We start from the raw sequence: 72,089 nt of genomic DNA on the forward strand, positions 1-72,089 counted from the left end.
TTTGTTTCCTGCTAACCCCTTCTGCTATGCTGAGTTCCATGGTTGCCATTTCCCTGGTAAGATTTGCTTGGTGGTTTCAGCAGTTCTCTCAAGTTATGGCACTTTATGATGACAGAAGAATGCTCTGCTTTTCCAAACTGCATTTAATCAAAACACAGCCTGCCAGTGCAGAGTTATTTCCTTCCTCACCCCTAGACATACCCTATCAAGATGAGTGTGTTGGGCCAGCTTTAGATTGCTGTGCAAATATCAAATACTTACTCTTATATGGTCTTGAATCAGCAAATTATGTGTTGAGTGTTCTGTAATACCACTTCAATCTGATCCATTTTCCACTTCTTTTTGTGTGTGTACAAGGGTGTGTTGCTGCATATGTTTGTGTGTGTGTCCATATGGAAGTTAGAGGACAATGTTGGAGATTATTCTTCAGATGTTGGCTGTCTTCTCTCCCTCCCTCCCTCTCTCCCTCCCTCCTTCTTTCTTTTGTTGAGGCAGGTCTCTCACTGGCTAGCCATGTAGGCTAGGCTGGTAGGCTAGCTGGCATTGAGCCCCAAGGACCCATTTGACTCCATTTTCCCATTGCTGGGATTATGAGCACAGACCATTGTGCTCAAGTTTTTAATGTAGGTTCTGGGGTATTACTGTCAGGCCCTCATGCTTTCCTTATAGGACTAAGCCAACTCCCTAAGCATACCCCCAACTTCTTTTTACCAACAGCCACCAATCTGTGTATATGACCTTTGAACCCCAAGGATATATAGGTTTGGGAGTATAGGATTATACTTTTATCAGCTTGACACAAACTTAGACTTATCTTGGAAGAGAGAATCTTAAATGACAAAATTCCTTTATCAGGTTGCCAATAGGCAAATCTGTGGGGCATTTTATTGATTAATTATTGCTATTGGAAGGCACAGCACACTGTGGGCTATGCCATTCCTAAAAATATGATCCTTAGTTATATAACAAAGCAGACTGAGTAAGCCATGAGGAGCAAGCGACTAAACAGTGTTCCTCCAAAGACTGTGCTTCAGTTTCCACTCGTAGGTATCTATACTGATTTCTCTTATGATGGACTATAGGCTGTAAACTGGAAAAAAAACTCTTCCTTCATGAATTTGTTTCTGGTCATAGTGTTTGTCACACTAGTAGAAAGCAAACTAAGGCACCACTGTCCAAAAATCTCCCTGTCAAAAATCAGATTTATTAATCTCTACATGCTGGAGAGCAGAGTTTATTCCTATTGGTGGAAGCTCATTTAACACACTGTAGAAGGTTGCACAATTTCTTTCCACTTCCACAGAACAAAGAAGAGGCTGCTCCAGTCTCAACTTGTCAGGAAACAATTTTTAAAAGTAATTCTGTTTCCAATTATTAACATCACAGACTTGTCACCTACACATGCCAACATTTGTCTAACAGTTTATTGTTTACAAGAAACAGAATCATTCCTTTCTGAAAACATATTTTAAAACATCTCCAAATTTTAATATTGCCCTTTCTGTTACTTTTTAAATTTCTCAATGGACTATCTTTTGATTTTCACAGTAGTGAGGATTGAGTGCTAGGCCACATGCATGCTTGGTTAGCTTCAGCTGTCAATGTAACACTATTCAAAGTTATCTGAAGTAGTCCTGAATCGGGAATTGCCTCCATCAGATGGCCCTGTGGGCATGTTCGTGGGGGCATTTCTTGATTATTAATTGATGTAGGAGGGTACTGCCCACTGTAAACTGTGCTATCCCTGGGCCCGTGTGTATGTGTTGGGCTGTATAAGATAGCTAAGAACAAAAGCATGAGAACTTGCCAGGAAGCAAGCAATATCCCCCCAGGGTTTCTGCTTCAGGTTTTTACTTGAGTTCTTGCCTTGGCTCTCCCTGGAGGATAGACTATGTAACCTGTAAGCTTACATAAACCCTTTCCTCTCCAAATTGTGTGTAGTCATATTTTTATCCCACTAAAAGAATAGAAAACAGCCGGGCGGTGGTGGCGCACGCCTTTAATCCCAGCACTCGGGAGGCAGAGCCAGGTGGATCTCTGTGAGTTCGAGGCCAGCCTGGTCTCCAAAGCGAGTTCCAGGAAAGGCGCAAAGCTACACAGAGAAACCCTGTCTCGAAAAACCAAAAAAAAAAAAAAAAAAAAAAAAAAAAAAAAAAAAGAATAGAAAACTAGGATATTAGGTAAGCTCTCTACCACTGAGTTACAACCCCGCCTCATTTTTACTTTGTAGTTGAGTGTCTCACTACATTGCTCAAACGGATGTTAAACTCATGTTGTAGCCGGACAGGACTTCAGCTAGCCATCTTCCTGCCTCATTTTCCTGGGTAAATCTGATGATAGACCTTTGCCACCAGGCCCGGATATGAATACCATGTTATTCGGAGATTATCATTGTGTTAAATCCAGAGTTGGCACCCTCTGGTTAAACCTGTGATGAGTAATAATTGAGTTGTTCATTCTTTTCACACGCAGGAGCCATCTCCCAGCACTATTGCTATGTATAGGAGAATGAGGCAGGGGTAGTGGATGGTTGAGGCATTCTTTAACTAGCTTTCCTAGATATAATGAAATGGATTCATGAGTTATCTCTGTGAATAAAAGTGATTTTCTCTGCTTAAACCTCTGTTCTATGATTTAAAAATATTCTCAAAGAAATATATTATATAAATACATGAAGTTCATGTGGCACCTCATGCTACTGTCAGTTAAACAACCATGACTGTGGTATAATCTAAGTTTCTTTTAATGTTGAAATAGTTCTTTATTTTTTCCAAATATTTAAGTAATGGAATAAAAATTTTTAGGAATATATTTTGAACAGTTACATGCATAATCTTGCTAGATTTTTGTTCTATTTTAATCCTACAAACTAATATTATTATAATTAAAACTCATAATATTCTTTTCACGTTTCATAGTTTTTAAGACAAGTTTTTCTCCTTTATATAGATAGTATAATTTTAGTATTCTGAATGTTCATTTTATTGAATCCAGATTAACCATCTTAAAGCAACATTTTATATTCAGTATATTTTTAAACTCAAAATAATATCTATTAATCCTAAGAGCTTTAGAAACAATTCTTTTCTTTTCAATATTTAAGAATAAAGACAGACAAACGGACGTGAACACAAGATAGATTTGCGGGGAGGAGGGTGGACAGTGGTAGAATGGAACTCGATGTGAGAAAAGACAGTATATGAGGCATACATCAGGCAAAAAACTAAAAAGAGAAAATTTGAAATCTGTGTTCAGTTCTTTTCATAAAAACCTAAGCTTTTTTTCCTGGTTGTAAAATTGTAAGGGTGTGTGTGTGTGTGTGTGTGTGTGTGTGTGTGTGTGTGTGTTGTGTGTTCCCAAAGAATCAGAGTGAATGGAAAAGCTAACTCATAGCTTCTGTTTTCTTCCCCTTTCCATGTAGAATGTTTATGTAGAGTTACTGGATCTTGATGATGGACCTTTCCATGTAAATGCATATGTAAGAAACATAATGAAACATAATTTCTTGCTTTGCATGTGAACTTTCCCAGCATCTGAGGGTAGCATTTACGGAGGAGGTTAATGTAAGAAATAGTGTACATATAGTTAATACTTGTAAGATACAGTCTCTGGCTTGTGTTATGGAATCTAAATATATTTCAACCTTACTGCCTGCCTCCTGACTAAAGAATGAAGAAAGTGAAAGTTGTGTCTTTGGGAATTTAAGAGCATGCTGTTTGTCATTGTGAAGTGGTGATATAAGTCTTTTTTGGGATATTTAAGGAAATTGTGTTGAGTCTGATCCTGGGGACTTGGGTAACAGCTGCAGGAACATGACATATAGTTTAGTAAATGGCCAGTTCTTCAGTTCTCAGCACTCAGTGGCCCCTAAAGAATGTGATAAGGCAAAGTGAACCCTATGGCACTGCCCAGCTTCTCACTAGGACTCTGGAGAACTGTTCAAGATGGCAGGGGAAGCAAGAATGACCAATAGCCCAGTTCTTCTGTTTGTCTTCCTGCCCTCCCCGCTCTTTCTCTCTCTCTTGCTTTGTATCCATGTGTGTATAGGTATGTGCACAGATGTGTATATGGAGGCCCAAAGACAACTCAAGGCATCGTTCCTCAGGCACTATCTGTATTTTTGTTTGAGACAGGATCTCTCCCTGGCCTGGGACTTGTCAAGTAAGCCTTGCCAGCCCGATGAGCCACGGGTGTCTCTTTCTGCATTCCCAGTGTTGAGATGACAAGCAAACACCACCAAACCTGGATATTATTTCTACATGGGTTCTGGGGGTCAGACTCAAGTCCCCAGACTTACAAGACAAGCGTTGTATTGACTGAGCTCTCTTCACAGTTCTGAGTGACTCCATAATCTGCTTTTTTAACTACCTTGAAGTCAGTTTTAATAACCACAGTTTGGAATATTGATTGTACACAGGAGTTTTAAACTTCCTCTTGTCCCACCGAGATTTTCATCATTTCAGTCTGTCAGATGAGCCGATGATAGACAGATGTCAAGAAAAACCACACACTTGATTGCCCATATGGGGGTGGAAGGCACATACACGTCAATATGAGACTAAGGAGGAACAAGATGCTTAAGCCTTATATAAAGCTTTACATGAGCTGAGGAGCGGCCATATGGGAGAAGGAGGCAGTGGCCAGTGGAAGGCTGAACAAGGTTTATGTCCAGCAAATTTGTCTTGCTATATGAATGAAGCCTCACAGGTCACCCTGACAATCTCTACACATAATATATCAGATCTCAGTACCTCCCATGGGGTGAACTTTCCTCTTCAGGTCTCAGCCCGCTGCTGGGTTGGCTCTGACTGCTAGCCTTGGCAGTCACATGTCCAAACTATTTTTATAAAATGTGCCTTCTTTGTAAATTTGTAGGAGATGGGCATTAGGTAGCAAAGCCTTCTGTGCCCTCTGGTCCTTTATTAATATGGACAGCAGCCAACTGCTCTGTACGAAGGGTTAGTTTTATAGACGCATGCCTGTGTTTACAGAATTTTCACTTTTTAAGATAGTCAACAGGAAACACATTTTAGGTGTGTATTTTACTCTCCCATATCTGAAACTGAATTGGATGTACAGAGAAATGTGACTATTCCCAATGAAGAATACAATATAATTATATTTACGTAAGCATTACTTGATATTTTACAATGGAGAGCTATAATTTTCTTTGTAGGCTTATACATTTTATCATTTCTAAATATTTCACAATTTTGGAACCATTAAAACATCTTGTATGAGAAATATGGCTTATGCACAAAAGGTTTGTGAGTTAGGTGTGCAAAGCTGGAAGACTTTTGTCACGTGGCCATGCCATAGAGTCACCTCTGGGATTCAGTGTCCTCCTTACTCTGTCCCCTCTCTCAGCAACCCCTGTACCCTGTTCATTGTGTTTTCTGAATTGTTAGTGTCTTTCCAAGAGTCCCCTAGCCTACATAGATATGGTGTGATTTATTGGCCAGATCAAACTGCAACACTAGACGTGCACTTTTTCCTAAAAAACAAATTTACAAAGAAGGCACATTTTATAAAAAATAGTTTGGACATGTGACTGCCAAGGCTAGCAGTCAGAGCCAACCCAGCAGCGGGCTGAGACCTGAAGAGGAATGAGTACCCGTGCAGGAAGGCTTCCCACTCAGCCAACTCCATAGTCTCAGGCTGCTGCCAGGAGCAAGCTGAGAGACCTGAAGGCTTTGAAAGTAGTGCCATAGGAGGTGGATGCAGACAGCCAAGCCCAGGAGTGGAGTTGGCCCACATTACCCCTGCCCCCAACCGCTGCATCATGCCAATTACAGCCAGTGCGCCTTCTTCCCTCTATCATGGAAAAAGACAAATTCTCAACTGGTGTCTTCCAACATCTTCTTTTGAAAATGTATCCCTCCCCCATTTCCAATCTAGCTTTTCTTCATCTCAGTTGAAAAAAGAGGCATTGATGATTTAAGCACAGAGAATAATCCTCTGGATAGGTTGGAAGGGTTAGCTTTTCACCAGTCTGAATGATCTGATTTAGTAGTCTGTGAAAGGATGGGTTTCTGTTATTTTGAAATGTATTTCTTCTTTGTTGGCTTCTATTCAACATTCTTGTCTGAACTAAAGCAATGTAGCATTGACTTGGAGGGGAAAATTGAATTGTAGTTTTCTGTCTAATATTGTACAGTCTTGCAACCATCGGTCTACAAAAAGTTGAAGCACTACCATGTAGTCAGGTTTACTCTTCCTAGTATTTTGAGACTGATTTATTAAGCAAGATGGTGTAAACTATGCTGAGCACTGTATACTTTCCTTCGTGTGACTAAACACTTTGCAGAGACAACTTCAGAAAAGAAAGATTCCTCTTGGTTCACTGCTGCAGAGGGACTGCAGTGTAGTGCAGGGAGGGAGGTAGAGGAAGAAGGGCCTCCGTCTCCAGTGTTGGGAGCACAACCTGTGTCCTGGTTAGATTTCGTTGTGAACTTGGCACAACCAAGAGTCACCTGGGAAGCACTGCAACAGAGGGATTGCCCAGATCAGATAGGCCTGCTGTGCCCTCGGTAAACGGTCTTGATTGTGACGGTTGTGGGAGGGTCTTGGCTACTTTGGACAGTGCCACTCTTGGGTAGGTGGTTCTGAGTTGTATAAGATTGTTTTTTTTTTTTTACATTTTTAATTGAAGTTTAATTATACCATTTCTCTCCTCTTTCCTCCCTCCATATCTTCCCATGAACCTTCCCTTCAGCCTTTCCCAGTCCATCCTCCCAACTCTGATAGATATATATGGACCTAGGGAAGCCTTGTGGATAAAAGTAAGAATATTCTTATATTAAAATTTTGAATCATGGAAAAGAGGAAAGGAAAGGAAGCTGGCTGAGCCATGGAGAGAGATCCAGTAAGCAATGTTCTCTGTGGTTTCTGCTCCAGTTTCTTGCCTTGACGTCTCTCAGTGATGGATTGTAATCTAGATGTGTAAGATGGAATAAATCTTTTTTTTCCTCCCTAAGTTGCTTTTGGACATGGTGTTTACTCACAGTGACAGAAAACCAACTAGAACATGTGGCAGCAGGCCAGACCATAGGTCACTTATAGGTCTATTCCCAGTGACCTTGGACCACTCAAGTTTCACCTCCTAAGGGATCCACCGTCTTCAAACAGCACTGAAACCTGGGGTCTGAGCACTCAGAGCATAAACCTATGGGGGACATTTCAGTTCCAAATGATAAAGGTAATATAAACAAGAAATTTAGCCAGTCTACCCACTTCCAGTCAATATTGTAACGTATTTCCCTTTATAGTTAGGGAAAATGAGTTCCTTAATCATTTCCTGTGACTGCACCCCAAATATGCCATATCCCTCTCAAGGTTATTGTATCTCCCAAGACCGCAAGGCTGAGGTCTGGGATGCTGATACATTCTTCTGAATATTCTTGGGTACAGCAAACCTTCCTTATCAGGGAATGAATCTGAGGTCTGCGAATATTTGAGGCTGACTGTGCTGAATAATGACAGCAACCAGTGCGACAGAGTTGCTTGGGATGGGTAAAACTGTACAAATAAAAGTAATGAAGTCCACTAATCCACTGTTTTTTTATCATGTGTGCAGTTTTGTGTACAGTTCCAGAAAGACATTCTCCTAACTCTTTTTTTTTTCTTTTTCTTTTTCTTTTTTCTTTTTTTGGTTTTTCAAGACAGGGTTTCTCTGTGTAGCTTTGTGCCTTTCCTGGAACTTGCTTTGGAGACCAGGATGGTCTCGAACTCACAGAGATCCGCCTGGCTCTGCCTCCCGAGTGCTGGGATTAAAGGCGTGCGCCACCACCGCCCGGCTCTCCTAACTCTTAAACATGTTTAGAACAATAGTTCCCACACTGGAATAACTATAGTTTCTGGGACAAGTATTCTCTCTCGTTTTTTTTTTTTTGTTTTGTTTTGTTTTTTGTTTTTTTTTTTTGAGACAAGGTTTCTTTGTGCATACTTGGCTGTCCTGGCAGTTACTCTGTAGACCAGGCTGGCCTTGAACTCACAGAGATCTACCTGGCTCTGCCTCCCAAGTGCTAGGATAAAAGGTGTACACCACCACACCCAGCTCTGGGAAAGGTATTCTAAAGTTAACTATTCCAGTAGCAATTCACCAAGGAAAGAGTGATTTGCCCTTGTGGATGAGGACTTGAGCAGGTGTGCAGCTTTGAGAAGGGCTGCACTGAGCAGGTGCAGCACAGTTTTACAGGTATTTTCTTTTCTGCTTTAGTTTATACTCAACTTTTAATATAACTCTATAAGTACCTTGACCAGCAATGTTAGTTTAATACTCTGGTAGGAGCTTCCTTCTTGGCTACAAAGTAAATGTGAGACCAGCCTGGGACAGATGAGACCTGGACTCAAAAAGCTAAAACAAAACAAAACACCACTTCTCAAAGCCCTTCAAACCTGACATTACCTTCAATACAATCAAGAGATGCACTAAGGCCCAACTCACACAGTTCACAGTAAAGGTGGATCATCCATCACGTGAACTCTGACCTAGAGGGCAGTGCAGCTGATTAAGAAAAGCATTCCATTTTCTGTGTCATAGAGTGGGATGTTAGGACGATGGGATTTCCAGTACTCCTGAGTTACGAATCTCAGCAAGTAAATCTGGATCTGATTGACTTGTGCTCAATCCCTGCAACCTGCAAGATTTTAAAAGACTAAACATAAATTTATGGATAAAGTTTGCTCAGTGGATACTCTTTCTAGATTAAAATTGTGCACTTTCAGGATAACTGAAAAGTTTATATTGTGTCATGATTAAATGCAGATGAAGCAATTCATTTTCCCTTTATTCTTTAGAATACAATTTGTTGTAAAAGATAATCTTACAATTTATAATCTGTATATTTTATTAAGTATTAGAATTTACTAGGCTTTTATAAAATGAATTGGATATTTGGTAGTTATCTTTTTCTCCCTTTAAGCTTCTTAATGCTTCATAATCCCTGTTCCAGAGTGACCTTTGCCAGAAAGTTGGCTGGCTGCCAAGGAAGGACATTAGAGTCAGAATATATGTATCCTGAAGGCTCCCACAGATGGAATCTCTTAAAAGTGTATTTCCCAGTTGACTTTGGGGTTCCAATAAAAAATGAATACTCTATGCTTTGAGCAGATGGACTGACAATGGGCAGAGCAATTCTGAGTCCTCTTTTTAAACATTTATTTATTGAGGGTGGATGTGTGTGTGTCAGTACATACACACGTGTGCTAATGCATGCAACAGCACATCCCCCAGATCTACACCCCCCCCCATTTCCTCTTCAGAAAAGAGCAGGCCTCCAAGAGACAACAGTCAAACAGGACAAAATAAGACACAATTAGACAAGGCAAAAACCTTCATATGGAGTTTGGAAAAGGCACCCCAGTAGGAGGAAAAGAATCCCAAGAGCAAGTGAAAGAGTCATAGATAAACCTGCTCCCACTGTTAGAAGTCTCACAAAACGCCAAGCTTGCAGCCATAACACACACAGAAGATCTGGTGCAGACCCATGCAGGCTCCATGCTTGCTGTTCCAGCCTTTGTGAGCCCATGTGAGCCCTGCTTAGTTGATTCGGTGAGCCATGTTCTCCTCCATGCCCTCTGACTCCTACAGTCTTTCCTTCTGTCTTCTGTGGGGTTCCCTGAACTGTAGGGTTTTTGACTGATGTTGAGATAAATAGAATACACACATTATAGACACAGATATCTTCCTAAGTCACATTCAAAGTACATCCTCATGTGTCTCAATTCAGAAACATTTGAGAAGTATGAACTGTAAATAAAATGCATTCCTGCTAATGTGTTAATACAGATTAGTTAATGTATAAACTATTAATTCAAGTTAATAGCTTCATTTGAATTTTTCAAAGGATGAAAATAGAAGTTTGGAATGAAACAGTCTCAGACCTACATACTTAATTAGTATCCTTTGTTAGCTCACAGTGTTTTTTTTAACAAAGTGCACTCTATATTTTTGAAGAAATTACTAGAAATTAAAAATAACACTCCTTTATTTTTGTCATATTAAATATAATGTATTTTAAATGGCGAATTAATCCATTTAGATTTCAACACCTAGAGAGACATTTAAATTCAGGATATGAGGTACCAGTCACACAGACAGAACATTTATTTCTTAGAGGAATAAAAAGGAAAATTCTTCCACTAAATCATAAATTACTGAAGACCAGGAAGTGACAGGGAAGTGGAATCCTGCCTAGAGCTGGAGTGGGAGCCACACTCATGCTCATCTTTTTAGTGCTGAGCCCCAAAGGTCAGCAGGGGCACAGCTTCCTTCCCAGGAGGGAGACAGAGGAAGTGCTGGGGCATAGTACCTCCTCCCAGGAGGGAGACAGAGGAAGTTCTGGGGCACAGTACCTCCTCCCAGGAGGGAAACAGAGGAAGTGCTGGGGCACAGTACCCCCTCCCAGGAGGGAAACAGAGGAAGTGCTGGGGCACAGTACCCCCTCCCAGGAGGGAAACAGAGGAAGTGCTGGGGCACAGTACCCCTTCCCAGGAGAGAAACAGAGGAAGTGCTGGGGCATAGTACCCCTCCCCAGGAGGGAGACAGAGGAAGTGCTGGGGCACAGTACCCCTCCCCAGGAGGGAGACAGAGGAAGTGCTGGCACACAGAGGCACACTCCCAGGAAGGACACAAGACCTGCTTCCTGAGCTCAGCAACTTCCTCTTTCTTAAAACTTTATAATATTGGTCTTATATCTGTTTTCTCATATAAAATGAAATAATCATTTAATCCACTCACCACACCAGATAGTGGGGGACAGAATATGTGTTCCTGGAGCTTGTGGCCTAGTGTGTTGGATTCCAAGCAGTTGGAATGAGTGTGACATATCTCCTCTGGGGAAAAGCACTGTGATCTAAACTAGTCCCAGCTTTATGAAGAAAGACATGGGCACCAAATTGATCTCTGACAGGAAGTTAACATGTTGGGACCCGAAGCTCAACACAGAATGTGAGTAAAAGATTCCCAAGAAATGGTAAAAAGCAAACCCAGCCTAAAGTCAAGACCAAATAGGACTTTAATTTAGGAGGAGGTGTGTGTGTGTGTGTGTGTGTGTGTGTGTGTGTGTGTGTGTGTTTGTGTATGCATGACACATGCATGCAAGTGTCCACAGAGACCAGTAGAGGGCGCAGGATCCTCTGGAGCTGGAGTTACTGGTGATTCTGAGCTCTGGAAGAGATCAGATGTGCAGAGCCATCTCTTTAGCTCCCAGAATTGGGTTTTAAGGAAATTGGTGAAATCTCACTATGGCTAGAGCTGAAGATATCTTAGGGCAGTGGTAGAAGAGTTTTGAAATACTGACTGTACAATGAGAACAGTGGTGAGAAAATAGGCTGTAGAGCTGGAGGGCTACGCCAGCAGGGCTTCTCCTGGACAAAAGGAAGTGTAACATTAAGAATGGAGGGTAACCTCTGAGGGATTACAAGACAGAGTAACAAAATTTTATTCATAAAGCCTTTACTTCTGTTCTCCATATGCAACCCTCCTAATGTTTGAAAGATAACCATCAACACATTCACTTATTCTCATCCTTTAAGTGGAAGTATTTTTAGAACTTTCATCAATATAATCACCTTTTCCTGGAAAAATCATACTTGCAAATTGTTGCAGTTTGATCTGTGTTGCTGTGGTAAAACACACTGATCAAAATCACCTTAGGGCAGGAAAGGGTTTATTTGTCTTATACTACCAGGTAGCAGTCCATCTTTAAGGGGTGCCAGGGCAGGAAGTTAAGCAGGACCTTAACCATGGGAGAACATGGAACAGAAACCACAGAGGATCATCATTGGCTGGTTGGCTCTCTGGCTCATTTGCCCACTTATGTTTAGCTGGCTTTCTTATACAGTCTAGGACTCCCTGTCTAGGGGTGGTACCACCCCAAATGGACTGGATCCTCCTGCATTAATTCATAGTCAAGCCAGTCTTCTACAGACTGGCCTTCAGGACAATCTGATGTAGGCATTCCCTCAAATGAAACTTATCCTCTCAGGATACTCTAGCCTGTGTCAGGTTTACAACTAAGGCTAACTAGGATACTAATGTTCTGCAGTAACAAGGGATCCCAAAATAGAATGGAATGACCCAGGTGTGAATATGGATAGCATAGGTTGTAGTAGAACTTTGTTGCCTTTAATTTTTTGGGTATCATTCTTTAAGTATAGAAAATAGAAATTATTCAGGAATATCACTTATTTTTGAGCTTAATAAACTAAGCAAAAATAGACATATTTTTCTAACTAAAATTGGTATGTGGCTGAGTCTGTCCCATCATGTGTAAGTAAGACTTCATGTGCTCCTGTCTGGTGTCATGTTTCCGTTTAGCATGTAGTCCCTGTCCCTTGAGCTTGTTTTGCATCTTTCTTGTCATTTTAGGCACTTGGCATCTCTCCCTGCTCACATCTCCTGGAAATTTAATAAGGCTGATTTCTATATCTTCATCCAGTCACACACTTTCCTCAGAGCTCCTGAACAGGTTGAGAATAATAAAATTTTCCTGCCTTTATTTGCTCAGTCAGATATAAATCTGCTCAGGTATTTTCCAAGCTATATTTTCCCCATAGATTATAATCATATTATAAAGAACACAGACCAATGTGACACTGGAATGAACTCCTCTGATTTCTTTGATAGTCTCCATATCATCTGGTGTTGTAAGTCCTTTAGAACGGCCTCTTGAAATCCCTCCCTCTGATTCTTTGTGTTCTACCCTTTAACACTGTGAAAAACATGCTTGTTAAACCTTTCTGCATCATCTCCCTTAGCTCTGCTTTCCATATTGGACTATCTCTACCCATGGAGAATGATCCATCCTCCAGTCTTTTCTTACCTCTTTTCTCTCACAGGGCTTTTTGTGACTTATTGGAGTGATGCGTCCCATTGTGGCACTTTTGTTTGCTGAATTGTTGTGTGTACGAACCTATTCCTACCCAAATCTTCCTCTTAACTGTATCTAAGCGACAATCCCTCTGTTGACAAGGTGGAACCTCAATGCTTACTCCTTGGTTACGTGTGTTGTCAGAAGAGAAAGCTGCTGCTCTCCCTCTTTCAATATGTACCTAAATTTCCCTAACCCACTCCTCAGGCCAGTCATGTTGCTTTTCCAAAAATAAGTACTTAATTATGTGATATTCAAATAATAAGAAAATAAGACCATCTATTGTTTACTTTACAAAAGATAAAAGGCTACACCAAAGACATCCATTTATACAGAGATAAGACTTGGGTATAAGCACACCATGGACTTTGAATGACAGAATCCAGAGCCATGACTCCATTGATATTTATGCACAGTGCAGCTTCAAGGAACATTGTAGCTGGAGGGCTTCTCTCCAGGTTCCCCAAGCCCCGCAGTCCCACAATCCACTTATAAAATAATCACTCAGACGCTTGTATCACTTATAAACTGTATGGCCATGGCAGGCTTCCCGCCAACTGCTCTTTCATCTCAAACTAACCCATTTTTATAAATCCATACCCTGCCATGTGGCTGGTGGCTTACCGGCATCCTCACAGGCTGCCTCTCCTCGCGGTGGCTGTAGTGTCTCTCTCCTCCGCCTTCCGCTTCCCAGAATTCTCCTCTCTCCTTGTCCCACCTACTTCCTGCCTGGCAACTGGCCATCAGTGTTTTATTTATATAGAGTGATATCCACAGCACTTCCCCTTTCTTCTTTTTTTTTAAAAAGGAAGGTTTTAACTTTAACATGGTAAAATTACATATAACAAAACCATTACCGAGCAAGAATTAAAGTTACAATATTAAAGAAGATGTCCTATCTATCTTATATTTGTGAGTTTAAGGTTTTATAGCTATCTTATCTTTTATCATAACTGAGGAAATTACGACTATCTAGTCTTCAACCACATCAAAGACCTGAGAAGGAACATAATGGTACCTGAGAAATGGTAGACGGATGCAAGCAACTTTCGGGAATCTTGCAAGAGTAGACCAAGACGGCTGGCAGCCTGGACAGTCACCTAATAATGCATTGTTGGTGCATTCAAATTGGCTACAGGCCTAGAGTATATGACAGACCATTTTTAGAAGCAGAAATTCTGAAAGACCATCTTACCCTGTCTTGGCAGAGTACAGTGGTCGCTTTCCTTGTGTCCCGCTTGTCCAGAAAGGACAGCATTGCATTCATACTGTTAGCCGTCAAAGCAAGGGCAGTTCTTTGCCCAGTAGGCCATTTTGTGCCAAAAAGACAAACTTCCAAATGGAAATGTCTTAGAAGCCCAACATTTTCTCGGGATCAATTGGTGCAGCCAGGAGCAATTGTGTCTCACGTCAACAGAATTCTAAGTTATTTAAATGCCATATTCTCTAGGTCTATGAAGTGTTTGAAGATTACCTATCTATCTGAAATATATCTATGTATACCTAGAAGACTTAACTAACATGGCTACAAATATGATTATCATAGATGACTAATTATTAATCTATTTTTAATTATCCATTACAATTTTAAATGAGTTACACAAACACAATACCTCAAACAAGAATAGAAACATATATATATATATATACAGTAGAACAAAATTAACTTCAAGCCTGTATCAACAAACCAAAATCCATACCAATGCAAAACATTTTAAACATAAAATAAAATCTATACCAATGTAAAACATTTTAAACAAGTTGTTCTTTAAAAGTAGGTTCATTAATCTACCCTTTTATCTTATCATCTCTATATACTATATATCCATAACATATCCCCTTTTCTTTTTTAGAAAGAGATCACATTTATAATCAACCTGTTTTAAATAAAAATATTGGTTTTTCTCTGTCCCATACCAGAGGGCTCTTCTGATTTGGGACACAAGAATCTCTTAACCATTTTTTTTTTTTAAAGCAATATGTCTGGGTTTAGAGGGGGAGTGAGCCAATTCCACCTCTAAAGCCAGCTTGGTATATTTGGGAATTTGGGCGTAGCATCTCTTACTACTTCCTGCTGGAGGGGGGCGCTGTATCTTATGGGGACGCAAAGGAAATTTTAAGCCTATGGGGTAGTCGTTGAGGCTGTATTGTGTGAACCAGTTGCCTTGAAACCGCTCTGGATGTTGGATCATCTGGGCCATGGTGTCACCGGAGGCCTTTCAGGGGGTCTTGGCTGGTGAAACCTGATGTATCTTAATCTGGAACAAATCCACAGCCTCTGGCTTTCTGTGGAAACAAAAGCAAAACCTCTTTTCCAAAGTAACATATCCTTATATCCAAATTTTGAAGTCAAGGTACCTTTAAAATATACATTTTGGCATAACTCAACAGCTTTTGTAATCAAATGTTTTTCTTCAGTTACAAATATCAAAGAGAACATAATCCAGATTGTATGTGTAATATTCATCTTTACGTGGCTTTTTACATTAATTTTTTTGTCTCTTTGAAGCCTACGTATATTTTACACACATTGTAAACGATGTTATCTGAATCAGTCTTTTTGTGAGCCTATTGCTTTAAACTGCATCCTTCTAAGCCTGAAACAGCGCTGTGGCTGCTGGCTCCGCCCACTTCAGCTTCCCAACATGGCAGTGGTACATTTTCCGCCAGCTCTGAGAGTCATCAAGTCTCAGAAATAGTGGGTCTAAGCTTTTATCAAAGCAGCATGTAGCCCAGAAACCTTTTTTTTTAAAAAAAAAAAAATACTAGTAAAGACTAAATCTACTACACAGCATAATGTGCCTCTGGCAGACCCCTCATTCCCGCCATACTACCGGTCAAACGCACACGCCAGGAACCCGCCAGTGTTCAAACCTGCGTTTTGCGGCATCTAGCTGCTCATATGAGACAAGAAGCAGGAACCTGGTTTTGGCTCTGTTTAGAATTGGTTATTAAATATTCTCAGGTTTAAGGTGGAAACTCGAGCCGTTGGGCGCCATTTGTAGCTGGAGGGCTTCTCTCCAGGTTCCCCAAGCCCCGCAGTCCCACAATCCACTTATAAAATAATCACTCAGACGCTTGTATCACTTATAAACTGTATGGCCATGGCAGGCTTCCCGCCAACTGCTCTTTCATCTCAAACTAACCCATTTTTATAAATCCATACCCTGCCATGTGGCTGGTGGCTTACCGGCATCCTCACAGGCTGCCTCTCCTCGCGGTGGCTGTAGTGTCTCTCTCCTCCGCCTTCCGCTTCCCAGAATTCTCCTCTCTCCTTGTCCCACCTACTTCCTGCCTGGCAACTGGCCATCAGTGTTTTATTTATATAGAGTGATATCCACAGCAGAACATAATTCAGCAAAAGTCAGTTCAGACACAGAAAATAAACACAGTTGGATTTAACATGTTTCGTAAAGTAAGTTCTAATCATTTATCAACAGTGTCAAATATCCTCATGTATCATTGTTATGGAAGTTGTAAAATAGTACATAGACCTTGCTTAAAATCAGTTTAGCTGTATTTTCCACACTTTGTTCTTTCAGTTGAATCAGCTAGATGTCATAAATACTCTAAATAGACGAGTTATATTTTTAAAAACATCTGTCAAGAAAATGGCAACTCTGCCTTAAAATACATCTTATTAAGCAAAAGTATAGTAATCAATTTTTTCTCATAGTTTCTGTAAGGATTGGTACATTTAATAATTCCTTGCAGTCTATACCACCAGAACCATCAGAGAAGATGGTCTTATGTACAGGAGATGATATGAATGCTAAGACAGGTTCATGGGAACTTTAAGAATAAGGCTGTGTTCACTAAGCAAGGGATCTGTGACAGTTCTCAGTAGTAATGGCACAGTGCATCATGCTAATAGCATATGAAACTCCAACATTTATCCAAAGTGTCCTGTCTTAGTCACTGATCTATTATTGTGGAGAGACACCATGACCATGGCAACTCTTATAAAGAAAATCATTTAACTGGGGACTTGTGTACAGTTTCAGAAGCTTGGTCTATTATCATCATGGTGAGAAGCAGGCACGGTGCTGGAGAAATAGTTGAAAGCTATACCCTGTTCTGTAGGCAGGGAGAAAAAGTGAGGGAGAGGGAGGGAGAGGGAGGGAGGGAGAGGGAGGGAGAGGGAGGGAGGGAGGGGGAGAGAGAGAGAGAGAGAGAGAGAGAGAGAGAGAGAGAGAGAGAGAGAGAGAGAGAGAGAGAGAGAGAGAGAATGAATGAACCTGGGCCTGGTAGGGCCTGGTGTAAACTTGGTAGGACACTTGCTGTTTTTCTCCACTGGCAGCTTGTACAGCTCCTTCTGGTGCCATGAGGGGTTGTCCCCAGAGAGAAGAATATTTTTAATTCTCGACTGACTTTGGGTTTACAAGTACTTTATTTAGAGTTTTGCATATGTCATGTGACTAAAAGGCAGCTAGAGTTTAATTCTGTTTTCTGTCCATTTTATCTGTTAAAGCAATGTTAACGACATAAAATAAATTGAAAATATTCTTATCTTCTTCAGAGTTCTAAAGTCTCTCCTGTTTCTGCCCTTTGTGTGTCCTAGTAATTTACACAACGTTGTATTCATTTCTTTGAGAACACTAAGGGCTATCTTATTTCACTGATTCTAATACGCGATTTCCCTTAATTTTTAGACAGCCAAGAAAGAGGAGTACTGCCTGCTAGAATATGAATATAAGAAATCTTGTAGTTTAGGACTTTTCATTTTACTTGTTAAAACCTTATTAGAACACCTAAGATAAGGTGTTTTTTGATTGTTTAGGTATTTTGAGACAGGCTGGCCTTCTATTCACTATGTAGCCACTGATGACCTTAAATTCCTGTTCCTTCTGCATTCGTCTTCCAATTGGTTTTGGTGTGTGTCATCATGCCTGGTCTATGTAGTGCTGGGGCTTTGTGTAGGCTAAGTTAGTACTAACTCAAGACAGGTTTGTAAAAAGTTGCTATCGATATATTATTTACATGTATAAAATAAATATAAGTTTTTCCTAAACTTTCCTTTCATTCAGATTTCCATTCTTTTGAATCCCCTTCAGACTCCAAATCATTTTTGTTCACCTATTGCCATCCATCAAGGACTCATGGGGCAGGTCAGTGGAGGCTACAATGTTGTCTGAGTTTTTCCTTTCTCAAGTGCTGAAATGTTTCTGTAAGCTGTGCTGAGCACACACCATGCCAACAATTACATCACCCTAGGCAGTGAGTTCAGGTATCTCCCAAGTTCTGAGGTACCAAAGCATGGAGAGCTCAGGAGTGGGTGTGGATGAAACAGCACCTGGTTTCCCTTGCACTGTACCCTGGACACCTAAACTGTAGGCAAGTAGCTTTTTCCGTCTGAAACTATTTGTTTTCTGTTTGCCTCTCTGCTTATCTCTGCTTCATTTCCACAGCCACTCTTTGGGCCTCTGTCACCCAAGACTTTTGGGTGGATGACAACATACCCCTCAGAGTGGTACTTCATGTCCTCTCTTGTTTCTAATGATCCTGTTTTACATGTTTTCTCCAATTCCGCATTCTGACCTTGAGCCACTGTATAATGTATTCACTCCCAGATGCCGTTTATTATTGACTGATATGTGCCAACTGCCTCCAGATCTCGAGCTGCTCTTTCTTCACATCAGCAGCGCACTCTAAATATCCTGGGGTGTCAGCATAAATGTCATTGCTTTATAGATAGCTTCCCAATCTCTCTCCCAACTTGTTCCCTGCTCATGTTATTCTCTAGTTCCAAGTACACTCACTCCAAGAATAGATTGTGGTGGCATTTCTCATCTTGTACTTCCCCTGCACCAACTTCCTTTTGTCTTATGAATATCAACTGGACGTTGTCATCTTCCTTTCAGAGTCCCCCCAGCCTCATCACCTTTTCTCAGGTCTGCTTACTGTGATTTGTCCCAACCTAGTTGACAGAACATGCTAATTATACCCAGAATACAGTTTTGTTTCATTGTCATTGGTCAATATCCTTGGTGTTAGATAAATTGCAATTTATGTTAAGTGACTTCTGAAGTCAGTTGTCCCCCTCCTATACTCTGGGAGGTGGGGAGCTGCTGTTGTTCATGGCTCCCAAGTGTTTGAGAAAGATAGGATTATCAAACTGAGAAGAGAGTTGAAAGCAGATTTATAGTTCATATAATTACCACATTTGAAAGACTTCAGAAACAGAGGTAGAAGAGGAAGAAGCCTGCCTGTGTTTTAGCCCTGCTGAATGTAACATTAAATTGCCTCAATCAGTAGGAAGTCATTAGTGTGTGATTTGAGTCTCTGTTTTCCACTTAAACTATAAATACCACTGCAACTTTTAGATTGTGAGGAGGAGCATGTGGTTAAAAAGCAAAGCTCTATGCTGACTCTCTCATTTTTTTTCAGGTGACATTATCCTTGGGAAGCTCATGCTGGTACGTCAGGTACCAAGGCTCCAACATTCTAGTATCCGTCTGGCCTGAAGAGATGAGAGCTGCAACATGACAGACATGTTAACGGGAACAACAAATCTTGTCTTCTATCAGCCATGGCCTGATGGTGCACTTTGGATTTCTGAGTGATGAGGTGGCCCAGAATACTGAGGACTGTACGTATGGGACTGATGTGGGGCTTGAGACTTCGAAACACACAAATGCCTGTTATCTCCTCTATGAGAAGGTGAGCTACCGCCATGGTGCCCTAAATCATCTAGGTTTTATGGGGGCTAGAATAGAGAAATTTATTAGCGTAACTTCAAGGGGTGAAAAGTTGCTGTACATGTTCCATTTGTGGAGAGGCTCCTTATGACTTAGGAAGTAAACAAAACTTACAAGGCTCAGGAAGTAAAACAACTCACAAATTCCTGAAATTACAAAACTCAAAAGGCTCCTTCCAAGGTTATATAAGTAGTAAGGACCACCCTGATAGGAGACTCTCTGACCTGTTGAGTTGTCTTCAAGTTCCTCAGGGTGCTCCAGTGAGGCAGATTTTGAGACTCATCACCCATGCTGGGTGCTAGATTTGGTTTCATTGTTGTGATACATCATTACTAAAAGCAACTTGGAGAGGAAAGGCTTTATTTGGCTCATACTTCTATGTCAGAGTTATTCATGAAGAGAAGTCAGGGCAGGAACTCAAGGCAGGATCTCAGAGGCAGGGACCAATGCAGATGCCATGGAGGAGTGCTGCTTCCTGGCTTGCTCAGGGTGCTTTACTATATAACCCAGGGCCACCTGCTAAGGGTCTAAAACGTGGGCTAGGCCCTCCCACATCAACCGTTAATCAAATAAATGACCCACAGACTTGCCTGCAGGCCAATCTGATAGAGGAAATTCCTTAACTAATGTTCCTTCTTAGATTACTCCAGCCTGTGTCAAGGTGACAAGTTCCTAGCCAGCACAGGGGCTATGCTTTGTTGTGACCTTGCTGCCTTTGAGTCATCCAATGCCATGCCAGTAACCCCAATAAATTCACCAACTCACTATGCCATGTCAGTAACCCCAATAAATTCACCAACTCACTATGGTAGCCTTCTGTGGAACTGTCCCTTTGGTCTGTCATTGGTACCCTGTCTGTGGTGAAAAGATGTCCGTTCAGATCTCCCTGGGGAAAGTCACACAACCAGAGCAGCACCTGTTAGAAAAGGGGCATCTGGAAACCATGACAGGAAATCCATGAAGCTTGAGTAGGCCAGTCATAATTAAGAAGGACTTTCTCCCCTTCATCTGTTTCCCAGACTATTTCAAACCTGTCTCTGAACACATATAGGGCTGTGTGTAATAAAATCTGACTGGTGGTTAATACGTAGAATGTGATATGTTGCTGTTGGCAGGTCTCCTTGTCTAAAAGGGTTTCCGAGGTGCAGCCTGCCTTCTGTTCCTATGCAAAGCGGTGGCTGCTTACCCTGGAGAGCAGGCAAGCTGCTGGGTCTGTCGTGGAGAGTGGAAATGGTCCATTGGCTCAGGATCAAGGTGAATTGAGTTTATACGTGAGGAATCACTCACACTACCTTGAGCTGCTTTCCTTCTTCCTCAGGAAGTAAGCCCTGGGGACCGAGACTGTCATGTCCAGACAAGAGATTTCCCTGGTATGGCACAGATGAGTCACAGTGGGGCCTGATGTGCCTGAGAAGCAGGGCCTTCCTGCCCCTCCCGCCTGCTGATAGAAGACAAGAGAGAAGACTGATGTGGGAATAATAGACCACTGAGGGCATTCCTGTGAGCAGGAGAAATCAGGCTCCCACGGTGTTTTGTTCCATATTGTCTCCTGTATTCCCCTTGCTCCATACTTGAATTACTTATGTGTACCTGGTCTTTCTTTGTACTGCCAGCTCCTGAGTAATGACATGGAGACATTTATTATTTATGAAAGCTTGGCCTTAGCTTAGGCTTGTTCCCAACTAGCTCTTATAACTTAATTAACCCGTTTATTTTAACCTACTTTCTGTCACGTGGCTCGTTACCTCAGCATCATTCGTCCCATTTCCTCTGCATCTGGCTAGTGAATCTCTCACCTCAGATTGTTTCCCAGAGCTCCTATCTCTGCCCAGAACTCCTGCCTATCCTCTCCTGCCAAGCGATTGGCCATTCCAGCTCTGTATTAAACCAATCAGAGGGTGTGTTAGGTGGGGGAAGTAAAACAGAGACACATCTTTATGCAGTACAAAAGTTTTTTTTTAATATACAATCTTTATGATATACAAAAAGATTATCCCAACACTTATGCAAGTGGTATCAGGCACCTCATATGCCTCAGGGCTGGTTTCTTCAGAGCCCAGGAAGAGGTTTCCTTGCTGATGCTTCTATTAGAATTGTTTTCTTTTTAAAAAAGTATGATCCTTCTCCATAGTCTAGCTTGGTGAGTTTGCCTGTGAGGATCCCAACCTCCATGAACCTTCCTTAAACCCCAAGATCTAGCCTGGACCCCCTTTGCCCAAGAATTAAGGCCAATAGTTAACAAGTGGGAATCTATAAAGGTAAAATACTTCTGCATAGCCAAAGATATAATCAATCTGGTGAAGAGGAGTCCCATAAAGTGGGGGAGAATCTTTGCCAGATACACATCTGACAGAGGATTTCCATGCAGAATATACAAAGAACTCAAAAAAAGAAACAAAGTAAATTTAAAAAAGACTGATTCAAAAAATGATCAGGAACATGAGAGTCCTCAAAGCTAAGAAATATCTCAAAAATATTCACTATCCCTAGAAATTAGGGAAATGCAAATCAAAATTTTCTTCTACCCCAGGCTGAATTGGAAAGATCAATAAAACAACTATTAAGAAATATAATAACATATATATACATATATATATGTGTGTGTGTGTGTGTGTGTGTGTGTGTGTGTGTGTGTGTGTGTGTATAACAGGAAATAAAACAGCCAGTAAGAAGGGATGTAAGGATAGGGAAACCCTGATTGAATGTTGGTAGAACTGCAAACTGCTTCAGTCCTCTAAAAATCAATGTGGAGATTTCCCATATGAGTCAGGTGTACCACTTCTTGATATAGACCCAAAGTACACCCCATTCCCCATATACTTGCTCAGTTATGTTAATTGACATTCTATTCGTAATAGCCATAAATGGAAAAAACCTAAAAGGCCTTCACCTTGTGATAAAATAATGAAGATGTGGTATGTATGTAAAGAAGAATAGAATCATGACATTTGCAGGTAAATGGATGGAAGTATCACATGTGCTTTCTCCTCCTCTGAGGCCCCTAACTCCAAATCTTCCCATGTGAGTACATGTGATAGAGTAACAAGTAAGAAGGGACCATTGCCTGAGTGGTTTTGGGATGGGGGAGCAAGAGAGCAGGGAATAGCAGGGTGTGGGAAAATTGGGGGGATCAATTAGGGAGGGGAGAAGGAGATAAGAAGGGAAGAGGGTCAAATACCAGTAAGGATGTCTGAACATGTCTTAAAGATTTATACTTTTAACTACCCACCTAAAAATACCTGCAATGCATGTCAGTCAGTGTATAAGCACACGTGTACAGTATAATGAAAAGTTCCCATCCGAGCTATTAGTGCTCTGTCCAAAGGCCATTGATCATCTAACAAAACCCTTGGCACCAATTATGAGAATTCCTCTCTTCAACTGTTGCTCAGCATTGCCCAAGCGACTCCCAAAATATTACAGGCTATTGTTGTTCCAGGTTGCTCCCCCAGAGCTGTAAGTTAAGTGCCTGTTGCTGAAGACATTATGCACTTTCAGACACTGGGCTCAGATGCTTCTGAGGTGGAACTGACCTGAATTGGGTATGTAATACCAAGTGGTCAGCTCTGAAAGCATATTCATAAAAGTGACATTATACAGACTGAACAGGCCTTATTCATGTATTTAGGAATACATGTACACACACACACACACACACACACACACACATACACATACATATGTATATGTAATAACAACTAATGAAAAAAGCGGCCTTGTATTTGAAAGAGAACAAGGAGGGAATATGGCAGGGTTTGGATGGAGGCAGAGGAAGGGCAAGATGATGTGATGTACTGTGTTCTCAAAAAGTAAAGTAAGTAATTAAGAAAGTAGCCTAGTGTTATAAGTTAAAAAATAGCGTTTGGTTAGCGATCAAGGAAACACAAACAAAGACACCAATGGAGTCAAGCTTTTGCCGTGTGTTATTGGCCTGTCTGATTTTTCTTTTATGAAATAACTATGAAGTCTATCTTTTATTTTTTCTAATGTGTTACTTTTCTTTACTGTGAGGTGTTTTTTTGGGGGGGGTTGTTAGTTGCTGTGCCTCTGTTAATCATGTGTTGCCATTAATTATTTATGTCTTTTCACCTTGCGTTGTTTGTTGATGAAAAGACATTGTAAGTTTTAATATGGGTGAATTTATCACTTTTTTTTTTTTTTTTTTTTTTTTTTGGTTTTTCGAGACAGGGTTTCTCTGTGTAGCTTTGCGCCTTTCCTGGGACTCACTTGGTAGTCCAGGCTGGCCTCGAACTCACAGAGATCCACCTGGCTCTGCCTCCCGAGTGCTGGGATTAAAGGCGTGCGCCACCACCGCCCGGCTCACTTTTTTTTTTACAGTGGGTGCTTTTATTGTACTAAGAGGACCTGAGGCTATAACGATACTCTGTCCTGTTTTCTTCTGACATTTTAACATTTTTCTGTTTCTAATGATGTCTTTAATCATCTGACTCTGACTGTTGTCTGGCTTGAAGTAAGAGGTCAATTTTACATTGTTTCCCAGAGAGACAATCAAATTCCTTCTGTACCCATTGATCAGGTGGCTCCTTCCACATCCAAAGAAAATTAATTTATATAAATCTACAAAAAATTATTACATTTATTTATGTTGTGTATGTGTTTAAGTGGCACAGTGTGTGTGTGTGTGTGTGAGAGAGTGTGTGTGTGAGTGTGTGTGTGTATATGTATGTGTGTGTGTGAGTGTGTGTGTGTGTGTGTGAGTGTGTGTGTATGTGTGTGTGTATGTGTGTGTGAGTGTGTGTGAGTGTGTGTGTGTGTGAGTGTGTGTGTGTGTGTGTGTGTGTGTGTAAATTAGACGACAGCCTGCAGGAGTTGCTTCTTTCTCTCTACCATGTAAATCCCAGGGATCCAGCTCAGGTTGTCAGGCTCAGTAGCAAGTGTCTGTACCCTCTGAGCCACCTTGCTGTCACCAAAACTGTTTTATTATAGTTGGTGAGACATTGTGATCTCTGTCTAGGTTAACTTCTTGATGGGATATCCAAATGTTTGATTTTTACCTTTGTATCAATCACAGCATGTTGTTGTCTATTAAACATATTGTTTTGTCTCCCGCCAAATTGTGAGTTATAGAGTTGGGGAATTATGTCTTCTTTTTACTTATATCCTTATAAGCAGTGTTTGCTTATTAAGTAAACAGTGAATTATGTTCAGCTGAAGTTATAATACCCCTGACACTAGAGGGAATAGTAACACAAATATTTTTTCATAGGACACCCTTCAGAGATAATGTTTCCACATCGTCTGTAGTTCTGATATGCTATGTCTTTTCTTATTTATCTCCAGTTCTGCAGTGTAGTTCACGAAGTTTGCATAGTTAGGTGATAAAGCACCTGAGTGTGTTCTTGTTTACTTTAGTCACAAATTAATCCCCAGCATAGTTTTAAAAATAATCAGCAGTAGCTAATATTTAAAAAGATTGGAAGTGTAGAGAAGCACATTGTTTCTCTAGTTTCCAGTGTTTCCAGTGGCCTGCTCGAGGGGAGAGAGTTGTGACGGAGAGAGAAAAGTGTTGGTAGAAACAAGACCAAGCTGTTTTGTTTCTTGGTTAGCTGGGGGCAAAAGTGAGGGAGGAAGAGAGCCCTCTTGTAGGAGGCTGGAGAAACAGAAGAGACATTTACTGAGGCCTGAAACCTTGGAGATACTTGGGTTTTGACATGGATTTAAAGGTGACTTTGACTGAGTCCTGCCTACCCCAGCCACATGGCACCCTGTGCCCTGGCCCATCCTAACAGAGACCTCCCCTTCTGCTTTTCTCAAGAATGACACCCACAAGCTCATTTGCTGCTGTTTTTCTGCCTAAGTCGGAAGCAGTCACTTTACTTTTCTTCCCTCCTTAATAAAGGATCTTTCTGTGAAAACAGTTTGGGTGTGGTTTGTGCCTAATCCTGGGACTGGAGGGGAGCCCCTGATGTGTGGGAGTCCCCTTCAGGGAGCCTTTAATATATATTTACAGCAACATTAGAGACTGAATTTTGAATTCAAGGGCTTGTACATTTTAGTTAATCACTCAACCACTGAACTACATACCTAGATCCAAACAAGTATATTGTTAAATGTTTAATTCCATCATTATGCCAGGCATAGATGGCAGCTGGTTATTCTACACTGGGTAGGTACATAATGTGTGTATCCTGTGAAGTCATCAATGCCACAGTTAGACACACAACATCACCTAAAATTCACCCTGCTCAAGAGGGACTTTTATTTTCACTATGTGCGGCTGTGTGACATTGGGCAAAAAATTTGGACTCCGTTTCTGTTTCTTTGCCTTTATACCATATAACTCATTCACTGATCCCCTAAATTAAAAATGTGAATGTTAAGAACAAAAATCATGACTAAACACCCTATCATTTTCCTGGTGTGATGCTACCCAAGGAAATGCAGTGAGAAAACAAAACAAGGACAAATCCAACCCAGAAGACATGCTCTTTGCTCTCAAGAAGCTCACAGATGGAGTGGGGACAGTTATTAAAGAGAAAAATCACCTCACAGATACTGAATGATGAGAAGCTGGAGGCAGATGTATAAATAAGCTTGGCCTTGTCTGTTGCTGGTGCTGCCCTGGAGAAAGGCTACTCTGTAGATTATTAGGGTCCTGGAGAAGTCCCACAAAATACCACCATCTGCGTATGCAATCAACAAGAGCATTTATTATCTCGAGAAAGTTTCCAGCATGCTGGGGACGGACATCCCACACAAAGGCAAAATGGTGAAGACTTTGAGGTGTGTGTGTGTGTGTGTGTGTGTGTGTGTGTGTGTGTGTGTGTATGTATATGTATGTGGGCTCCTTTTAAGCACAGACAAGGAGAGTTTCTAGTGCAGTTAGGTCACTTTGGATATGATTGGCTTAAGCAAGTGGTAATTATATTAGTATATTTCTAATTGGCCAGGTCTGGTCAGGGCTTCAGCTTTCCATTTCTGGTCAAGCCTGGACAAGTCCCAGGCTTTATCCTTGAGCTGCTCTGGAGGTTGGCTGGTCTAGTATGAACTGGCTGTGGGGGCTGGCTCAGTGGTCCAGGCTGGGTGCATCCTATCTCCCTTGTCTCTGTTGTCAGGGGCACCAGTGATTAATTGACCTTGGCTTGTGGCTCTTCCAGTCTCAGGAAACTGAAATTGAGGCCTGACCTCTGAGAGGAGACTGAGCCACACCTGTTATGGCATCTGCCCAGTCCTCTCACAGATGTTCCTTTTGCTTGGAGCCCAGCTGTGAGGTGGCCCGGCAATGATGACAGAAGACTGGAGAGAGAATGGTAGTGCATGAGAAGACACTCAAGGGAGTAAGAACTTCGTACCTGGGGAGCAAACTGAATGGATGGAGGGAACCTAGAGGCCATAAAGAGGACAGGGCAAATGAGACTGGGCTGTTAGTCAGTGATCTGGAGGTGTAAGAATGATCTGGTGTAAACCCCGTCTCCCCCCCCAAAAAAAAACCAGCACAGAGGTAAATACTTGATAGAGAATTATACCCATCATCCCTTTCCCTGCATCCACATCAAAAGAGATTAAATATTCTTTAAAGACTGAGTTGTGTGGTGGTTTAGTCAGCGCTTTTGTTGATGCTGTAGACTGCTGCACCACTGCCAGCAGTGTAAGTCTTCTCCTTCAAGTGGGATAGAGGATGTGGACCCCGAGTGGCTACCTCAGCAGGCTTGTGCTCCCCATAGACTTCCAGGAAGAATTTACATTTGCTCCTCAGTCAGTAATACCTGTCAGAATAAATGTCTGCACAGGAAGTAGCCTTCTCCAGACTTGGAGGTTTTTTTTTTTTTCACCACAGAGCAGGATTTTTTTATTTAAAACTCAAAGCATGCTTTTATTAAGAAGAGCAGATAACCAATGAAATGCCATTGCCTTATCTCTAGAATAACAGTGTTCTATCACGTACAACAGTATAAGACTGGTCACTCTCTAACCTGCAGATACTGTTTAAATCCATATACATCACCTGCAAAATGTATGGCACAAAATTAGCTTAGAGCTCACAAAATGAGAAGGGAAGTTCCAGGCTTTCTTTCTTCAAATCTGTCTCCACTGCAGAAATGCAGTGAGCTGCCTGTCCACAGAGGTGCTTTCTATGTTTATTTATTTTAGTTTTAATTTTTATTTATTTAAAGTTTTGACTGTTAGAGAGTTTCATACACACACACACACACACACACACACACACACACACACACAATATGTTTTGATCAAATATATTCCCCATTCCCTCTCTTCCAATCCTTACCCTTTTCCCCCAACTACTTTTTTTCTTTCATTTCCATATGCTGTCTTTGTCTTTTTAAATCTACATACTCCACTATGTATGGGTATTGGAGCATGGGTACTCTCTCAGGGCACACATTCTTGAAGATAACTATACTAACCCATCCCTAGCAGTCATCAATTGCCAATGCCCTTTAGTTATGAACTTCGTGAGCTCCGTCACATACTGTACTAGGATTTTGGCTGGTTTGTGAGGCTCTCCTGTGTGAAGACACAACTACTGTGAGTTCATGTGTGCCCTGGCATGTGTGGTAAATACTGTCTTACTACACATGCCTGGTATCTCTAGCTCCTGTAATCTTTCTGTCCTTTCTTCTGCAATGATTCCCTGAGCTTTGGAAGGCAGTGTTGGTGGAACTGTGATATGGATATCTGGATGTGCAATTTAAAGCTGATTAGTCCATAATCTCTTATTCTCTTCACACTGACCAGCTGCGAGTCACTGTATCAATCACTGTCTACTTTAAATGTTTTCTGACGAGTGTTGAGAGATGCACTAATCTATGGATAACTGATAAAAACAGGAGCAGTTTATATATATGCTCATTTATCAGGATAATAGCATTAGGGGCTCCTCTAGACCCTCTGATCTGGTATTGGGCATGAATTCTGTCTTTTGGGGTGTACTTTAAATACAACCAGAAAGTGATTGGTGAATCAAAACATGCATACCATTACTAATATCAGTAGGCATATCTTTTCAGACCAGTTGTTATTGTATCTTACAGGATTTATAGCTAAGTAAGATTTTTCTCCCCTTATAGCAGGAATAGAACCTTCTAGCATCATGGAAACTGATAAATGGGTACTGAAAACATGATACTTACATACAGTAGAATATCACACATTTGTAAAGAAAAGTGAAAATCACAGGTATATGAATGGAACTGGAAATAATCATTCTGAGTGAGTTAACCCAGACCCACTAAGCCAACTACAACAGCATGTTATCTCTCATACATAGAAGATGCTAGCTTTTATGTATGTGCATTTAAATTGGAGTACCCATAGAAATCAGGAAACTAACAAAGGGCTATAGAGTGGATTTCAGGGGGAGGGAGATAGAATACAGGAGGTATGGAAGAGTGAAAGGGGAATAATGGAACAGGAAGGGTTATGTGGGGTGAGGAGTGGGAGTGCAGGGTAGAGGACTGAGTTCAGAGAGGGATAATTAACACAAAAGAACTTTAAAAATGCCACCTAGAAGCCTACTACTGTAGAAGCTTCCAAAAATATATTACATGTTGTATATATGTATTATATATATGTATACACACATATATGCACATATATACATATTTAGTTTAATTAGAGTTAACCTATAATGGGGAATGCCCCTCTCAGACGCTATTAACTAAAAGGTCCAATGCCAATTATATCTTACTCTTTTTCAGATTATCAGTAAAGTCACATACAACCTCCTAAATATTACAGGCTATTTCCATTTATTGCCATTGCTCTTGTTCACTCTCCAGAACTCTGTGGTAAAATCCTGTTGCCGAAGACACCACATACTTGAGTCGTAGGATATGGAGAATTCAAGCTGCTACTTACCTGGGAACTTCATCTGTATATTTGAGTTGATTGTTTTGTTTACTTTTATTTTACAGTGTGTGTGGTGTATTGTGTGTATGCACATGTGCTACAGATGTACGTGCATATGTGTATGCCACTGATTAGCCTTAAGTATCCTACTATATAGCTAGCATACTCACCACCTTATTTTCTCAAATTGGGTCTCTCAGTTAACCCAAGTTGTGGTGATATTGTGTACCCCATAATATTGTGCACCCTAATAAACTTATCTGGGGTCAGAGAACAGAACAGCCACTAGATATAGAGGCCAGAAAATGGTGGCACACATGCCTTTAATCCTAGCATTCCAGAGGCAGAGATCTGCCTGGATCTCTGTGAGTTCAAATCCACACTGTAAACAGCCAGGCATGGTAACAAGAGCCTTTAATCCCAGGAAGTGATGACAGGCAGCAAAAAGGTATATAAGGCGTGAAAACCAGGAACTAAAGCTGGTTAAGCTTTTAGGATTTTGAGCAGCACAGCTCAGCTGAGAGGCATCCAGTCTGAGGAAACAGGATCAGCTGAGGAATCGGCAAGGTGAGGTGGCATGTTCTGTCTCTCTGATCTTTCAGCGTTCACCCCAGTACCTGGCCCTGGGATTGTTTTTATCAATAAGAACTTTTAAGATTCATGCTACACCAAGTGGAGCTATCTGGTGTTACAATATGTCTTGGTCTAGGAAGCATCTCATTTGTCATTTCTGTCTGTCCTGATTGACTATGCTGACTGACCAATGAGCTCTTGGGATCTGACTGTCTCCACCCACACCAGGGCTGAGTTTAGAGAAGTGTGTGCCAACTCCTGGTACTAGGTGTCTGAACTCGGCTCCCAAGCATTTCTCCTGCTGAGCCATCTCCCGAGTCCCGTGGCAGTGTTCTCCGAAGTGAGTTTGCTGCTGCGAACTCAGATTGACACGGCTCATTTACAAGGAAATCGAAATGACTTCTTTCCCCTCATGAGTCTGTTTTCCTCCTGGTGCTTTGCATACTCTGTAGAGGAAAAAGAGCCAGTCGTAATGATATAACACTAAACCATTTCATGGAAAAGGAACACATATTTACAAGAAGTCCCCATTGAAGGCTAGTATGTTAAGCAAATGCCTGCTCTATTTTTAAATGAGAACAGACAGGATGACTAAGTAGATACTGCCTAGACCAAGACATATTGTCCACCAAATGGCTCCGGATGCTTCACATGCTTTCCCAGCGTTTCTGTAATACTTACTATCAGGCACATCCTATGCATTTTCACTAGCAAATTAAAGGTCAACGGCATGCATTGGTACTTCCTTGGGAAGAAAGTGGAGATTATGTGCTGTCCTCCTAGGGAGCGTTAAAAAAGATGAATGCCAACTCCAAGATGAAGATGAAGACTTGCCTTTCAGTACATATGCTTGTGCTTAGGAACGAGTTGAGTCAGTAGACAATCAAACTCAGTCCTATCTGTACCAGACACTACTCACATTGCTTATGCCACATTGCTGGAGGGGACACAGTCCTGTCTTTGGTGGAAACAGCAAGGAGGAATGCATCATGACTTGTTATGGGAGACCTGGGACTCAGTGTGCCTGCCAAATGTGAAGAAGAGGATTTATTTATTTATTTATTTATTTGAGGTGGGAATTTTAGCATGAATTTCTAAGGTTGTATCCGCATGTGCTAGGACTTGAAAATCATTTAAGATAAAGGAAACGGCCTTAGTGCATTTTTGTTTTTTGTCATGATTCTCTGGGCACCTCCTTTCCTGAGTCTGAGGAAGTGAACAAACTTGTAAGTCTGGGAATGTGAGACTTACAGGATCCACAGCCCCCTCCTAAGATTATAGAGTAGTAATCAATATTTGAGCAGGACCCTTTCTGGGTCTTCCTGAGAGTTGTTGGGGGTGGGGAGAGCTCCACGAGCACAGCCTTTGTGAGCTGTCGTCCACACTGAGGTCACTTCTCAGTAACACTCCTGTTCTGGAGTCACCCAAGCTCCTGTAACACTTCCCCCAGGCGTTTGTAAGTAACCACAGGGCACTCGCTGATTCACCAAGCTAGGCTTATGTAGAATCATTGTTTTGTTCTGTGGTCAATGTTGTACCATCTGTGGTCAATGCTGAGTGTCTTCTTGGAGGGTGTGATGTGTGTCTAATGTGGTTACTGCAATCCAGTCTATGGTCTGACTTCAGAGAACCTCTCCTTACCTCGGCCATAGGTTCCAATGCTGCAACAGGATGCTTCTGTCCTATCAAGGAAGTGGATAAGGAAGAGGGTCCTCCTGTTAATTAGGGCAATTACCACCAGAGTAAAACACTTTCTATTTCAACTTAACCATTTTGAAAAAGGCTCCCCAGTAAAATGGCATTCAAAGTTATAATGCCTCCCCTGATAAAACCATTGCTTTAGAAGGGCAATACTTTCTAGACCTACAAAAATGAATTAAAAAGGACTTGTAATGTGCTCATCTTTACCCCGTCATAATGCGTAAGAAGAAAGGAAATGATTAAATACAATCCTATTCTGACACTTGCAGTGAGAGTTTTATAACTGGAGGTTCTGAACAGGTTTTGCAATTCTTCATGATTGTTGCAATCTCAGAAAGTCGCATCTAGCAAAGGCTGGCCCAAGTTTCTTTGCTAGTCTGGCATGTGAGGTATCGAAGCTGACATGAAAATAATAAAGATGGAAGTAGCATAAAAACATTTTAGATTTTTAGTAAAAGCACATAAGTTTCCTAGCACTTTGTGTTGGCTTATCTATTCAGTGGATCACTGACTATTTAATTCAATGTGCGTATCCCTCAGCAGATGTGGAAATGTGAGCTTAATTGCTACAAACTGAAGACATGCTGCTGCTTATAATTGGCTCTGGCTCTCAGTAACACAGAGAGAGCCAGACACAGTGAGAGACTGAAGAGTGGAGAGACTCATGTCAAAAGGGTTAGGCCCACAGATCTGGCCGCAAAGCCTGCTCTGCTGTGTGTTAATGCAAGGCATCTTCTGGTGGAATCTTCATGCATGCCTAATGTCTGCCTCATTAGGATGTTCTAAACCTTGTGAGCTAACTAGAACCATGCTTTACTTTGTGACTCATTATAAATCCTTATCAATGGTCATGAATGATAATATACTTGCTGTAGCTCAGGAATCTAGGCAAAATGAGAGAAAGTGTGACACAATTCCGAGTAAACAACAAGTAATAAGGTGTAAAGAAAAGTCAATGTACCATGTGTTAGCTATCTGTCACTATAACAAAATACCCAAGAATGACTACTGAAGAAAAGGAGGTTTCTTTAGAGCATAGTTTTAAAAGTTCAAAGGCATGGCATTTGCATTAGCCTAGTTCTGGTGAGGGTCCCAGAGAACAGCAGGAACATGCTTCAGGGTGAACAGGCACAGTTTCATCTAGGGAGCAGAGAGCAAGGGCCAGCCATTCTCCTTTTCTCATAATAGTCTCATGAAAAGCTCAAGGGCAACTCTCTCATGCTCCTAATGAACTATACCCATCCTATAAGGGTTTACCTCTCAGCACTCCTCAACACATCCCTCTTTAAACACTGAGAGCCTCTTGGAGACACAAACCATATGCAACTTGGCTGCTCTTTCAGTGGCTCTATCTATATACAGTAGCAGTAGAATGCCTTGCTTCAGTGATGCTGGCTGGCAATGGGACTTACTCTAGAATGTGAACAGATGTGACAAACAATGCATTTGGTAGATGCTTTGATTGTTCTTGTGGGATTTGGTTGTGTCTTTGTGCTTCTGGGCATGAGAAGAGTATGGCCAAGTTACCCACCCCTTCCTAGTCCTGGAGCACAGAATGTGGCACATGTAGAACATACCTGAATCTATCTTGTGCCATGACTATGACCTGCAGTCAAAACGCAAGATCACAAATGAGAAGTGGGTATGTAAACCATGAGTTTGAGAGTGTCTCATTTTCTCAGAGAATGCTGACCAACATACTTGGATCATCTTTGCTGTGTATTAGTTTCCTTTGAGATTAAAACCTTCCATTTTGGAGGGGAGTTGGTTAACACACAGGGTATTAAAAGGAAAGTGAAATAATAAGATATTTAAGACAAGATGTTTTTTTAAGAAGGGAGTTCTATGGAGGGAGCCTGTTAAGACACAGGATGTTTACAAGAAGGTAAAATTTCAGGGTGTTCCAACGGGAAGTGAAACATTCCATCCTGCCGAGAAGATTCTTATACTCAGAAAATGAAAAACTCAAAATAGCTTTAGGAAGTGGATGAAATTAGCCAGTTTCATCAGGTTCCTCCCTCCATAAGTGTAGATAGCATTATGGATTGCTGAGAGACACTCTGACCAGCCAAGTTGTCTGGAAGGAGCAGAGATCAGCTGAGCTGCCTAGAAGAGGCTCAGACCAGCCCACTTACTATACTGCCTGGTTATGACAAAGTCATCATAAAGTAAGGAGTCTGTGTTGAGGAAATGCCTCCATGAGACCCAGTTGTTGTATGTTTGTGTTCTGACAAATAAAGCTTGCCTGGAGATCAGAGGGTGGAGCTAGCCATGAGTTAACTGTAAAGGCCAGGCAGTGGTGGCACACACCTTTAATCCCAGCACTGGGGAGGAGGAAGCAGGAAGATCAGGAGTTCAAGGCCGGCCTGGGCTACAGGAGATTGAACCAGTCCAAAAGAGAAATAGAGCCAGGCAGTGGTGGTGCAAGCCTTTAATCTCAATATTAGGTAGTAGGGACAGGAATATAAGGCAGGACTTTGGCCCCCATTCAGTCTGAGGATTTGTAGAGGTAAGAAGTTTCTAGTGGCTGCTGCTCTGCTTCTCTGCTCTTTCAGCTTTCACCCTCAATATCTGACTCTGGGTTTTTATTATTAAGACTAATTAGGATCACACTTCATCTAGTTGTAAGACATTTTCTCAATTAGTGATTGATGGGGGAGGGCCCTGCCCATGGTGAGTGGTGCCATTCCTGGGTTGGTGGTCCCGGATTCTATAAGAAAGCAGACTGAGCAAGCCACAAGGAGCAAGCCATTGAGAAGGACACCTCCGTGACCTCTGCATCAGCTCCTGCCTCCAGGATCCTGCCCTATTTGAGTTTCTGTCCTGACTCCCTTCTCTGATGAACAGTGCTGTGGCAGTGTAAGCCAAATAAACCTTGTCCTCCCCAAGTGGCTTTTGGTCATGGTGTTCCATCACAGCAATAGAAACCCTAACTTACAATTCAGTTTTCTACAAATGATACTCTCCAACCTTTTGAGTGGCCTGTGGGTTGTGTAGTGTGCTCCATGTTTCCAGTTTTTGTGAATTGTCACCCATGCTAGGGTGGGCTTTTGGTGAGTCACTTCTGCTCCTGACAGTAAATCCTCATCCATGTTTCTGTAAGTTGCCACAGTGAAACTCAATGACTCACCAAGCTGGGCCTTGGTGATGTCCATAATTTGGTCTGGCTTTAGTTCTGTTGATAGGACATCAAAGTTGGCACAAGACACCCCAAGACCAAGTTCTTAGCACAAAGGAGATTTATTTGCCCTAGAAGGACAAAGGGCAGGGAATAAGAGACAAAGACAGGAGACAGAGGACCAGGGAGGAGGGAAGAGGAACAAGGGAGAGGGGGAAGAGGTATTTGCTCCAGAGGCACAAAGGGACTGCCTCTGGATAGAGAGGAGACAGTTGTGGCACACAGGCAAATGGTAGCTCATATAAAAGATAAAAGGGGAAACACCTGTGTTAGGATGGAGTGTTTGAGTTTGATTGGTCATATTAAATAGGGTAAGTCAAGAGGGGGCTTTTGATTGCTGGACTTCAGTTCTTTGTTAGCTGTACCTTGGTAGTCAGCCTAAGGAGAAGGAAGTGACTAAATAAGGAATGGACCTTGGTGGCGAGCTTAGGAATGTAATCTGAGAGTTTTTAGCAAGGCAGAGGGAATGAGGAATGGGCAAAGCCTGCAGAAGTCATGTTTGCCATACTCAGACCTGCTAGGGCCCCTTCATCCCTATCTGGGGTGAGCAGATGTTTTGTTCACATCTCCCTAGGAATAGTGTCACACGACTGTTTTCTGGAAAGATGCTTCAAAATGAATGAATATAATTCTGTGAAAAGTTACTGGACAGTTTTGTGCCATGTCCTACCATGTGCACACAGGGAGGACAGCGATAAGAACCCCAGCGTAGTTACCTGCCTCTTGAGCATCAGTTCCTGTGTGGAATCACGTCAGAGCACTCCAACGCGGCAAACCAAGCAGAAGGCACTGTCTTTCACCTGCTGACTGGAAATCTTTATTTATTAGTACTGTGCTGCAGACAGAGCACAATGAAAATTCTTGAAGCCCAGAAAAAAAAATAGACCCCAAACAAAAATCAACTAGTTTTCTAATTATTAAAAATGTTCTTTTCTTCTAATCTGCTATGTTAATTTTTAATATGGGCAATGTGGTACCATTTTAAAATGAGACATAGGGAGCACAATTAGGAGGCAACCAAGTAAAAGATTTGTGTTTTCTTAGATGCTGGATGAATCATGCCCCACTCAAAATAAAAGGGAATACAAGGAGGCAGAGATTCTCAACATGCCTGACATGTGGCTTGTTAGAAGTGATCACCAAGCAATCTGTGCCCACATGCCACTAATCATTCTCTGACTCAAATGTGTGCTAATGAATAGGAGCCAGTTTGGTGGTGTTTCAACGGCCTTGACCTTTGAGAATGGAAAGAGTTAAGATGAATTCTGAACCACAAAAAGGCATTTTACATATCACCCATTGTTAACTATTCTTATAAGAACATACAAAACAAGTTTCTCAATAGGAAGACATGAACTATCCTTTTATAATGATGTGTGTTGTAGACGTTTTGGTGTACAAACTCAACAGCTTGTTCTAAGCCAGTACACTCTCTCTCTCGACATACTGCAGTGATGCTGTTATAAATGCTCCAAAATTAACTAATATGTGGGTGCACATATGCATACACACATGCACAATCTAATCTCAAATCATCCACTCAATTCACATTTACAGATATCACCTCTTATTTTAATATTCAGCAAAGATAGACTACATGTTTTACATGAGTAAGTTGTAAATAAATTAGTACAAGTGACATAAAAATAGACATCCCTCTAGTCTTTATAAAACCTTCACTGTACACAGCCTATCATAGGATTTACAGAAATGTTAGCAATCTTAGAAATCAGAATACTGTGACAGATTAAATATAATCTCTTAGGTTCAAAAAAGGTTTTAACCTCATATATTCGTTTCAACACTGAATCCTGATTTTGTGTTCTTATTAACACTATTTGGCTTTAAGATATTAAAAAAATACCAAGGGAAATATTTAGGGAAATATACTAAAGAGAAAATAAACAAGATTTCAGCATCCCTCAGTTATTTGCAAGTAAAAAAAATCCTAAAAGAAGGACAACATATTTGTTAATGAATCTGTGAAAGCCAAAGGTAAAACAAGGAACATACTGTCAGCTTCTCTGCTCAGAGAGAAGGTGGCTGTTTCTACAAAGCTTTGATGAAGAGTTCATTACTGAGAATATACCTAAGGGGTCAGTTTATAGCTAAAAGCCACCATAGCCTCTGTATACCTTGGCATTTTGCTCTTTCATGAAATAGTTTGAGACTCATGTCTGGGTTTGAATGCTGGGGTCACCCAACTGTCTGTATCCTAGAAAAGTTTCTTAAACTCCATAAGCTTCTTATTCACTCTTTTTATATCTTCACCAAATGTGAGAAAGGAGTATCAAGCAAAACCAATTGATATTTAATTTCATTACATGCCTGAAGGTGTAAGAAGGGATTTAGATGCAATGGAGCCTATGGTGTGTTTGGGAAACACTTCAATCACTGTTTAGATGAATGGAATTGGATATGGAGCCATCCACAGGCTGGACTATGGCCATTTGAGTTGTCTTAACTACTTAACTACTCAACTGGCAAAACAGATCAGTTTTTGCTTGCTTGCAAAGATATTAAAAGTCTTATTATGGGTTTCCCCTTTAAAAATCCTTCCCTGAACCCCCTTCTCAGGAAATCTTAAATTTGGCTCAGATATTGTTCATCCTGCTAATCAATAAATCTTTTAATTTTAATTAGATTACGTCCTTGGTCTTCTCTTAGGAGTCACATACTTCATAACAATATGTTCTCCTTGAAAGTTTGTTACTTGAGGTGTTTATTACAGTAATGGAAAACTGACTAATACATAGAGCTTGGTAGATTTACATCAGTTATAAAAATGAGGCATGGAAGACACAGCCACAACAACAAAGTTCCAGTTGGAAGGTCAATATTTGTTGTTGTTAGGAATGTCTCTGGGAGACTCCATTTAATATCTGCTGCTGTGTCAGGATATGTCTAAGTCATTCATAGGTAGACAAAACAAATGTAGTTGATAGTACAAAATGAATTGAGTTCAACCTCCAATCAGATGGCCCTTTTGATGTTTTTAGTCGTGCGCTTTCTCTATGCAATGTGATTTGACAGTGAGTCAGAGACCCCCAAAATTTCAAATTTTAAATTTTAAATTACTCAAAATTTAGCCATTATGGTATCCTGATGCAGATATCTGAAGTCTGATCCAGTCTCTATCTTTTGTGCAATCCATCATTAACGCCTGTATTTAGTTCTGAGCAACGGAGGTGACGAGGAAAATGAATTGTCACTGTTCCTTTGGGATGCCTTCTCGTTAGGCTGTGCACTGCTTGGGGAAGTGACCTGGTTTGTCCCTTTCTCACTGTAGTGTCCAGTGCCTGTCATCATGAGTGGGTAACAACTGTTAGGAATACTACTCTTTGGTACTCTTTTGGTGGTGTTTTCTCAAACAGTTTTCATCTTTGTTAATTCAATAGTCTCAATTCCCTTTAGATAGTCTTACTACTTATTATCGGTATGTTTCTAGCCATTGAATTGGTGCCATGCCCACATGCCTCCTGAGGCTCTGTGGTGTTTCTTTTTTCAGAGAGTTTTGCTTCTGTTTTAAGCAAGTCTACTGTAAAGGTGATATTGTAAAGCAAAGACACATTTGTTTTCCTGTGAAGACATGAAGAGAAACAACCTTCCTTTTCTCACAGCGCTTACTTTAGAAAAATATATCATCAGAAGATCATTCTCTGCCTCTCTGAAGTACATATACAACATGTTTTTTTTTTTTCAAAGACTAAGGTCAAATAAGCTTTAATAAAGAGATTGTTTCCACCCACAGGTTTGAAGCTGCTTTCTGAAAGTTGACCATTAAAAGAGCAAAGTCCTTATCACCCATTCTCTGCAGAGCTAAGGTGACTGACTCCTCATGCCAGACTGCTTCCACCCATAAAAATATAACACCATTTTTCCTTATGTAAAACAACTCATATGCTCAGTCTAGCTACCAGCTGGGTGGATAAATGCTGGTGGATCTCTGGAGTCCTTTTCCTTGAGAACTAGATCCTATTTGTTTTGAGACAGGTTTGGGGTAGGCTGACATTTCTTTCTGTCTTCATAATTGCCTAGAAGATTAATGCGATGCACATCACTTTTGTTTTAATACCTCTTTTATAATAAGACTGCTTTCTTCCTTTCTATCTTCCTGCAATGGTTGAAGAGGAGATTTTGATTTTGGTTGTATTTCACTTACGTATTTGCATGCCATAGCCCATCCGCGGCATCCTAGCTGACATCTCCTTACATCCTGAAGAGATACCATTTTTTTAAATAACTGATTAATTTCTTACAACTCATTGAAAAATTATAATCCTGCTATTCACACCTGAAGAAATGGACAAAAAGATGTGATGTAGTTTGCCAAGGTTGCTTAGCTCAGCTGGCAAGGCCAGGACTCTAAATCCCTGTCTGTTCTCTGCAGCTGTGCTCTGCTGCTTGTGAATCTCTCTTGAGTCTTCAGTGTCCATCTCTCAAGGCCTAAGATGCTGCGGCTGAAAGGAAACTGGATCCCCAAAGAGCCTGGGTGATCCTGGCATTTGGTGAAGGCTGTCACTAAGGTTCCTGAGCTCTCCATTGGGAAATTTTGAGTAGTGATAATAGCTAGAGGTTGAGGGGATGCGTGAGGAGGTCATGATTTTATAGCTCTCTGAAACTGAAATAAGCAATTTTGTAGTATTTTTCGTGCCCGTTGTAGGACTGAGAAAGACACTATTATCCCCACTTTAAATTTGGAAGGCTTAGCGTGTTTTCAGGAAGTTTGCTCGAGAATAACATGTAGCAGCTAATCCACAGGTTTTTGAGACTGTTAAGAAAAGCAGTGGCATTTCTCATCTGATTATAAAATTTCTATTAGCCCTGGTTTGCAAGGCTATAATCAAGCTCTTTCCTTACAATGCCTTCTTTAGTATTTTCAGCAGGCACGCTGGGTGAGTCTTAAGAGAGGGAAAATGTAGGCTTCTGCAGCAGAGGTTCTGAGTGATGAAGTGAGGACGGTGGGGATGCACACGGGGCAGCTGACCTGGGCAGTGCTGTCTTTCCACAGAATTGTTTTTATGAGGTTGGCCCTGGAACAGACATCTGGAAATAGCAGTGCAGACTCATGTGCCTAGATTCTCTCATTAGGTGATGACCTTGGGACTTTGGAAAAAAAAAATGTGTATTGGAAAGTGTCCTAAGGAAGACGTTGCAGTTGTGGAGGGGATGTGGTAGTTCAGATAAAGAGACGAGAGGAAGGGAAATGGGCATGGGTTTTGGCAAACTGTTTCTTTTCATTTTTAGTTTTCTTTTCACCATAGACTAGGACTGGGAGGAGAGTAATGAGAGCACACAGGTGAAAAAGCCTTCACTGGAGGTCGAATCCAGGATGAGAATTACCCAGGACAATGATGAAGGACTCAGCAAGCACAGAGCAGCTACAAACAGTGGGAGTGAGAGATGGGCCAGGTAGGATGGGCTGGGCCAAGGGCGGTTGCTGCAGATCTAGCTGGCCCTAAATCCCAAGGACAAACAGAAGCAAACATTTTATTTCTAATTAGCCAGAAGCCAAATTACTTAGCAACAAGATAGTTTCAGACCCCCAGGGGCGGGGGAGGGGGCATTTGGTTAAAAGGAGGGGAAGTAAAACCTTTGGAACAGCCCTTGAAAGCAGGTTCCAGGAGGTCCTTAAGAACTACCTGTGCTATGTAATTTCTGAGCTGTAAAAAGCTTTCCTGATGAGCAAAGGATGAATTGGTGATGATCCACAGTGCAAAGGATGAATTGGTGGGGATCCACAGTGCGAGGGATGAATTGGTGGAGATCCATGGAGCAGCAGAGTAAAAATGATCCCTGGCCACAAATACTGACTTCAAGCTTCAGTTCACAATGGAGATGCTGAATCCTGAGTAAACTATTTTAATTTAGTGTGATTACCCTCTTTTCTTCTGAGATGTGGTCCCCATTCTGCCTCTTTTTGTGGATTGGGTGCAGGAGAATGTTAATGTTTGGGTTAGTCTTTATTTTACTCATAATGAGGTTGATTTTTACAACTTAAAGATAATGAAAATTCGACATGTTTCTTTGGTGTATGTATAGACTAAAGCTTCAAACAACCACATCAAACATAATTTTGAAAACAGTGTTCCTATGTTTATTTCAGATTTTTGGCCCCTATATAAAGTAATTATTTGGGCTTTTTGGTGGATAATAAATAGCTAAAGTATTTCACCGTCAAAGGAAAACACTACATACAGTATCCTCACTGAATGCCTGCTAACCTTCCTCCCCATTTGATTTAGCTAGTTAGTTTTCTTTCTATGTGAGGATTATAGCACTTCTATAGCCCCTCTTGTTAAAGACACTACTAGCAGTTACTTTTGGCCACAGGTTAATAGTATTGAAAAAAAATTCCCCTGGTATTTGCTGCTTTAAGATTCTAGGGACAAGATTGTAAAGTCAGAATCCCCAGTGGAATATAAAACAGAATGAGACATTCAGCTGTGAAGAGCTGAGGCCCAGTGTTTGCAGCTTCAGACTGATGGAAGCATGGCCCCAGCAGCCGACATGAGATTACTTCCTTTTATGTGAATCCCTGGAATAAAACAGATTCTGTATGCACAGATAAGAGTTTGGGCTTTGATTTGCATATGGAGAGGGAACAAACAATAGGTTCCCTTGATGATAATTGCTCAAGATGTTATGGAGACTGTTAATAGCTCCTCAGGCGCAGAGTAAAGATAACATCACCACCGTTAGAGTGGAATGCTGAACTTCAGAATTAGCTGGGGTCCAACTTTGCTGTCACGATGGGTCTAGCTTTTTCACTACTTCCTATCATCCTCAAAACTATGCTCAGGCCAAGAGATTATTAATCCCATAGCTGGCTGACTTATGGATGTCCTGGGAAATGTTACTGAAGAGAGAGATCAAGGTTCTTCAGTGAATACAAATTTTCTTATTTAGATATCCTCTCCTTTTTTCTGGTGTTAGCTCCATGATTGCCTACCAGCTGCTTGTAAGATCAGACTGACATACAGTGAAAGTTTAGCTTGAAGATAGTTCTAATTTTGCAGTGTATCTTGTTTCACTTGCACCTACACATGTCATTTTAGTAGAGATCTGGGAATGTTTCAGTACTTAGTTCTTAATTTAGATCTATAAGTGAATGCATGATGGTCTCACTATCATGAGCGCCTTAAAGCCAGGAACCATCTCTTGCTTTTGCTTTTGTGACTAGTAGGAAATTCCTTGGCTGCTGTGGGATAATGCTTTTGTACACTGGTTTAATAAAACACTGATGGGCCAGTAGCCAGACAGGAAGTATAGGTGGGATAAGCAGACAAGGAGAATTCTGGGAAGAGAAAGGCTGAGTCAGGAGATGCTAGCTCACCATCCAGGGAGCATCATGTAATAGCACACAGGTAAAGCCATGAAACACGTGGCAACATATAGATTAACAGAAATGGGCTGAGTTTAAGTCTAAGGACTAGTAAATAGTAGGCCTGAGCTAATAATGGCTGAGCAGTTTTAATTAATGTAAACCTCTGTATGTTTACTTGCGTCTGAGCTGTTGTAGACTGGGTGGGACACAGGAAAACTTCAGCTATACTTGGCACGATTGTTTAGACAATGTCTCTCAAATTACAGACCTTTAGAAAAGCTCCAAGGGAAAAATGACTCCTCTATCAGTTTCTCCTTTCCTGAGGACACATGTTTTACATGATTATAAGAATCCAAAAGAGACATACATGTCGCACCCCAGGAAGGGGAAAGGTTAAGATCTCCTGGGTAAACTGGGAGGGGGAAATAGAGAAGAGGGAATGGGAGGTGGGAATATGAGGGCTTGAGAGTTAAGGGAGAGACAGGGAGAGAGAGCAATGAAAGAGGTATCTTGACAGAGTGTACCATTAAGGGAATGGGAAGAAATCTACAGCTATGGGAAACTCCAGGAACTCACAAGATTGTCCCCAGCTAAGACCTATAGCAATGGTAGAGGAGGTTCTTGAACTAGCCTTCCTCTGAACTCAAATAGGTGTCTACCCTAATTGTCTGTGACCTTCATCCAGTGACAGATAGAAGCAGATGCAGAGACCCACAGCCGAGCACTTGGCCAAGATCCTGGAGTTTAGTTGAAGAGAGGGAAGAAGGATTATAAGAGCAAGGGGGGTCAAAATCATGATGGGAAAAACCACAGAGATAGATGACCCAAGCTAGTGGGAGCTCATGGACTCTGGACTGACAGCTGGGGAGCCTACATGGGACCAAACTAGGCCCTCTGAATGTGGGTGAAAGTTGCATGGCTTGATGGGCTTGTGGGTCCCCTGGCAATGGGACCAGGTCTTATCCAGGGTACAGGAACTGGCTTTTTAGAGCCCATTCCCTATGGTGCGATGCCTTACTCAGCCTTGATGCAGGGGGCAGGGGCTAGGTCCAGCCCCAACTTGGTATGCTAACCTATGTTGACTACCCAACGCCTTATCCTCTATGAGGAGGGGTTTGGGGTGGGATGAGGGTAGGTGGGGGGAGCAGGAGAAGGGGAGGGAGGGGGAACAGGGTTTGGTATATAAAAGGAAAGAAAAAAATTTTAAATAAAAAATTATATTAAAAAAAAGGAATCCAGAAAGACAATACCTCTTTCTATTATATCTTTAAAACTTGATAAAGAAGACCTTACTAAGCAATGTCGTTCAACTGTTACAATAAATCATGTCTAAATCCCAGCAGGTTAACGCAGAAAACACATATTTCCCCCTCATGTATCAAGGCTGCACATTTATGCAGAAGCTGGTGTTTTCTGTTCTGATAAGGGACCTAGGCACCTACTACCTGTGGCTCTTTAACCCCCAGGCCGTCTGCTTAATCTGATAAAGTGACTTTAAGAAAGAACACTATGGATGGTCACTGTGGGAGGATATTTTGGGTCAATTGTAGGAGACAAAATCATTACATTATCTTACTCTTTTCTTGGAACAGTTCCATTGCTACACTTGTCTGCAAGGGGGTGGGGTGGGTAGATGAGATAGGAGAAGGAAGATGGCTTAGTGTGCATGCAAATATCTGCTATGCTGTACCTTTTCAGACACCAAACACAAACTTCTATCTTATAACCCCCACAGAACATACTCATACTTCCCAACGTACACTATCCAAGATTTCAAACAGTCATGCTGGGGTCGGGGCAGGTGTTTCCAAATGCTTGATATCTTATTCAAGAATTGAAAAAAGATGCACACAGATTGCAAAGATATCAAGAGTACTTTATTCAAAGCAAAATCATAGTACAGATTAGGAAGAAATACATTGTTACTAATGACAGTAGGCTGTAAGGCTGCTACTATTGCTTGGGATTTGCTTTTATGGAATTAAAGAAAAGGAGGAGTTTGGTTATTAAGAGGCATAGTCTATGTGGTTCTCTATTTTGATCGACAGCTTAAGATATATAATCATTTCCCATCATGCAGTCTATCTGATCTTAATTATATCCCTGCCCTGTTATGTGTAGGTATAACATGGCAAGCAGATTGTCCTTCCTAAAAGTTCCCTTGGGGATACCATTTTGCCTCATTGTACATGACTGTCTAAGCCAGATTGTCACCCCCACCCTGTACCTGGATACGAGTGAAGTATTTCTGAATATGAATTAAGTTTGGTGGTTGTTAGGGGGAGGTGAAGCTTATTCTACAGAGTGAGATGTATGTGTAACTTCATTCAACTGAGTTGCTAATAGGTTGCTAGATGCATTGTTTGAAGAGGGGCACATGTATTTGCATAGTATGTGCAGGTAAGGATCTCAGGTTGCCAAATGCATTATTACAAGAGAGGCATGTGCATATCCCAAACCAAGATGAGTCTCAGGTTGCTCAGGTATTTCTTATGCTTGCCTGCCTCCTTAGGGCCAAAGCCAGGATCTTTAAATGACTTCTCTTCCATATCAGTCCTACAGTGGGAGGTGATGAATGGTATAATTGAGACAAAAATCTTATTCGGACGAGAAAAATGGGAATTGAGAATAGTGTCTAGTTGATAACAAGCCAATTCTTCTGCTCTCTGTGTGGAAGAAGGCTGCCTTAACTCTTGTTTTTCCCTAGCAAATTTTTTATTAATTTTACATACCAATCACAGATCCCCCTCTTCCCTCCTCCTGCCTCTCCAGCCTTTCCCCCAACCCAGCCCCCATTCCTTCAAATAAGAAGGTAAGGTATCTCACAGGGGAGTCAGCAGAGCCTGGTACATTAAGTAGAGGCAGGTCCAAGCCCCTCCCCCTTCCTCAAGGCTGTGTGAGGTATCCCACCATAGGTAGTGGGCTCCAAAAAGCCTGCTCATGCACCAGGGATGGATCTTGAGCCTACTGCCAGGGGGCTCCCCAAGCAGATCAAGCCACACAATTGTCTTGCCTATGCAGAGGGCCCAGTCCAGTCCCATGCAGGCTCCACAGGCACTGGTCTAAATTTCATGAGTTCCCCCTAGCTTGCTTTGGTTGTCTCTGTAGGTTTCCCTATCATGATTCTGATGCTGCTTGCTCATAGAATCCCTCCTCTCTCTCCTTGACTGGACTCCTGGAGCTTGGCCTGGTATTTGGCTGTGGATCTCTGCATCTGCTTCCATCAGTTACTGGAGAAAGACTCTGTGATGACAGTTAGGGTATTCACCGATCTGATTACTGAGGTAAGCCAGTTCAAGCACCCTCTCAACTATTGCTGGGGTCATCCTTAGGGATTCTTGGGAACTTCCATAGCACCTGGTTTTTTTCCTAACCCCATGATGTCTCCCTCTATCATGGTATCTCTTTCATTGCATTCCCACTCCCTCCCTATTCCAGCTCAACCATCCCATCCCCTTATGTTCTCATCCCCCATCCCCTACCCTCCATTGCCCCCACCCCACCTGTGGGAGCCCGTTCTGGGGTTCCTCGTGGCTTTACCCAGCAGGTCTGAATAGAGGATGATCAGGACCACGGGCCTGAGTGCAGGTGTCTGAGATGGCCTGCACTTGGCTGTGCTGGGGGAGGAGGTCTTTTGCTCCACCCCTTGGCGTCTCTATAAAAACCCTGGACCAGAGACAGTCCGGGCCCGTTGGAATAGGTTCCAGGCCCTCTCGAGGCTATCCTTTATTTTCTATCTGTTTATCTCCGCAAGATGCTCCGCTATAAATCCTTCTATCTAATATTTCCTGCTGCTCGCACTCAAGAAAACTCTGGGAAGCTGTGGGGGTGGTGGGTAAACGCCCCACAGAATGGCGCCATGAACAGGGACTAAAGAAAAAAAGGGACTAAAGAAAAAAAAGGGACTAAAGAAAGGGTAAAAAAGGGACTAAAGAAAAAAGGGACAAAAAAAGGGGGGACTAAAGACAAATGAACAGGGACTTAAGACAAAGTAATAGGGACTAAAGATAAAGGAAAATAGTTTTATTACAGAGTTTTTGGTGAAAGTGCTGAGTCAGCCCTGCCAGTGGAAAGGCATGCCGGTGTTATGGAATATATATATTTTTATATATATATATTTTTGGTGAGGCAGGGGTTTTATCCTCGAGAGAAAAGGAAAGCGGACTGGAAGGATGTCCGATGCTGCAGCGAAATTCTCTTCTGTCAATTTTCTATCTTCTATCCCTTTCTCAATTTCTATCTGTGATAAGTATAAGATATAGGGTAGTAATATAGTTTAGGAAAAACTTAGAAGTATAAGATTGTGTAGGAAAAAATAAGTAAGGCAACTAGACAGAAAAACTCAATTTTCTAACTTTGGGGGCTTTGAAAGCAAACTGGGGAAAAAAATCTTTCTTTGGGCTTTTCGGGTAGTAAAAAAGCTCTTCTTTGAGCTTACAGGGAAGAAAAAGTTTCCTATGGAAGCTTTTGACCTGGGGACAGCTGAAAAGCCAAATCCAAGCAGCAGGAGAAAGTAATTTCTCCCTGAAGCAAAAATGGGAGTGTAAGAAGTCAAAGTTTAAAGTTGGGAAGTTTTGGGAAAAGTTGGTCTTTCTCCTGGGGGGAAAAATCTTTCTCTTAAACTATAAAGCTTTTCTTGAAAAATTTGAGGGGAAAAAATCTCTCTAAAAAGCCTTAATCTTTCTCTCTTAAACTTAAAAACTAAATTTGTCCTTCTGAGAGAGGACAAAAATTAGAATCACCTGAAGATATTAGTACGGGGACCACCTGTGATTAGCTCTAAGGGAAAACAACAAACTTAAGACAGCAAAACCTAAGTTCTTTCAAGCTTTAACAATCCTCCCTGCAATGCAGGAGGCAGGGACAAGTTTCTAAAAACCTCTTCTAAGCTCTGTCTCTTCAAGCTAGTAAAAAGGCAGTGGGTCAGAGTACCCTGAGGGAAACGCTTGGGAGAGTGTGGGTGAAGAGCTACAGAGAGCCCAAAAGGGCAGGAAAGTTTGCCTGAGAAAAGCAAAAAAGCCAAGCTTTTCAGTTACAGCCGAGCTGAGGCAGCAAAGGTTTTGAGTGAGCATTTCAGAATGAAAAGGTGCTCCTAATCCTCCTAATGCAAAGATCCCCTGAAGCAATGCAAACTGTTAGCATTGTATCCTCGCTTCTGAGCAAAAACCCAGAGGCGACTGGCCAGCGTCTCTGAGTTGGAGTGCATTTCGGGGATACTAGGGTTCCTGCAGTTGTAAACTTCCTGGAGCACAGAGCTGAGGCAGGAAGGTGCAGGACCCAGGGGAAGATTGCTAATGAACAACCAAAGCTAAAGCCGGTGGGAACAGCACAGTTGTCCACTTTCTTACAAGTCCCGGGGTTGATAGATCCACAGCTGCCAAAAGAAATCTGAGAAAAGCTTTCCTATCAGAGAAAGGACTTTTCTGGGAAAAGAGTAAAGCTGAACTGTGTCTGAAGCAGTTGTGCTGCTGAGTCAGAACGCTGTCTGGGGAAAGAGCCCAGCCAGGGCAGAACAGAACTAACCAGGAGTAAAGCTTTCTTTTCTGTCAGAGAAAGCACCTCTTTGAGAAAAGCTTTGTTTCAATTGACTCCCGATGAGATGAGATGAGGGAGTGTTGCCCTGAGGGGTGATTGCCTCTGGCATAAGCTCTGTCCCTGAGCACCCAGACAAGCAAATGCAACCAACCCACTGGGGGACTGGGCCAGGTGAAGGCCTGATAAGGCACAACACCTGTTCTAATGGGAGTTTAGAAACGGCAAAAACCTCCCTTGTTAAATTTTTCAGTCTGTACGCAAACCATAGACCCTGAAAACAGAAACGGACAAAAAGCCCCTACCTTCAGTAGCAGGGAAAGCCGCCACTGTAGTGTCGGAAACTGTTTCTGGGGTAGAGGGGATAAACTGAGACCAAACTGGGAACTGTCTGGGAGAAAGACTCTGAAGAAACAGAAGGGACAGATTACCTCCCCAGAAAATGTATGACCTGAAAAAGCTGCTAGAATTGGAGGCAGATTCGGGGGGAGAAAAAAAAAGCCCCTACCTCCAAAGGCAGCTAGCAGAGATACAGAGCCGCAGATAGCTGAAGCTCTGCATCTGGGGGGGAAGGAACAAGCAAAATGAGAATAAGATCAGTGGGAGAAAATCTCTCTGAAAGAGCTATGGAAAAGCTGTTGTACATGATCTTGTTTTTCACTGACTGGCTAAAGCAAACACATGCCCCGAGCAAAGTTGCTATCAGAAATGCCAGCCTCGGTGCAGGCTAACGAGGCAGGTGTGGTTCTGATTTGGGGCCAGTGTCTGATGAAGGAGAGACACCTGTTAAAGCCAGCTGAGGAGAGAATAGAAACCTCCAATGTACCATAGCTGAAAATGTAAAATGCTTGTTCAAATCTCCCGTTGCAAAAGCGAAAAACGTTGTTCAAACCTCCCGGGCAAGTCTAGTAAAAGAGAACCCATTGACTCTCAGACCCAAAAAGAACTATGGGAAATGAATGATATAAGGAAAATGATATAAGGGACTGATATGGAACTGATATTATTGACTGATATAAGGGAAAAGCATTCTGGGAAAGGTAGTTTTTCCACTAAAGATGGCGACATTGCCCTGAAACACTTTTGTCAGCTCTAAAATTAAAATACAGCTTTTAAAAATAAGGAGGAAAATCGTCTAAGAGTTTGGGTGTCAGTTCCAATGAAAAATTGAAAGAATATGGAACTAGGTGCTTCGCGGTTTGGGGCTCCGTTGGTAAAATGCCTTATTTAGCCTAATAGCTGTGCAAAGTTTTTACGGTAATTGGATGACAAAAAAGCTACCTATAAAAGCAAACGAGTCACTTTAAAATCCTTAAAATACCACATAATAGCTGTTCAGTTTTTGGTGAAGAGCTTTACAGCAGCTAAATATAATTTCACCCTCAGCATAAAGTTTTTCAGTAGAACAAACCAAAAGTACTGCTGTGATAGAAACGTTTGTTTGAGTTGAAGTTCTTAGGGGAGCTATTATGAATTTGGGTGAAGGGACAGCCTCTAGTTAAAAAACGTTTACCGTTGACAGTGCATCTTTGCCGGTTCGAAAAGGCCCACTCGCAACTTTGGGGTGTGGCTTTGTCCTGAGAATGTTACAATCCCCTAGCAACAAGTATCACAACTCTATAATGACAACACTCACTAAATCCCAGTGCTTTATAACAAAGCTAACTATAAACTGTAAACTTTAGAAATGATGTACGTACTTCCTGTCTAGTTAAGAGAATCTTTCTGATAGATGGTGATAATAATTAAGAGTAAGAAGTAGAAAGATGAATATAAGATATGTGAGTTTGTAAAAATTCTGTCTTGTTAGATCTGTTAAGAAATCTTTAGGTGTTTGCTAAGTTAGATATATGCTAATGGTAGCCTATAAATAAGATGGAATGAATATGTTGAATATGAGTCTAAATGCTTTGCAAGGCAAAAAATGTTATATGTGAGTTTGTGAAAAAGTGTAAATGTTAAGTGTGAGTCTATTAATGTATATGGTGAAAACACCTGAGACACAGGAGATAGTGTCCTAGTAGACTGCAAAGTAGGCAGTCTGAATGGTTTCAAAAGCTCCAGAAGCCGCTAAGAAGCTAAGAATGGTGGACGCCAGAACCAGTACAAGGCATCCGCAGCTGAGATCTGTAGAGTATCAATGCAGCACAGAAAAACCTGAGCTAACAGCAAAAACGGTGCGGTTTAAAATATTACTATAACTAAAAAGGTCTGTTTGTGAGAACAAAAGTTGCAGAGATGCTTGTTTGAACAAAAATTAACTGCAAAAAGTTTTGGTTGAAAAACGTCTCTTCATATTTGGAAGTGAAAGCCTGATATCAGAATTTTTCTTGTTTGAACTTTTTGAACTTAAAAATGAGATAAAATTACAAAAACATTTTGGTTATGGATTTCTTCAAATTTGGAAGGCTAGTACCAATATTTATCATTTGAATTTTGGTACTTAAATGAAATGAACAATAGAGATTTCATTGCAATGGGACAATTTTGAGCTTACTTATAGTAATGACCTAGAAAGTTTTCTGGAATTGGGTTAAAAATGAAACTGTTTAAATGAAGAAATGTATTTCTACTTAGAATCAAGATGCAATTTTGTGTATGCATATATGCTTTATTAATTGGAGATTTATGAATTGTATTTTGGAACTGTTTATGTAAAAATGGAATTACTTATGGAACTGGTTTTGTGTTACAAATGGAACTGTTTAAACAGATAAGTTTGGGTTCCTCTAACTAGGTTTGAGACTTTGTTTAAAAAATTATAAAGAAAAGGAGGAGTTATGAGATTGAATTATGTTCGCAGAAACCTATTGATATTAATGCACCCTGGTTTTGTGGAGTTAAGGAAATATTTAAGTTTGATGTGGATACATCGAAGTTTTTCCTATGTTCTGTTAACAAGAAAATTCAAATGACTGAGTTAAAGTTGTAAGACGGAGAAAATTGTTAACTATATATAGCACCATATATGCTAATTCTAATGGTTCTGTTAAGAGTTTGCTTTGAGTTGTAAGATTGAGAGAATTGTGACTATGTATAGCAATATTTTTGTTAACCTGTTAATGGTAATGATGAAGCTAAGGGATTCTTTAAGTTTGTAGTCGCCTTAAGAGTTTTGGTTTAGAAAGGGCTTGAGGCAGCTAAGACTGCTGTGGTCACCTTGGACCTAATTCAAAAGAGAAATGCCATCTATATCATCCTCTACTCCCATACTGGGAGGTGTAACAGCTACGGAGATTGCTGTAAGCCATTAATAGTTATTTTTTTATATATTAAGAAGGGGGGACCTGTGGGAGCCCGTTCTGGGGTTCCTCGTGGCTTTACCCAGCAGGTCTGAATAGAGGATGATCAGGACCACGGGCCTGAGTGCAGGTGTCTGAGATGGCCTGCACTTGGCTGTGCTGGGGGAGGAGGTCTTTTGCTCCACCCCTTGGCGTCTCTATAAAAACCCTGGACCAGAGACAGTCCGGGCCCGTTGGAATAGGTTCCAGGCCCTCTCGAGGCTATCCTTTATTTTCTATCTGTTTATCTCCGCAAGATGCTCCGCTATAAATCCTTCTATCTAATATTTCCTGCTGCTCGCACTCAAGAAAACTCTGGGAAGCTGTGGGGGTGGTGGGTAAACGCCCCACACCCACCCCAAGTTTACTCATGGAGATCTTATCTATTTTCCTTCTCAGGGCAATCCATGTGTCCCTCTTTGGGTCTTCCTTGTTAGCTAGCTTCTCTGGAGCTCTGGATTATAGTCTGGTTATCCTTTGCTTTACATCTAGTATCCACTTATGAGTGGCTACATACCATGTTTGTCCTTCTGAGTCTGATTACCTCACTCAGGATAATATTTTCTAATTCTATCCATTTGCCTGCAAATTTCATGATGTCATTATTTTTTTTCACTGCTGAGTAGTACTCCATTGTGTATATGTACCACATTTTCTTAATCCATTCTTTGGTTGAGGGGCATCTAGGTTGAAAGTAGGAAGCAGTTTTGAATGCATTGGTACAGGATACTACTTCCTAAATATAACACCAATAGCACAGACACTGAGAGCAACAATTAATAAATGGGATCCCCTGAAACTGAGAAGCTTCTGTAAGGCAAAGGACATGATAAATAGGGCAAAATGACAGCCTACAGAATGGGAAAAGATCTTCACCAACCCCCTATCTGTCAGAGGGCTGACTCCAAAATATATAAATAATTCACAAAACCAGACATCAAAATACCAAACAGTCCAATTAAAAAATTGGCTACAGAGCTAAACAGAGAATTCTCAACAAAAGAATCTCAAATGGCTGAAAGACATTTAAGGAATTGCTCAGCATCCTTAGTCATCAGGAAAATGCAAATAAAAATGACTCTGAGATACCATCTTATATCTGTCAGAATGGCTAAGATCAAAAACACTGATAAAAGCTTATGTTGGAGAGGATGTGGAGCAAGGGGGACATTCCTCCTCTGTTGGTGGGAGGGCAAACTTGTACAGCCATTTTGGAAATCAGCATGATGGTTCCTCAGAAAATTTGGGATCAATCTTCCTCAAGACCCAGCCATATCACTCTTGGACATATACCCAAGGAATGCTCAATCATACCACAAGGACACTTGCTCAGCTATGTTCATAGCAGCACTATTTGTAATAGCCAGAATGTGGAAACAATCTAGAAGCCTTAACTCTTAATTCATGTCCCTTGTTTGCTATTCCTGCAGCCACACTGAAGTGAGGAAAACATACATTCTCCTGTCATCAGCTTCCTTCTCAGGTAGGTTTGGGATCTCTAGGTTTGTTTTAATATAAAACACCCAGAAGAGAAGACTTCGGATGTTTACACTGAGCTGATTTCCTTATCTGAAAAGCTTTGTCTGACCTTTTTGGCTTGAGACCAAAATAAACAAATGTTTCAGGGAACATATATTTAAGCTAATTGGAATGTTAGTGTATATGTATATAAAATATCACATGGTACTCATGAATATGTGGAATTTTTAACAGGTCTCAAAACTAACTATAAAGTCATACATCTGAAAAATGGAGTAGAAGGATGGAGAGGGAGTTGATAGGAACAGGGGGAGGAAAGACAGGGCAGGTTGAGGAGAGAGAATAATTAGAATGCATTATAGCTTGTGAAATTGTCAAAGAAAAATTGATGAAAAGGTAAATATAATAATAAAGAGTAAAAATGTGCTTACTACTCTTTTGTCAACAATATTTCCTTAATGTTGATCAATTTTCTCAGTTCTTTGTTTCTTATTAGGGCCATGCGAATTCAGACCTGCAGACAGAGTTTACAGATGTCATCACAGAGTTTGCCTTGTGTGGTAGATTCTTTGACATGACTCTTCCTGCTCTGGCAGGTTGAGTTTGTTTGAAATGACATATTTTGGTGACACTCTATTTGACCTTTGCTCCCAAGTCAAGACACCGTGTCTGTCTAGAAAATTTGACCTGATGTTGTGGCTGCATTGTGCATAGAGCTTGGTGGGATCTTTTTTGATCTCTGATGGAAAGCTTGGTGGTGTTCGTTTCATTGTTGGGCACTCAGCTGACTTCAGTAGGCATCAATTGTCTCAGCACTGCCCTCTTTCATGCCTCCTCTGGCTTCCTAGTTCTGCAGGCTGGATTCACACTATTGCAGGAAGTAGCTTTAAGGAAATCATCAAGCACTTTCTTAAAACCAGCCAGGGCCTCAGGAACCTCTTCCTTATGACTGCCCCATCCCCTAGGACCTCGGAATTCCTGCTCTGTTTTGTCCCCGGGATGAAGGGCACTATAGGGAGGTTTGTATGCGTCAGGTGGAGAACTACCTTTATGTGACTAATTTCTGGTGGTCACATATGAGTTAAAATAACATTCAGGACAAAACTTCTAACTTTATGTCAGATGAAGAGAAAACAGACTTGAGTGAACACACAGTGATCTCAATTATGGCAGCAAAAAGATATTCAGAACTTGTAATACATGTTCTTATCCCATATTCATAGTCTATCTGTACGTAGGATCAGGGAAGTCAAATCCATTACTTATATGGAGGATTCAGAGTCAGGGGAAACCATTACTGGACACATTCCTTGGAGACTTTCTTAAAAACTTCATAAAAACAAGAGACAAGTTGCTTCTCTCTGCTGATGGCCCCATGCAGAGCCTTTCATGAGGCTCAGGAAAGGAAGTATGGAGAGTCTTACACAGAGGCTCAGAGCAGGTGGGCTGATCTTTCTCAAGAGCCAACTCTAAGAACCATACATTAACACACACAGGTTTGTTCCTCTCCTGCAGGGCTGTGGGCGAGTCATCCTGGTTCATCTCGTTCATTATTCTTTAAAAATAGCTGAGGCATGGTGGGAACGACAGGATCTCACCTCCGGTGTAGATACAATCTTCTGGCATCCTTCTCGGGATGACGTGGGTGGATGGAGGGGCCTGGTGGCCCATGTACCACCTTGCTGTAGAGGGCTAGCTGCATATGCCGGTGGCTTCTGCCCAGCTGAACAAAACTCACAGCAGACTTTCATGATTCCACTCTCTGGTGCAGTTTGCCAAATCCTGTAACAGAAGGAATAATTTCTTAATTTCCCCAGACATACAGAGTGAAGACACAACTTGAACGCAGCATGTGGGGGTCAGAGGGCAGAGTGTGGGAGCCAGTTTTCTTCTTCTGCGGTGTGCTTCCAAGACTGAATTCAGCTTGTGTAGCCTGATGGCAAATACCTTTTCCAGTCATGTCCCTGCCTTCATGTTTTCAATTTCTTAGTAGACAAAGTAATAGCAAAATTTATTTTCTCATTTTAACTCAATATATCAAAACAGTATAATTGAAATATTCTCCTTTCTTGTAATGTTGAAATGTAAATTTTTACAAGTGATTAGATAAACCATGGTATATTTCTATTGTGAGAATTACTTATACATAGGATAAATGAAAAGGGATAAACACTTGATACATACAAGAACTTGAAATATGATGAACTTGAAATAATTTATGCAGCAGCAGAAAAGTCAATCTCAATAGGACACACACCTCATGATTTCAGTCAGGCAGCAGTAATGAATATTGCAGTCATAGAGGTAGAGGATAGACTAGTAACTGCAAGGAGTTAGAGATAGAAGGGGAAGGGAACCATAGCAGTTTTAATGTCAAAAGAAAGGGCACTTACGGTAGTACTCACACAGTACACACATGCACACACACACACACACTCTCACACAGTACACACATGCACACACACACTCACACACACTCACACAGTACACACATGCACACACACACACTCACACACACTCACACAGTACACACATGCACACACACACTCACACAGTACACACAGTACACACACACACACACACACACGCACACACACATGCACACACACACAACCATGTACAAATCGTGAACTCTAAATAATCTTTATAGATTGTACCAATGTCATTGTTACTGTACCATATCCATGTGAGGATTCACAGAGTGAGAGTCTGAGTGAGCATAAGCTGGACTTCTCTGTATATTTATAACAGCTCAAGGTAGCCTCCTTAGTCATCAGGGAATACAAATCAAAACTACTTTGTGATTTTTGTCTTATACCCATCAGAATGTCTAAGATCAATAAAACAAGTTGACAACTCTCAGGCTGGTGAGGATGTAGATAGAGTAAAGAACTCATCCATTGCTAATGAGACTTTGAACTTGCACAGCTGTAGTGGGTAGTCATTCCAACTTTGATCTGGAAATTCTAACCCCCATTGAGGCTTTGGTAACTGTCACACCTACAAGGCAGGGCCAAGGGAGGGCCCTGAAGAGCCGAGATCCGGATGCTCTGCCTTCTCTTGGTTCCTCAGGAAGATGGGAAGTGATCTATCTCAAGATTCAGCTATATTATCATGGCATATACACATCATGGGCATCTATCATTTCATCCTAGTATAGAGACACTTGCTCAACCATGTTCATTGCCACTCTATTCATAATAGCCAGGAATTAGAAGCAACCCAGACGTCCCTCAACAGAAGAATGGATTAAAAATGTGGTAGATTTTCACAATGGGATATTACTCAGTCATTTAAAAAAATCATGAAATTTGCAGGGGAATACATGGAATTAGGAACAATCACCATGAATGAAGTAACTGAGACCAGTAAAACAAATATGGTGTGTATTTGCTTATATGTAGATGAATTTCTAAATGGTCTTATTAAGTAAAAAACACAGAGCCAAATATAAGGGTGAAAGCCTTAGAAGGATCAGGGAAATAGGGAAAGCCACCAGCTGACCTTACCTTACCAACTCTGCAGCTTCCAAAAGTGAGTTACTTCCTGTTTACCCACGTCTATATGCCTTGTTCTGCCATCTGATTCGCTCTCTGTCCAGGTACATCACTTCCTCTTCCTACCTAACTGTCACTTCCTGTCTGTCTGTACAGACCTCCAAACCTCCATGGTTAACTAGTTTTGGAATTTAAGGCATGTGCCACCACACCTGGCTCTGTTTCCAGTATGACCTTGAACACACAGAGATCCGGCCTGCTAAGTGATAGGATTAAAGGCATGTGCTACAGTTGCCCGACTTCTTTGTTTACTTAAAATGGTGACTTTCTCCTCTGATTTCCATGCAAGCATTATTTATTAAAGCATAAATAAAATATCACCACACTTATATGTGGATATTATCTGTTAATTCAAAGATAAGCAAGTTACAATCCATAGAACCACAGTGGTCAGGTATAGAATGATGAACTATGGAGGGACAGACAGATCTCTTCTGGAAGGGAAATAGAATATATATTTATAGATGGGTTGGTGGGACTGGAACTAGAGGACCCAATAGTGAGAGAAGAGGGGGTTTAGAGAGGGAATATGGGCAGAGACACATAAAATTGAGTGCCATTTGAAGAACAGTATGGAAACCTAATACAGCAGCCGCTTCCTAAAATATGTACATATATAAAGGCAATCTAAATAAAATCACTAAGTAATGGGTGAGACAGAGCCCCAGCTGGCCATCTCTTGTCACCAAATGAAGCTTTCAGTACCAGGAATGGGTTGCATCTAGTTGAGTTATGGGCCAAAGGGGTTCTATAGGAACCCTCAAACAACCCAGGCTGTTGCCAAGACTGTAGGTTGCTCTCCATGAACTGATATCAAGTTCTCATTGCTGAAGACAGAACATGCATAACTCAGTGACCATGGAGATGCTGATCTCCTACATAGATCCTTTATCCCTATGTTCCAGTGTCTTTGACACAGGAAGGTACTCTACAGGTTACCAAAAGAGACACATAAACACCAAGCTAGCCATGAATGCTTTGATGTACAATGATATCCTGGATGGAAGGCATGCTGGTACAATTGTGGCACAAAGCTTGTGGGAGTGAACAACCAATATCAGATTTCACTTGAGACCCATTCCACAACATGGAACTCATACATGACACTGTTTGGGTGACAAAGAACCTGAAAATAGATAGCCTAGGGACCTAGGGTAAAATCAAATACTACTTGTCTAAAAGTAATGTAGAAATAAAATGATTCCTAATGACATTCTGCATACTCATAGATCAGTGCCTTTCTCAGCCATCATCAGAGAAGCTTCCCCTTGCAGCAGATGGGAATAAATACAGATACAGCCGGACATTATGCAGAGAATGAGAGACCTTGGAACACTTAGTCCTAAATAGGATGTCTCCATTAAATCCCTCCTCTCAGGGCCCAGGGAACCCTGAGAAGAGGAAGCAGAAAAGAATAAGAAGCAGTAAGAGCCAGAGGGGATGGAAGAAAGCAATGCCATTTGAATCAATATGATCTATGCACATACAAATTCACAGAGGCAGCATACACAGGGTCTGAATGGGTCTGCACCAGATGGGGTCCTAGAGCTGAAAGGTGAAGTGGACACATGTCCCTATCCCTAACCCAGAAGTCATCTCTAATTTATTAACCACTTCGCAAATGAAAATTTAGTTTTCTCCAAGGGAGTCTCACTGGGGAAACAAATCACTCTCCAGGGTAGGCTGCATGTCCAGCAGTAGATGGCCAATAGAAAACAAACTCAGGGACACCTTTGGAGGTTCATGTCTCAGAATGGGTCAGGGTTTTTTTCTTCTTTTAAAAAAATTATCTTTTTTAAAAAAAATTTACTCATTTTGTTTTATTTACAAATTTTTCTTCTCTCTTTTTTCTCTATGGGTCCTTGGGGTATAAATCATGGCTTCCAATTTAGTGCTTTCATGGACTGCCTGAGTGGGGGAATGAGTGGGTCTCCGTGTCTGTACTTGTTTCTGGTGCTCCTTACCTCCATTGGTTTTGTTATGTTCCAATGTGCTAATTTGGGTTTCATCATTATACTATACTATCATATTGTATTGTTTATCCTTTAGAAGCCTGTTTGCTTCCTATTGAGAGGCAGAAAGGGGGTTGATCTCGATTAGAGGGGAGGTGGAGAAGAACTGGGGGGGGTACAGGGAAGGGGAACAGTAATCAGGATATAGGATGTGAGAAAAAAAAACCTATTTTCAATAAAATGAAAAAGAAAAAAACTAAATAAAACTGAAATCATGGCTTCTCCTGTGACCATTGTGTACTTTAAAGGAGACACAGGAAATGGCAAGTCATTTTATAAGTGAGTAAAATGAAAATCCAAGGAATGTTTCCTTATTTTAGCTATTTTGTCCTGTGGTTATAGACACCATGATAATCTTTAAAAACTTAGACTAAAGGCTGTATACAGGCCACCTCCCACATTTTAGTCTATTTTCCAAATCTGATCTCTCATCCATTTTAGTCCACAGTTTTGGAATATAAAGTAAGGAAAACATTTCCAATTTCCTTGTTTAGAAACATTGGTTTTCTCTAGAATTTCCCAGGGCTCTTTGTAGGAGAAAGGCTACTCTTTATATTTGTATGGTATCTGACATTCAGTGAGCTGTGAGTACTTGAACTCTGCATGGATTTTTCTCTTCCAGGACCTCTTCACCACTGCTCGAAGAGGCTCGTGTGATGATAGAAACGTTCAGTCATGGGAGCTGTGGGGTTGACAGCTTTAAAATGTACTGCATGCAGAAAAACACTCCGCTTGCTTTCATAAAACAACTTTCTCATCCTTAAAATGACCTACATCATTGACTCATCTCACCTTCCAGCTTTCCAGTCATTAGGCTGCTGAAATTGCATCTCAGAGTCCACATGTCTAGACAGAATCCACAGTTTATTCTCCACAATTCTCTTTCTACTTCTTTTTGCCTCAGAAAATGCCACTACTCCTAATGCAATTTTCACAGCTCTAATCTTAAAATTTCAGATGCAACGTGTTCAAGCTCCAGCAAATCCTGTTGGAATTACCTTCATGATATTTTCTGCATCTCTGTCCTCTTACTATCTCCACTGTAACTACCTAAGTTCAAGGCATGATCATCTATCAGAATAAATTTATTGATTTCCTGCTATAGCTGGAGTGTGTCCCCTGCCCCAACCACCTAAAGTGCATGTTGAAGTCCTGACATCCAGTGCCTTGGAAGGCAGTAGTGTGTAAAGGCAGACACTTTAAGAAAGGGACTAATTTGACATGTGGTTGGGTGGGCACTAACCCTATGTAACTGGTGTGCTTAAAAGAAGAGGAAGTTAGTATGAAGACAACCGAGCAGTACAGCCAACCCAAGGACAGAGGTGTCAGAAGAAACCGATCCACCAACATCTTGATCTCCGACTTCCAGCAGACGTCACTGACAAAAAGTCTGTGTTGTTTGGAATACCCAGTCTGTGTTACTTTGCTGAGGCGTCTCCAGCAAACAGCCACTAGCAACTGCCCACAAGCTGTACCGGTGGGAATTGAAAGATGTTCTTTCTAGACTTCACGACTCTTGTGTATCCGTCCCCTCATTCCTCAGCCAGATCTGCTAAGCAAGGAGTAGGTTGTCCAATCATATGCGATGTTCTTCCAGCTTCTTTTCACACTTTAGAAGACCCATCTTGGTGAAAGATTTTTCAGTTCTAAACACCCCTTTACTGATGAACCTCTACTGCCCTTCATTATACTTCACAAAATAAATCCAAACCATCTTCCTTGGGTTGCAAGAGACTGAGAAGATTCACCCTGGCATAATCCTGTGACTCCCTGGAGAACCACCCACTCCTCCACTTGGCCTGTGGGGCTCCAGGTTCTGAGATGTTCCCAGAGTTCTAGCTTGCTTTGTTTATGAAGGAAACCTTTTCTGAAGAACTTCTAAATGTGGTGGTAATCTAATTGTACTGAAATGTGATTTTGATTGTATGTTAATAAAGTTGCCTGGGGGTCAGAGCTATTAGAGCCATAGCAAGAATGTGGCGGTGGTGGCACACGCCTTTAATCCCATAGATCTCTGTGTGTTCAGGGATACAGCCAGCATTGGAGACATATGCCTTTAAGACCTAGGGGGCTGTACATTCAGACAGTGACGAGGCAGTCACGTGTTTGGGTTTACAACCAATGAGAAGGCAGAACAAAATACTATAAATAGACGAACAGACAGGAAATAGGTCTCTTTCGCGAAGCTGGGACAGCAGGAGGAAGGGTGAGATTTTAGCTCTGAGCTCTGACCTCTTGGCTTTCTCTTTTACATTGTTTCTGTGTTTCTTATTTAATAAGACGGTTGGTTACATCTACATCTAAATCCAATACCTGCTTTCCCACCACACTAACTTTTCTGTTCCAAGTCTGTCACCCTTGATCATGACTTGTCACCACCTATTCTTCCATTGGTAAACTATTGGAGGATTTTCTCACCATTTCTCTTCCCAAATCCAATTTTTGGAGGAACATATGATCCATGAAGCATCTTTTCTGGCGTGTTCATTGTATGATCCTGTGTTCTTTTTTTTAATGTAATATTTTTATTGATTATAAGGCAATTTCACATAATGTACCCGATCACCCCTACTTGTCAGTCCCCACAGGTCTGTCCTCCTCAAATAAAAAGATTACCCTCCCCCCCAAAAAACAAATCCAATTTCTGTTGTCCATATAGTCACTGGAGACTGGTCAAAATTTTGGTGGCCAGTCCTTCCCCACCTCCACCCCCACCAATAGCCATCCGCTATGTAGAGCTACCCTTCAGCATCCTTATCACAATTTTTAAGAGTTCTCTTCAATGACTTCCTGTCTAGGTTGTTACTATTTGGGGGGTGGGGTGAGGGTGGTGGTTGTCACAGAAGCCTTCTATGTCTCTCTCAGCTGTCAGTCTGCAATCATCAATACCAGTGCAGAAGCATCCTTGCCCTTTACAGTCAGCAGGAACATGGACTTCCATGTAGTGTCTGGCAACAGTACAGACACCTGACATCCACCTGGTCTCCAGTGTCAGCAAGGGCCGTAGACCTCAGTGTGGTCTCTGGTTGCAGCATGGGCTACAGACACTAACAAGGGTACAGGCAGCAGCCCAGACTGTGAACCAAGACATGGCCCACAGCAGCAGCACAGACCACAGACATCCACATGGCCCCAGGTAGCATCACAGCCCATGGACATTAACATGGCTTCCGGCAACAGCACAGACCACGGATATCTGCATAGCCTTTGGTGGTAACATGGACTATGGACATCAACACAGCCCCCACCTTCAGCAGGACCATAGAACCATGGACATCAACATGGCCCCAAGCTTCAGAAGGACCATGGACCCAGATATGGCTCCCCAGTGGCAGAATGGACCATAGATATCAACAGGGTCTCAAGTGGCAGTACTGTCTACTCACATCTTCATGGCCCACAGACATCAGCATGGATTCAGGTCGGGATCCTGCATTCTTAAACAATAAAAATGTATGACTTTAAAAGCTGTAGGCCTGGATTTTCAACTTGACTTTAGAAATACATGTCAAGTTTTTTGGACGTTTTTCTGATGAACATAGCATTGTCTTATAAAAGTTTGGTTAACTGGTTGGTGGTAAACTGTTCATTAGTATCTTGAAATTCTTGTGAACAAGTAAGCCAGGTTCCTATTTATTCTATTTATTGTGTTCCATCATGAGCTTGCAAAGATATTTGTTCTCTGCTATATTCTATTAATTATGCTGAGTATGTGCAGGGATTCAAGATACAACACATCTTATGAGGACATCAGAATCAAACATACAAGTTGCCAAGCAACCGGGAAATCCATTGACCTGTTTTGGAGTGTTGGGAAAGGTAGCGAGACTGTCCATCAACAAGAAGAATGAGTACCTATTGGATTATGGGTTGGGTGGTGGGCAGAGCCTAGTGAAGCAAATATGAGGTGTTTTCAAATTTGCATCTTCATGATTTGCTTCAACATAAATTTTCTCAAATTAAAGGACACATTTCTTCAGAAAGGAAAGTGAAGAAAGGTGACCAGGAGCTTCTCTCACTTGCATGTTGCTTTGCTTTTTAAGAAGTAAACATCTCCTACAACGCATGAAATGCTCTTTCTCATGACTGACTGTGGAAACGCTTCTCTAGAATGAAGGGGAAAACCTCAGGATTATGGTGAGCCACAAAGCTGGCATTACATAATCCTCCGAGCCCTCCCTCTGCTGCGGAGTTCTGAAATAGCGTCCACGGGGGTGGGTGGTGCAGCTGTCTAATAGCTGCAGAGGAGATTGATTCACATTTGTTTCTGCTTTGCCACATTATCTCGGGAGAGGAGGTTTAGTTGACAGCATCACAACTTAAAGGCTTGATTTTAAGCTGTACTTAAAGGCCCTTCTTGTGCACCACAGCTCTGCAGCTTTGAGAGAACACCTGTGCTGAGGATCCACCTGCCTCCAGGGGACCGCTCCTCTGACAGAGCTCACCTGACAGGACTCGGCGGTAGCCTCTGCAGTTACTTCTCTTCCATTTGGTTCCATTGCTTGAATCACTCGCTTGCGTATATGTAGAGTCCTGTCTTCCTGGCTTGTTTGATACTTGTTAGATATTGATACTGAATATCTACAAACCTGGAACAAGAAGACAAATTTCCAGGGAAAGATGACCTCACCATAACTAAGATCACGGTGTCTGAACATGAGCGTAGTAGAGAAACACCCATGCCTCTGTGTGTGTACACTAGAATTTACACACAGGCCATTTTCATACAAGACATCTATTGGTTGTAGTACAGGAGCACACACAGATTTGTATGCTCACAGTAGAATTTGCAGCCCAGTGACTACCTGTCCTAGACATCCATGTACTATAGCCCAAGATGGGTGCCCCAGCCCCCCGAGGGTGTCTTCTTTTGTACTTTGTGTAAATGTGTGTGCATGTGTATGTCTGTGCATTTGTGTGTGTGTGTGTGTGTGTGTGTGTGTGTGTGTGTGTGTGTGGTGTGGTGTATGCCATGTGTGGGGATGCCCACAGAGGCAGAGAGGGCATTGCTTTGAGGCCTAGAGCTGAAGTTATAGGCATTTGAGAGCCTTCAGACTTGAGTGCTGAAACCAAAGATCCTGTGGAAAGCAGTGAGCCCTCTTAACCCCTGCCCCATCTCTCCTAAATGTAAAAGGAAATTTCAAGAAAACAGCATTTAAAAAAAATCCTTAATTTATGATGTGCAACAGTTAACAACACTGGCAAAAGCTCTAAACAAAGGAACTGTGAGAACCGACAAATTACAGGCCTCAGAACACCAAATTTGTTAATATCCTTGTTTGCAAAAATAGTGATACTTCAAGAAAGCTCTGAAGTTCTGAACAGCCACAAAAGCTTTGAGTTGCTCCCATGATTTGTCCGCAAACTAAAGCTTGTGCTTAGCGGGTTAGAAGACACTTAATTCTTAATTCGTCTTTGTACATGTCTTCCTTCCATGAGTCATTCCTTCTTTGACAAGGTTGAAACTCTGGCTACTATTTTTATTACCTTGAATTGTTTCGTGCTGTTTGTTAGGTAGATTTTAGGTGGATTTTGCTCCCAATCTTTTTTGCAGCAACTGAATAGTTTGTTTGACACAGAAATGAAAATGTCAGGAGCGTGACTCTCAAGACTTCCCTTTCTCGATGGATGTGCTTGTGTACAAGTTTCTTTCAGTTAGTTTTCCATTGTTTGGAAGCACTAGTCAGCGTGGTTTCTAAGTTGCTTTTATTCTTTAGACCTTCTCTTTACTTTCTAGGGGTTAGTTCATTTAAAAATATATAATACTGTCACTAATTCTTTGAGATTGTCATAAAAATTTACATTGTACTTTGATCAAATTCACCCCAACTCTTCCCCTACTTCCTCCCAGATCTACCCTCCATCCCCACCCCTCACCAGTCTCATATCCTTCTTTTCTTTTCTTTCTTTTATAACACACAGCTTCCAATTAGTGCTTCTCATATGTTTGTGGTTGTGGGGCTATCCACCCAGGCACGGCCGACCTGCTTTATATTGAACTTACCAAGAGTTCCCCCATGGTTACAGGTAGAATTTATCCAAATCAATAGGAGGCATTTATGAAGGTTTTGGAAATGGATTTTGAAAGGGAATTCATTTAGCAAACATTTCTGAGTGAGTAATCCTTATGATTTCTGTAGTTCCCAGCATAGCTACTTCAATTGCCTCTGCGTTTATCCACCTGCTTCGGGGAGCAGTATGGACTTGATTTTCACTCCACTCTAATTTCCCCAATTTGTCCTCATCCTTAGTCTCTGGAGTGTATCGGGACATGACGTGACATGCGACAGAAGAATTGTGAAAGGCAAGTGGAAGGCAGTGGAAAGTTATTTAATCAGAGAGTGCTTTTTCATTCCGACGTGAGCAGAGCCAAAGGCAATCATGGAAGGCCTGCACTTAACCTGGGAAGGATTAGGAGAATAATTCTCCTTTCCATGAAATCTTTTGTTGCCTTTGTGCTTCTGGTATTACTAGAAGACATTTTTTTGTGTGATTTTCAGAAGTGGTGAGGTACAGGACAATGATGGGAAACTCAGATGATAATCATCCGTTGATAAAGGAGCTCTTTTGCTCACTTGAGCTGAAGAATGAATGGGTATTATAAAGACTGAATCGTTTGATACCTTGAAATTTCTCTTCAGTCCTAATATTCTTTTTTCAACTTTCTGGAGAAAGTTTAAACTTGTACTAGTAACTCCTTAAAGTGGAAATGAAATAAAACAAAGAGCCCCCAAATGCAATCATTAGCCTCATAGAAACTTTAGTGTTAATTTAAAATTCAGTTTCTGTATTTCATATGTAAAGTCTGACACAGGATAGAGTCTCTAAAAATGCAAATGAGGATTCTCATATTTGGTTTTAAAAATATGGCTTCTAATGTTCATTTTATTTGGTATCTTTTTCATTTTAGACACAGGTCTGGGCAGTAGTGACATGATGGAAAATAAATAAAGCCCGGTTCCCACTCAGCATTACATAGCATTGGAGTGGGGGGAGGGAAGACCAGAACCCTGTGTATCCAGATGGGATGGGTCACCAGCTGAGGGCAGGAAGGGAGTGCAGTAGAGGGGCAGGGTGTCAAAGGAGGAACTGTGTGAGTAAGGCTGGACTATGTTCTCTGGAAGTACGAGGCTTTCACATGACATTGAAGAGAGCTGAGGAAATGAAGAGCAGCAGAAGGGGCCAAGGAAAGTGCGGAGCCTTCCTGGTCATGCCCACGTGCTGCAGCATGAGCCACTGGTGGTGAGTGAGTGTCGAGAGGGAGAAGCAGAGGTCTGACATGGCATCACCTGAAGGGAGCTGTCATAGCTTCAGTATGATACGTGTCTTCTCGGCTTCTGTGTTTGAACACTTGGTCCTCACTAGGCACACTGATTGAGAAAGTTGTAGAGCTTTGCTGTGGCTTATGCTCATTGTTAATAATAAAGCCATTTGGCCAATAGCTGGGCAGGAAGAGATTGAGCAGGAGAGCCGGACTAGGAGAATTCTGGGAAGGGCAGAGTCAGGGGTCGCCAGATAAATGCAGAGGAAGCAAGATGAGAATGTCATACTGAGAAAAGGTACCAAGCCATGTGGCTAAACATAGATAAGAATTGTGGGTTAATTTAAGAGTAAGAGCTAGTTAGTAATAAGCCTGAGCTACTGGCTGAAGATTTATAGCTAATATTAAGCCTCCAAGTCAATGATTTGGGAGTTGCTGGTGGGACAGAAATTTCTGAATACAGAGCCTTGCTGGAGAAAGTGGACACTGGAAGTGGCCTTGAGGTTGTCAAGCCTTGCCTCCCTTGCTGTCTCCTTGTTGATTTCTGGTGACAGATCCAGTGGCCATCTGCTTCATCCTCTCCCCTCCAGGACTTCCTTGATGTGTTAGATTGTATCCCTCCTCTCTGCCATGACAGCATGTGTATTTGTCTTTAAACTATAAACCAAAATAATCTCTCGTGCTCTTGAAAGTGGCTTCTTGTCAGATACTTGGTCATACAAATGAGCAAAGTCATACAAAATAGGAAACAGAGGAGCCAAACTAGGTTTTGTACAAGTGTTTGTTGTGGTGACATATTGTGTACCCTAATAAACTTGCATGGAGAATCAGAGGACAGAGTTAGCCACTAGATTAGACATAGAGGTCAGGTAGTGGTGGCACACACACTTAATCCTATCACTCAGAAGGCAGAGATCTGTCTGAATTTCTGAGTTCAAGGCCACACTAGAAACACAGCCAAGCAGTGGTAGCACACATCTTTAATACCAGTACTGGGAAGCACATAGGCCTTTAATCCCAGGAAGTGACATCGCTGGGTGGAAGAAGGTATATAAGGTATGATGAAATAGGAACTCACTCTCTTTAGACTGAGGATTTCATAGAGGTAAGAACTAGAGGCTGGCTGTTCTGCTTCTCTGATCTTTCAGCTCTCACCCCAATATCTGGCTACAGTTTGTTTTTGTTTTTTTTTTCTGAGATAGGGTTTCTCTTTGTAGCTTTGGTGCCTGTCCTAGATCTAGCTCTGAAGACCAGGCTGGCCTTGAACTCACAGAGATCCACCTGGCTCTGCCTCCTGAGTGCTGGGATTAAAGGCATGTGCCACCACCACCAGGCTGACTCCAGATTTTTTATTATAAGACCATCTAACAGATTTGAACAGCAGATTGTATTGTTCACATTAAAGAGGTTGATCTGGGAAAAATACATTAGAGGTGTGAAACAGCTGAGAAGAAAAAAAATAACACGAACCACCAGGAATGAGCCAGCTAGATGGCTCAGTAGGTAATGGTGCTCAGTGGTAATGACCACTAACATCTACATGATCAAAGGAAAGAGCCAACACCTGCAAGATGTCCTCTGACCTCCACAAGCTGCCATGTTATGGCTGCCTGTGCACATACATGTTGCCTGCACACATACATGCAGATGTATGCTGTGGAATATTCCTTCACACTGTGTGAATATATGTCACTGTGATTGGTTTAATAAAGAAGCTGACTGGCCAATAGCTGGACAGAATAAGGTTAGGAAGGAGAGCCAGGCTAGGAGAATGTTGAGAGGAAAAAGGTTGGAGTCTGGAGTTGCCAGTCAGATGCAGAGGGAGCAGGAAATGAATGTGCCATGCTAATAAAGGTACAACCATGTGGCAGAGTGTAAATAAGGAATATGGATTAAGTTAAAATGTAAGATCTAGTTAGTAACAAGTCTGAGCTATTGGCTGAGCATTTGTAATTAAGAAAAGCCTCAGTCTGTTTATTTGAAAGTAGCTGTGGGACAGGAAAACTCTGCCTACAGATGTATAAGCACACATACACACAATAACAAAAAACTGTAACAGTAAATCCAGAGAAGGCCACTTTACCTGACTTTGTCTACAAAGAGAAGGACCTGGAAGATTGCAGATGACTACTAGTGTGTTGGAACTGTGGACAATGGGTATGTGAGAGGCAGGTGACACATGTTTAGGCATGCCAAACTCGACTTGGCTTCAGGTATATGGACAGCAAATGGCTGCATGTGTGAAACCCAGGGATAATTGGGCTAGAAATCGAAATTCAGTAGTCACAGCGTTGGTAACTGTATCAATGATACTTTATGGGACAATCACACTTTTCCTACTATAATATTCTTTCTTCAACTGATTTAAAGGAAGTAAGTCCTTTCTGGAATAATTAATGTTATAGAAAACTTAAAATATTATTAAACATTGAGAACTATAAATGCATGTAAACCCACTTTTTCACTGTACTTATGACTGGTCACAGACCTAAAATATCCTCTCGAGATACTACCAGATATGAAGTCCCTTTGGCTATGGGAGATCTTAGCCAAAGGGCTGCAACCTGGGAAGTCAGGTACTAGAGTGTAAGATCTGACTCCCTTTTCTTTGAGTGGCCATTTCCTACCAACAGTCCCAGGCTAGCCTTTCATCATGGCCGTCTGTGACTCAGCAGCTTTGCCAGTGAGGTTTCAGGTTTACAAGATGCTTTGGAGCCCAACTATGTTTACCATACTTTTCAGAGTCATCTGCGAATGACAGCCAGAATCGGTGACTTAGTTCCCTTCGCCCAATGTAAAAGCCAGGTCATACATGAAGAGTTTCACACCCTCTGGGCTGGGTTTGTTCACACACTGGCTGACATCTTACCAGCTTTCTGCCTTCCTTCCAGATGAAGCTCAGTACACACCTCTCCTTTTTCCTGAGCCATATTGTGTTTATTTAGTAAAACTTCCATTACAAATGGTAGCATAAGTTTTGGTAGGGTGGGTATTCCTTTTACTCCTGCTTGTCTTCTTGTGAACACCATTTAAAGCGTTATGGGATCTCAATATTATCTGGATAATGCCTGCTATGGAATGAATGTTTCTATCACTCCTGAACCCATAATTAGACATCTTAACCCTAGATGCAATTATACCCAGAGCTGGGACTCACTTGGGTTTACATGTGATCAAAAATTGAAATCTCTTAATGTGATGACTTGCCTTATACAGTATGAGATTTCAGGGATGCTCTGCCTTCCCTGAAGGACACAGCTCTGTGAAGACACAGCCAGCCAGGAGAAAGGTCCTCACCGAACCCCGCCTTCTGGTACCATGCTCTCAGAGTTCCAGGTTTAGAAACTGTGAGGAGCAGGTGCCAACTAAAAAAACAAAAGCAAAACTTGAGACAGTTCCACTTAATTTCTAGTTCCTATGTCCTCTTTGTTAACGTGTTTGGATCAAATCCACCCTCACTTACTTCCCTCCCATTGCTACCCTTTAACTTCCACAACTTTCCCTCCCCACTTCATGCACACTTCTGTTTTGTTTTGTTTGTGAAAACCCACTGAGTCCACTTAGTGTTGTCTGTGTGCACATGAGTGTGGGACCACATACTGAGCATGGGAAGTGTATTAGTCAGGGTTCTCAACAGGAACAGGCAATAGAATTAATTATATATTAAAGAGGACTTATTAGACTGGCCTCAGGATGTGGTCTAGGGAGTCTAACAACAGCTGTGTTATGGCAGGAAGCTGGAAATTCGGGAGTTGTTCAGCCCACTAGGCTAGACATCTTAGCAGCCCCAATCTAGCATTGCAGTCTTGGGGGCTAATGGTCTTCATTGTACATTAGAAACCTGAAGAAGTTTGATTTAATTCCAGAAGCAACAAGTTATATGCATTTGCCAGAGAAGGTGAAGTCAAGTAGGCAAAAAAAAAAAAACAAAAAAAAAAAACTAGATTTTTTTTCTGTGTCCTTTTATGTGGTCTGCCACTAGAAAATGTGGCTCAGATTTAGGGTGAGTCTTCTTGCTTCAAATAATTATTAAGAAAATTCTTTGTGGATTTCTGTGGGCCTCTTTAGCATTTTGTTTCTTCCTTTTCTCATGTGGTCTTCATTTACCATGGTCTCCTATTCCTTGTTCTCCCTCTCTGCTCTTGATCCAGGTGGGATCTCCTGCTCTCTTTCCCTTGACCCTTGCCGTTCATTGCTCCAACTCATGTCCAGGCTGTTCATGTAGATCTCATCCATTTCTCCGTCATTGGGTGATCCCCGTGTCTTTCTTGGGGTCCTGTTTTCCGGGTAGCCTTACTGGTGATGTGAGTAGCAGTCCAGTCATCCTTGCTCCACATCTAGTATCCTCCTATGAGTGAATACATACCATATTTGTGCTGGCAATGGCCGAGAGACAGCCGGGACTGACCTACTCTGGTGATGGGATGGCCAAACACCCTAATAGTTGTTCCAGAAACCCCATCCAAGTACTGAGGAATCTGGATGCAGACATCCATGGCTAGGCCCCAGGTGGAGCTCTGGGAGTCTATTTAGCGAGAAAGAGGAGGGTTTATATGTGCAAGAATTGTTGAAACCAAGGTTGGATAAAGCACAGGGACAAATAGCCAAACGAATGGAAACACATGAACTATGAACCAAAGGCTGAGGGGCCCCCAACTGGATCAGGCCCTCTGAATAGGTGAGACAGTTGATTGGCTTGATCTGTTTGGGAGGCATCTAGGCAGTGGTACCAGGTCCTGGGCTCAATGCATGAGATAGCTGTTTGAAACCTGGGACTTATACAGGGACGCTTGGCTCAATCTGGGAGGAGGGGACTGGACCTGCCTGGACTGAGTCTATCAGGTCAATCTCAGTCCTTGGGGGTGGCCTTGATCTGGAGGAGGTAGGAATAGGTGGTGGGCTGGGGGGAAGAGGAGGGGGACAGGAAGGGGGAGAACAAGGAAATCTGTGGCTGTTATGTAGAACTGAATAGTATTGTAAAATAAAATAAATTTAAAAAAAAAGAAAATTCTTGCTGGGTGGTGGTGGTGCACGCATTTAATACCAGCACTCGGGAGGCAGAGGCAAGTGCATCTCTGTGAGTTCGAGGCCAGCCTGGTCTACAGAGAAGAATTCCAGGACAGGCTCCAAAGCTACACAAAGAAACCCTGTCTCAAAAGAAAAAAAAAGAAGAAAAGAAAAGGAAAGAAAAAGAAAATTTTTCACATAAGTGCTTGACATCTTAGGCTTTAATTAATTCTTGAGGCAGTCAAGTTGAAAACCAAGGTTAGCCATCACAGATAGCCTCTCTGGGGACACATCCCTGAGAGAGAAAACTGATTTTTCTCTCTTCCAACAGCCATCAGTTGTCTCTAAATCCTGGGCTAAGGGTGGATCATCTTGAGTACCCCCCCTTCCCCAGCCATGGTTGCTAGGAGTTTGGAGTTTGGCTGGCTTGCTCTTGTGAAGATCTTGCGCACACATTCTATTGTGGTAGTGCTGTGGGCTGTTCAGTAGCTGGTGTCTGCCACCTCTAGCTCTCACAGTCTCCCCAGCCCCTCTTTGATGATTCTTGGTCCTTGTGGAAAGGGGCTATAATGTAACTTCCCCATTTAGAGCTGGGCACTGTATAGCTGCTTACTCTCTGTGTGGGGTCTAGTGGGTTTCTATAGTAATCACCATTTACTGTAAAAATGAACCTGTCTCCGCTGAGTCTACCAGGCTGGGTTGACTTTCCAGGGGAGACCTTGCCTTGGAGGAGGTGGGAATGGGGGGTGGATTGGGGGAGAGGACCTGGGGGTGGGAGGAGGGAGGCCGGGGGAATTCGTGGCTGATATGTGAAATTAAGTTAATTATAAAATAAAAATATTTAATAAAAAAGAAGTTTCTCCAATAAGGACTGCGAGATTCACTGTATATAAAGACTAGAACCTGTTAACTCCTTTGAGGAGAATGTGCAGGAAGGCCTTCAAGTCCTTAGGCTTCTGTCCCTTCAGGAAAATCTCCCGTTGTCTTTCTCAAAGTTTCATTTCACCATGTAGCCCACGCTGGCCTTGACTTTGCCATGTAGCCTAGGATGACCTTGAACTTCTGATTCTCCTGCCTCAACCTTTCTTGTGCTAGAGTTATAGCGATATACCACCACACCTAGTTTTATGGTGTGCTGAAAATTGAACTCAGGCTTATCTGATTATTAGCTAAGCACCCTACCTACAAAACTACATTTTTAGTCAAGAAAACACACTTTCTAAATTCTGGTGTTCTCCTTATCAACTCTTCATGCTGACAGAGCAGTGTGCTTCTTAGCCAATGTCTGACACGATGCATTTTTAAAGGAGACTCTTCACAACAGAGCCAAGTGACAGGAGCCCTCTCAATTCTCAGTCATATTTTTCTCTATGATAAAAATTCTCACAAGCAAAGAAATCCTTGACTACAAAAAATAATGATCTGTCCATGCACCACTGCACCAGAATGGGTCTCAATTCTCCTTTGTGGCCCATGAAAATCACTCTCGTGGCTTTATGGGGTAATTTATCTGCGGCGCAGAGAGACCCCACTTAATTCCTCCTCTGTTCAGGAGGCAAATCAGCGTGAGCCAGGTAGAAGTGGATTAAGGTAGAAATAATAATGATTTCAATATATGTTCATAAATATCTGAGGTTGGCCTTTGGGAAAGAGCCTTCCAAACCTGAGAGCATTATCGGCAATGATTCCATTAAGCCCCACCATGCATGCCTTAGGAGATAGAGCTTTTCTGTGTTCTCAGGGGTAGGGAAAATGTATAGAGCTTCGGGATCTTCTC

The sequence above is a fragment of the Peromyscus maniculatus genome, chromosome 19 (genome assembly GCF_049852395.1).
Source record: "Peromyscus maniculatus bairdii isolate BWxNUB_F1_BW_parent chromosome 19, HU_Pman_BW_mat_3.1, whole genome shotgun sequence".
NCBI lineage: Eukaryota > Metazoa > Chordata > Mammalia > Rodentia > Cricetidae > Peromyscus > Peromyscus maniculatus.